This window comes from Aquila chrysaetos, chromosome 14, assembly GCF_900496995.4.
Source record: "Aquila chrysaetos chrysaetos chromosome 14, bAquChr1.4, whole genome shotgun sequence".
NCBI lineage: Eukaryota > Metazoa > Chordata > Aves > Accipitriformes > Accipitridae > Aquila > Aquila chrysaetos.
This window is the reverse complement of record NC_044017.1, coordinates 30,165,624-30,219,190: the sequence shown is the minus strand read 5'-3', so window position 1 is coordinate 30,219,190 and position 53,567 is coordinate 30,165,624. Positions and strand designations below refer to the sequence as shown.

Here is a 53,567-nt window from a genome sequence, read left to right as displayed (position 1 = left end):
TGAAACGACGAATGTACGCGATCCTACGGCTTTTGTTTCTAAACAACCTGCGTTTAAAAGGGGAGAAGATGAGCTAAGGCTCAATCGTTTCTTGAGCAGCCTCTGCTCCACCAGTGCCGGAAAGTCATTCTCAGGACAGTGACACCCACCGACCCGAAGCATCAGGGGAGGAGAGCAGACCTAAACCCGAAATGGCCCACGCTCGGCGTCTGTTTGTACTGCGCATACTGACACAAAACCCCGGTGTGCGGCGGCCCGGGCTGCGCTCGGACGTGCTCCGCGTGTTGACGCTGCACCAGCATGTGGCTGTATTGCTCCAAACAACTCCCCGCGCCGAAACGCCGGCAGACCGGCGCTGCCTGGGGTCTTCTCCTGACCTTGGGCGGGTGTGATACAAGTCCTTCAACCCCAGACCGGTTCAAATGCATGTTTTGAAATGAAGTTTTCCTGGAAGCCAAGGACTTTCTCTTGGAAGGGTTGAGCGCTGTGCCTCCCATGGGACATGCCCGGCGTGGGGGACGATGATCTGCACCACCACCACCAACGCAGCAAACATCATTGCTGCAGCGGGCTGTGGGTAAGGACGCAAGACCCCCTTCGGGCAAACCTGAGACTTGTTATCTCCTGAGCTGGGATTCATCCCACATAGTCGTAGGGATGTCGTAACATGGATGTAGAATGACTGAACCTTTAAGGAACCTGTGGAGGTCATCTGATCCGACTCCTTACTGAAAGCAGGGCTAATTTTGGCATTAGAACAGGTCATTCAGGGCCATGCCCGGCTGAGTTTTGGAAACCTCCAGGGATGAAAATCCCACAGCCCCTCTGGGCAACCTCTTCCAGCTTTTGCAATGTTTCTTTCCCTAATATCCAATCAGAGTTTTCTTTGATGCAACTTTTGTTTAGTTTCTACAACAGAGTCATCCTTGATTCCTTTATAATCGTTGTAAAGAACCAAATTTTGGGCCCCCGAAGTTTCTCACCTCTTTTAGGGTGGGATAAATTGCAAGTTTCAATCGAGGAGTGCCCATCTGTCCCCGCTGGTGAGACAGGCTCCCCTTGTGCATGCTGCTGCCCTTCTGCTACCAGTTACTCTGGGCTGCGGACACCCCCTCCAGCTGCCCTGCCCGCTGGAGACAACTAACCCTTTCTCAGCTGTGGTTGTCCACGTGGAAAGCTAGAACAGCTTTTCTCGACAGAGCAGGAGTAGACCCACTTTTAGGGGGAGGAAGAGGAGCTGGTTGCCTTCACCTGCTCCACCTGCAGCTCCCGTGTTCGGGGGCTGCCCGCTCATGCCCAGACCCTCCTCGGTGCCCGGGCGCTTGGCGTAGATGACTATGGAAGAGCCCTTCTCCTCTTCAGCATGTAAATTAAGACAGAAATGACAATGTGCATGTTTTTTTTTTTTTTTCCCCCAGCGTGTAGCTGCAGTATTTGTGTTGTTGCAAAGCCGGTGGCTCTCTGTGGAGGCATCCTGCATCCCAGGATAAAAGGCAAAAGCGTATGGGGGGCTGGTGGGAGCAGTGGGGAGCGGCGCGTTTGAGAAACATGGATGAAATAATCCTCAAGCAATTAATTTATTTAGGAATGACAAAAAAGCCAGCAGGTGATTCTTTAGTTCTCTGACAGGGACAATAATCTTTTGGATATAAAAAATGCTTTCAGGAAAAGCTTTTTAAGTTGACTCCATCAGAATTTTTTCAATGGCGTGTTTTTGACGGAAGATACTGATTCGTTGAAATGAAAAGGATTACGAAAAGATAGTCAAAAAACACTACAAAAAGGTCACAGTTCTGTAGAAGAAAAATAGAAAAGGAATGCTTTCATTTCATAAATTGTTCATTTTAAAAAAAATCTGGAATTTCACACCGATATGTTTAATGTTATGTAATTTAATGTTCTGTAGGGGTTTTTTTTTAACATTACGGCTGACATGTCGTGAAATCATCACAGTGCATAATAACATCTTATCATTTCTAGCTCAGAGTGTTGCCTGTTTGTTGTAGTGAAACAGTTTGGCACCTGATCAAAGTGTCTCCTGCCTGTCTTGTAAAAAAAATAATGTCAAACTTCCATTACAACACAGACAGGAGACACTTTGATCTAGAAAAGAAAATATGTTAGTGTTTACTAAGTGGCAGATGGCTTTAATAGTTTTAAAATGAAACAGAATAAAAAAATAGTAAGATATTCTTATATAATATGTAGCACTAATGAAATGCCGTGAAATGATATGGAAAAAAAAAAAACCAAACCAACCCAAACCACAGAGAAAAAGTGAAGCGAAAGTAGGGAAGAGCATTTCTAGAGAGTGACTTTTTTTGTGGTGGGGGGTCTTTCCTTTGCCATTCGCTTTTGACCAGGCTAGGTTTGCCGGGCGCCGAGCCTGTGCCGCACGCTGCGGCCGGGATGGGGGCACGGAGCCAGGAGGGCTGTGAGCTGGGAACGCCTGGCTTGTTTAAAAAGAGAGATGAGGTTGACCAGTCCAACGAGAATGACTCCTTTGTTGTCGCCATTGGCTTGTTTAACATCCAAAACAAAATTTCAAATGAGCAAGAGCGTATTTGCGGTGAATACATTTCTTAAACACAAATGAAACCCAAAAGAGCTGCTCGGTCTGGAGCATAAACTTGAGATGCTTAACTGTGGTACCTGGGGGTCTGTTCCAGGAATCAGCGTGCTGACTCAAACCATCAGGCACCGGCTATTTGGGAAGCGGGTGCCAACGTCACGCTGGTGTGCGTAAGCGTTCGTTTGTAATAATAATAATATTTTTAAAAGTTCCAGCGTCAAACAGAATCGCATGATATTATGCACACAGCGTACGGCATCCAGAAATAAACACACAGATAGTCATCACACAAAGGCACCCCGGCGAGAGCAGGGGAAAATCAGCAGATCAGCTCTGGGCCAGCTTACCAATATGGTTAAAATCAGTATAAAAGCAAAGACGTCCTTTTCTGTGGCAGCTCCCTGCTGTTAGGTAGGTTGGTAAAAGCCCGGTGAGGGTTCCCATTCCCCTCTGATAACTCATCCTGCCCTGTTTTAACTGTTATCTAATAATGTGAACCCATCACCGCTGATACAGCAACAGCTGCGATGGCGGGTACCCACGTCCCACAAGCGCTGGACGTGTGCGGCCATCATACTGGTGTCCCAGTACAGGCTCCCAGCTGCACAGGCATCTGCCAAATGGAAGAGCAGCTGACTGCCGGCCTTCCCGGATCAGACTGTGGCGAGTCCCCAAAAGACACGAGGTGGCCAGAAATGCGTTTGCATTTAGGCCATCAAAACTGGGGGTGTTCGAGCCCGAGGCACAGCTGCGACGCGGAGCGGCTGCGCTCCCCGACCGTCCCTAAGGGCCTGATCCTGCAGTCCTCCTGCGTGCCAAGATGCTGGGTGTCTACCCGTCTGCAGGACGGAGCCAGCGCAGCTTGCTGTGTGCCCTGCAAACTTTTCGCCAGGGGATTCCTTATATGTGGCTTTGCTGGGTGTTGCCTGGGATATTAGGAAAAAGCCGAAGGGAGATAGGAGGGGGACAGCGGGGTGTTGAAAGGGAACGATGTTCAGCTGGGCCATCAGGCTTGTTTCTCCACCGGTGGCTTCAGAGATTTACCGTTGCTCAGAGCAGGTGCTGATAACTTCAGGACAAACCCTAAAAACACGAGGAGCGCTGAGGGGGGAGGCAGACCCCACGTCCCGGTGGCTCTGGCATAGGGATCGCAACCGCTTTTTCCTGGAAAAGCCCGTGGGAGGGTGAGGAGCTGCATAGGTGCTGTAGGCACGGCACCCCGGTGTTCTTCCCTTGGGTGTCTGCATCCGCGGGGCGAAGCAGCCGATGCCCCCGCCGCCTTTTGGAGGTTTAAGGGGGTAATTTGGGAGCGGTGGGAGCCCTGCTACTGAAAAGGCAGCAGCTTTCCACCGCGCTCTTCGTAACACATCTCCACGCGCTTGCGGAAAGCAAGCCCGTGGCGCGGGAAGGGTTACTGCAGGAGGAAGCACCGGGGAAGAGGAAAGACAGATTTCAAGCCCCGAGTCAGCCAAAAAGCTGAAATCGTAGGAAGCTGCACTGAAAAGAAGAAAAAAAAAGAAAAAGAAAGGGAGATTTGAATAGATCCAAGCCTGCTGAGGGGGATAAAGAAGAAGAACACTGCAGGCATGAAACCCTTCCAGCTGCTTTCCACAGACCCAGCACGGCAAATTTGTCACAGGAAATAAAGTGGAGAAGGGGAGTGAGACGGCCCAAGGCAAGGAGGGCACGTGGAAGGATGCTTTCAGCCCCCAGCGAGGCCGGAGGGCTGAGCTCACCTCCACACGCGGGTCTGTGGCCAGCACCGGATTTCGGGTGCTCTCAGAGACCCACGGCGGGAATGTGGATGGGATTGGATGGGAAAATGTCCCCTGATGACCGGCAAAAAATTGCATTAACTCTGCCCCCGACCTGCTAAGGGTGAAGCGGGGAGAAGCTGTGAGAAGAGTGGGTACTGGTTGCTTGGGCTGCCTCCTGCAGCACCCAAACGTGCTGCACCTTCTGCAAACATCTGGGGGAAGGATGCTGTCAACCCGTGATGCTGCAAGACCTCCCTTCGTGCAACAGATGAATTGGCAAAAAAGAAAAAAAAAATGGAGAAAGAGAGAAGCCACTGGGTTCCTCAACTAGCTCCAGTTCATGGAAATGAGCTTCAGTCTCCCATCGCTGCGCAGGCAGATGAGGACACCTTCAGCAGCGGTGACATTGCGCATCCCCGGCATGCTTTTTACTCCCGGGCGCTTTGCAAACCTTAATTTAACCCTGAGTGGGATATACAGGTTATAGCTGTAGATATTTAACAATCAGCTAGAGCCGAGCGGGTCACCCCACTTCCTCGATAGCCAGTGGGAAGGAGGAGACGCCTCCCTCCAGACCTGGATCGTGTTGTCTCTGGATGGGACGCTTTGCCCTCGCGCTGACCCGCAGCGGTGCCCGGGCCGGTGCTCGGGCAGGGATGCTGCACGTCGGGATGCCTCGGAGGAGGAACACCCCCGGTCCGCTCACGCCTTCGCCGCGAGATGCCATCCAGTCTCCCATCCCCTTGGCGGCTCCAGCCACCAGTTAGCCCCAGCCGAGCATCGCCCGTCCTGGGTGCCGTTGGCTTCTACTGGCTGTAGAAGCAAATTAGTGAAGAAGGAGGGGAAGAATGATGCTCCATCCTCACGTCCAAGTGATGCCAGGCCTTGCTCTGTCTAGGAGATGAAGTAGCTATCGAGAAGGCACGCTTTCCAATGTGACATAGCCTGTTCGGAGTCTCCGTTTGGGAAGGTTATCGGTCACGCGTGGAGGGAAGGTAATGCTGTCGCATCCTGCAATCACCCCCGTGGGCGGGAGCCTGGAGCTGTGAACACAAACCCTTGCCCAGCCCCTGGGGGTGGGATGGGGAGCAGTTACCAGCGGGGCAAACGTTAGGCTAAATGCCATGGCGTTGCGGAGAAAAACATTGGGAAGTGAAATGCTGGCTGGTCCCATAGGAAAGAGGGTTTACAGGTAAAAGCTGAGGTTAATGAAGCTGTGGAGGCCAACCTGAGATGCAGTTTTGGCTTTTAGCGTTTAGGAAAGGCGTACAAAAACTAGCTCAAATACATAGAAGACAGACACGGACCTGTGTGTGTAACTCCTGGGGTTACTAAGGGTCCTCCCTGGGAAGAAGTGAGCGGGGAAAGGATGGGAACAGCTTTAGTGACGGGTACCAACAGAAACAAAAAGCAGGGAGTTACTTTGAGGAGCAATGGCCTGAAGCTGAAGTGGGAACAGGGTTCAGGTTAGACTTTGAGATAAAGGCTGAGCGGTGGGGAGAAGTCACCCGCCGAGGTGAAGCCGTCTGGGCTCGCACGGACCTCAGCGAGCGATTCGGAAACAGCTTCTGCCAGCAGGAAGCGTTTGCTTAAACACGGCCCCCCCCCGGCCTCTCTTTGTCAAGAACAAAGTCAGAGTTTCTGAGAGCCAGCGCTAAACCCGGGTCATTATCAGTGCTGTGTTTTCAAGATGGATCTCCAGATAATGAAACTAATTCTGTTTCTCAGGCAAAATTTCCGTGCAATTCGCTGATGGCTGAGCGCAAATAAGGAACACCGCTCGGGGTTCAATACTACAAATGTTTTCGCTCAGAAATCAATCCGTCGATCGAGGAGATGGTTTACTGCTAGAAAAAATTGTGTTTTCTCCTGAATCCAGCCGTGAGCTTTAGAAGATGAGGCTACCTAGTCAGCTGTGCGCTGGTGACTTGCTCTCGGTCACAACACGCTTCAGCTCCCGCGCTCCCTGCCTCCTCCTCCTCAGCCTGCCGGTGCTCCAGGTGCTCTGGGACAGATTTTGTGCCATTTGTTCTTACGGGGCTGGTTTGATGTGACGAACGTGCGGGGAGGGAGCGCGGGAGGCAGCGTTTGTGCTGTCTGCCCGAGGATGCTTGAAACGGCTGGGTACCTTGTCACGGCAAGGAACAACTGTTTGGAGATAAGGATAACATATCGGTTATGTCTAAGCAGCTGTTTATCTTTTTCTTTTTTAATCTTTTCCCTCTTAGTTAAAGGTCACAGACCCAAAAAGCCACAGAAGCCCAAGTATGGCTGTTGTTAAAGATCAGGACCAAGTACCAAACCCAGCTTGGCCAGACTTTGTTGAACCCGTGCAATTCTGGAAGGCTGCAAGGAGAGCGCCTTACAAAATGATTTGTACCAGCACCCTTGTCATGGTATAAAAACATCATGTCAGGATGTATCGAGCATGACCACTGGAGCCTGTGAAAAACAAATGCCTTCAAAATGCACTTCAAGGCTTGTGAAGGCTTGAGGGGGTTTGGAAGACCTCTAGGTACCGACAGAGCACGGTGCAGCGCAGGGACCGGACACTCACAGCCCCCCAGGAGCCCCATCCCTCCCTGGCAAGCTGGCCCAGTTCATCCCAGTTAGAAGTCTCTAATAAGTTGTAACCTAAAATCAAACCGCAAGAGCAGATTTTTTCACCTGGGCTTACCCAAAGGTCTTCTCTTGAGGGTTACTAAAGCTATTTCGGATGGCAGCAGTGGCAGTCGCTACCCTCCCACCCCAGATGCCAACCTGCAGCCCATGAGAAAAGACCCCAGCCAGCACCTCCACACTGCCCAGTGCACCAGGTACCCAGCAAGACTCCCACCAGCTTTAGCATCCAGACACGCTTGTTAGCAAGACTCAGCGGCAGTTAAATAATGAACGCTGAAAGTTTGGGGAGGAAAGGTAGCAAAAAGAACTTTTTTCTAAGCCACAAGGACAAGTTTCAGGCGAATCCACGCCGGGCTGGTGGCCGCTTTCCACCTTCCAGCTCAGCCCCTTGCGTCCCCTCCCTGCCCACCCTTTGGAAGCATGTTCATACCTGGTCCACAGACAACAAAACCAAAGAGAGCCAGCAGCTGGGTCCTACAGGGGACTTCTCCTCCTGTGGCCTCAAAAATATGGGTGGGGAGAGGGGAAAAAGAAGATTTTGGTAGCTAGAGCTCTGCTCTTTAGCCCTGCTAGCTCATGCAAAAACAGTCGCAGAAAGACAAGATAAGGAACTGTGTGGTTTCAATTTTTAACCTCAAACAGCAAACGCTCCTCAAAAACAGTTTACTATGTGGTCACGTTGCTTTGAAGAAAGGATAAGGAGCCCAACTGAAAAAAAAAAATCACAAGATAGTAGTTGGAAAATAGTATTTAGTCACAGAGGAGTGGTAAATAAAATAGAGGATGCTCCGAGAACTGAAAGATTCAACAGCCCCATAGCATTTCTCTCCCAGGAGGTTTCTTCTTCTTTTTTCTCTTGTTGAGATGCCTCAGTCGCTATTGATGCAGGCACCTCCTCCCAACAACCAGCTAAATTGTTACCCCTCCAAACTCCCATTAAAACAGATGCTTTTCAGCATGTGCCAGGAATATCATTATGTGAAATGTGCTAAGATATTGCAACTTCTATTCAGTTTATTATGAGTCAGTACAATGAAGCAGCGCAAGGCAGGGCTCTGGGGCTGGGGAACAACATGGAAAGGAGAAGTTCATTAATTTATAGTAGTTTTGGACCGCTGAGTTTCATTTTCATGTGCACGGTAGTCACAGAACAGGTTGAAGATTTAAAAAAAAAACAAAGAAGAATTAAATACCGATGTGTTAGCTATAGCACTTATAGCTTCATAGAAAAAACAGATGTGGTCTAAATGCAGATGTTGCCAGGACTGAAATAACGGCTGACATATACTGATAATTACTCATTAGATTTGTTCAATGGATAGAGTTTAGTAACGGTGGAGTAAAGGCTGTGTAACAGGCTGACTCTTCCCCCCCACCCCCGGCTCGGAAAAATAACTGAATTTCCACTTTGGCTTCCCTTTTTTCTTCCTTTTCCTTTCCATTTTTAATTTCAGCACCGTTAACGCCAGCCCTCCCACCCTCTCCCCCCACCCTGGCTACCCACCCCGCGGAGGCAGGCTCCTGCCGCAGGTCCCCGTTGGCACCGGGGGGGGGGACTTTGGCACCCCGCCGGTTGTACCCCATCCCCGAGGCATCTGCTGAGCAGAGAGGGGGGGTTCAGAGCGATCAACCCGAGGGGTCTCATCCACATCGGTCCCCCTCCCACCCGGGGCAATGCCCCCGCTCGGCACCGAGCGTGGCAACCGAGCTTCAAACGCTATTTTGGGGCGGAAAGTGCGAAATCCCGCTAACTGGCACAACGCAAGCGTCCGCCTTGACCCGAAGGGCGAGACCTGGAGCGACGTGGGGCTGCGGGCAGAGGAGGCACCGGAGCAGCAACCGAGAATCCCAGGCTGTTTATACCACGAGCGGTAACTCCTGCCATTAGTCACGGGCGCTGCGAGCACAAGCGCCGCTTCACACATCAACAAGTGGCAGGAGCGAAAGAGAAAAACAGATTGGTTTGATTTAAAGTAAACACGAAAGAAAAAAATCCAACCAAACCCTCATTTCTTGTTATCGGAGAGGCACTGGGCTGTAGAAACACTGCGTTTTAAATTAGCTTCTAATAGTTGACTTTGAGTTGCGGTTTTTTGGAAGAAAAGCAAATCTACCAGTTTTTCCCAAGGACTGGAAAACATCAAGAGCTGTAACATATTTTCTTTTAAAGTCCATCTTCAGAGACTTGAGGGTGATTCAACAGTAAGGCTGGATTGTGGCCAAACGTAGCTGAAGAGGAGTCCCACTTCCAAGGCGGAGTGGGTCGCTCCGTTCCCAGCCACCCAAAAATCCTGGCTATGGGTGTCCCTCCTCCCCCTTGGGACACCCAAAAATCACCCCCTGCCTTCCCGGGGAAGCTGCACCGCTCGGATGGAGGGAAGGGAAAGGAATACATCCGCACTTCGCTTTCCACCTATCTCCTTCTGTTGGTGGATTTAGACCAAGGAAGAGCTGTAAATGAGTTTTAAATAAAGGCAGGCTAGGCTTAAATTAAAAGCCCTCATCATAAGCCGGCTTTTGGCTATTGATAGCTTCAGCAGCCCAGACACTGGTGGGTGGTGGCTGGGTGGACCCGCCACCGGTGGAACGGTGCCGGAGCCGGAGCCCAGGCAGAGCCGCCGCAGCCGTGGAGGGGAGATTTCGTCGCCCTTTGGCCACAAAGCCACCACTCCCCTGAGCCATCTGTATATAGAGACGTACGTACACGCTCGCACGTGTATTTTTTTTTTTTTTTTTTGCAGGGTGGGGTCTGACGCTTCCTCTACGGGTTTCACTGGGGCAGATGCACGCTTTGCAATGAGCAGGCAGGTTTTTGCCTCCCTTTTGAAGAAGGGAAAAAGAATCCCTGCCTGGTCTGCGCCCTGGGGGACCATACCTGAGGTGTCCCCCCGAGAGCCCCACTAATGCCCCTACCACCCCCCACAGCACCCCAGCATCACTTTACCAGGGCTGGGCTACTTTTCCCCTCCGGTGGGTGGGGGTTTCACTGTGCTTTTTGCTTGCCAGCCAGATCCACTGTTTGGCCGTCACTGCTTTCTTATTTCATATATATATTAATTAATTGTAAGTAGATATACACATATCATTCTATATATATTTATTATATATGTTTTGTTGTGTATAATTCTATCACACATACTTTTTTTTTTATGGGGGTGTTGTGCAGCTGGGGCTGCTGGTGCCCGCTCCTCTGGCCCCCCAAGTGTGTGCATCCCCCTGAGCCCCCTTGCCCACCGCAGGCTGTGGCACTGGGACACGTGTGGGCCCCCCGTGGGAGGTCGGGCACACCTGCCCAGAGAAGCCTTGTGTCACCCCCCTCGATCCCCAGTGCGTTCCCACTGTGTGACCCCCACGCGTCCCACCACCCGCGTCACGCCCTGGCCCCCGCGCCCTCCACGCATCCCACCAAACCCTCTGCGTGTCCCCTATGGTCCCCAACGCGTGTCCCGCTATGCCTCCACGCCTGTCCCCTGCGCCCACCCTGTGTGTCCCCCCCCAGTCCCCCCACCGCCCTGTCCCATGCCGTCCCTGGGGCAGCGGAGGCTGCCGACACCTCGGTACAAAGTCCTGCCAAACCCCGAGGTGGCACTTTGTGATTTTGGGAGAAGCGGCTCCTGCAGCAGCAAGGATGCCATCGGAGATGAAAGCAAAGATCCCCTTTCCTCTTGTGAAGCACGTTATCACCCTCTGATGAGCCCCGCTTATTTCAAGCCCATATGAGTATAGTCTTTCCTTTGGGGGAGAAATCCGGGACTTGAAACATGAGTGTTTTGGTGTAACTTGCCGCCTTGTGACACACCGACCGGTTCCCGAAATGAGACCGCAGGCGGCCCTCCGGCTCCTTCGGTCCAGGGCTGTCTCAGCTTTCAGGATGTAACACGTCCCCAGGAATTATTTTAAGCTGTAGGAAGGAAAACACATGGCAAACTGTCCAGCTGCTTGCAGTAGCCCTGCAACAAGACCTGTACGGTAAAAGTATGACTACATGGGGCAAAAGAGAGAGGGTGCCCCACGGCATGGCTGCATGGCCAGGTGACTCATGCCGTAACCAACACAGGTTGTTATTAACAACCAGAAAGCAATAAACCTATTGCTACACGTTTTTCAAGCCAACTCAAGCCAACTGACAAACAAACAACGTGATGGACCTTCCCAAGGTTGGTATTCTGATGTTTGCTTTGTGTATTGACATTTTGTACCCCATTGTTAAGGGCTGGGAAGAAACTCAGTCATCGACTGAGACTGTGCTATCTTTGTAGAAAGGCGTAGGAGCCTCATTTTCATATTATTTGCGTATCTTCTCATTTTACTGGGCACAGCGAGAGGAAGGCAGTGTGCGTGACGCTGTGTGGTGCGGAGACCTCCCACCCTAGATGCATACCGAGGTGACGCCGTGGCTGACGGAGAAGCCTTGGCTGTGTGGGTTTGACTGGTTTCACATCCAGCCCAGCGTCCGTCTCCAGCTGTGGCCAGATGTTTTGGGAGGAGGAAGGACAGGGTTTGTGGGGCTTCCCCTGCCAGCCTCTGAGATCTCTGTTCCCTTCCTGCAGGTTCCTAGTGCTTGACTTGCTTTCTTGACTGCTGCCGAGGGCTGAGCTCATGCTTTGGTGGATGCTAAACACAGGACCCGGCTCTTGACCAGCAGCGGTCTGTGCAGAGCCCGCGTGAATCTAGGACTCTCTTCCCCCCCCCCGCCCCGAAATATCTAGTTTTGCAGTTATATGTGTTAAATTTCACCTGCCCTTTGACCCCTCACCCTGTCTGCAATTCTCACAGCCTGTCCTTGTCCTCAGATAACTTATCAGCGGCAAACTCTCTCACCTCACTCCTCATCCCTTTTCCGGGCCGTTTACGAAGATACTGAGCAGCCGAGGTAGCTGCGCAGACCCCTGTGGAAGGTCACTGCTATCACGCTGCCGTCGTGAGAACTGGCTGTCTATTCCTGACCTCCGTTTCCTGTTTTTCAGCCCGTTATCTATAGATAGCAGGACCTGCTTTCTTACGCCCGAATGACTGCGTTTCCTGAGGAGCTGTCTCTGCAGCATCGCTTCATCCCGAGCAGCTCCCTGGGCTAACGGAGCCGTTGTACCCACAGGAACGGGTGCGCTCGCCTGAGCCTTGGGACGGCTCTACGTGAAATTGCAGGTCCAGAGCCACCCCACTCGGCTTTGAACACCTCACTCGGGTGTCTTTGGTAGAAGCCACGTGTGCTTTGGGTCCCCTCTGCGGTCAAGGGGAGAGAGGGACCCCCTCCAAGGGGCTGATCTCAGTTGCCCATCATCTAGAGCGGTTGCCCGTCATCTAGGGCAGTTGCCCGTCATCTAGGGCGGTTGTCCATCATCTAGGGCGGTTGCCCATCATCTAGGGCAGTTGCCCGTCATCTAGGGCAGTTGCCCGTCATCTAGGGCGGTTGTCCATCATCTAGGGCGGTTGCCCATCATCTAGAACAGTTGCCCATCATCTAGAACATTTGCCCATCATCTAGGGCAGTTGCCTGTCATCTAGGGCAGTTGCCCGTCGTCTAGAGCAGTTGCCCATCATCTAGGGCGGTTGCCCGTCATCTAGGGCGGTTGCCTGTCATCTAGGGCGGTTGCCCATCATCTAGGGCGGTTGTCCATCATCTAGGGCGGTTGCCCATCATCTAGAACAGTTGCCCATCATCTAGGGCAGTTGCCCATCATCTAGGGCGGTTGCCCGTCATCTAGAGCAGTTGCCCATCATCTAGGGCAGTTGCCCATCATCTAGGGCGGTTGCCCGTCATCTAGAGCAGTTGCCCATCATCTAGGGGTCCTGCAGCCCCCAAGCTGCTGACTCAGGGCTGAACAGCAAATAGCAGTAGTCCCTGCTCAGCAGAAGTCTAGAAGCGTGTGCGGCGTCTGCGGTGTATGCACACATGCCACTGGGACCAGTATGGTTTCTGAACAAGGCCAGGTGATTTTGCAGCTGGGACGGGGCTCAGAGCACATGCTTTTAGCACTACTGTTTTTCTCATGCGGTGGTGAGTCAAGCCCAAGACCTTTATTGACTCTGCTCTTACTGTGATGGGTTCCTCCTGGTTGCCATTAAATACGCAAGGCATATAACCAGCAACCGCATCGAGTTGCCCCTCGCTAGCAGCACTTGAGAAATCTATACAGTACCTATAATAGCATCGTGGTAGCACATACCGGACGGGCACGACTCGTTTCTCTTCACTTAGCTCCGGACGACAAAAATAACATGAAATGGCAACAATTCTCTTATTGTTTTATTTAATAATAATTTTCTTCTCCCTCCTCTCTCTGCCCCGCTGAGGGATGTTTTGGCAGTTTGCAAACATCCCCCTGTTCACATTCGCTGAGTGTTACTGCAGGCATTTCTTTCATGTGACAGCTTGAAAAAGGGATGTGAAAGCTTTCCTTCTTGTCTTCCTGGCCTTTCCCTCCATCATCTGACCCTCATGAATGCTCTCCAGCAAACAGTTTGCCTTTCTTACATGGTAAGATCTGGAAATAATTGCCTGCCACAGCACTTATTTCCATCAGTGAATAAGCTTGTGTAATCGCGCTGTGGTCTTTGCTCCACAGTTCATTTTCTTAACTCAGAAATGTGCTTTTATTTTTTTTTTTGCACCATTGCATATATTCTGTTTATCCCCACGATTCACTGTTGCCAATAAAGTGGGAAAATAAGGGATAATCACCACTTAAATACTTTCAAACCAATGCCATGTGTGGGGAAAAAAATTCCCAAACCAAGGCAAAAGTCCTAGCGTCCTCAAATGAATGTGCATCCAACGTGCCCTAGCCAAAGTACCCGCTTTTTCTGATGGATCATATAAAAACTCAACGTCCTGACAATCTGACAAGCCACCTTTTGATTCCTCGAATCCCCAACCACTAATCAAAGGTTGGCTCAGATCAGCGGCTCAGTTGTTATGGTTCTTGCTGATCATTTGTTTGTGTTTGGTATAGCAAGCTCTGGGAGCAGCGAATGTCATAATCTTGTGTCATTGTATAGCTCCAAGGAGATTACTGATAAATAACAATAATACACACACACACATAATGAATAGAGGCAGCAGCCGAACAGGAGAATAATTGGTGTCTTGGTGGAGCTTATTAACTTAAATTAGGCAGAAACAGGTTTTGGGGGTGGATGCCACCATTTTAATTTCCTGAAAAAAACAAAGGCCAATGTACATCTTTCAAAATACGTGCCCTGAGAAATGTACTTCATGTGACAGGGAAGGAGCCGCGGATACGTCTGCGCTTTTTTTTGATTGTCTCTAGTATTTGCCCCGGGACTGGCCACAGAGAACTAAACTGGCCCCGTTTGATCTGGACATCACGGTGACCCAGTCCCCATCAGAGCATCCCTTCCCTCCCCGAGCATCGCTCCTGTGCACTCATCTCCATGAAGTGACCCAAACCCAGCTGATCGGAACGTCCTCCCTAAATCCGAGTGATATTTCAGTGCCTTGGGATGGCTCCAGGGTCCCAGCTTGCACCACGGAGAGGTTGTTCCTACCTCTCCCCATTTTCAAAGCCAGAAGGTCTCTGCCCCGGGGTGAAGCTGCCCCACTTTCACACCTCCAAGCAGAGTTACCCCAAGTTTTCCTAAAAACAAAGGAGCTCTACAATACAACTGAGTGCCCAAACCATTTCTCTAGCTCCAGCATTAGCCAAAAGCCAACCTGTAATGGCTACTTGGTTGCCTATCCATGGTCTTTCTAGAAAGGAAATTATTCCAACAGAAAAAATCTGGGCAAGCTTTGGCCAGATTCGACTACACGTGCGAGCTGCTTTTTGCCATTGCACTTATGCAAAGCAGCAGTAAACCCAGGTTAAGTAGCTACTTGTTTAACAGATTTAACTGTATTTTACAGCTTGGGAGTGATCTAAAGCAGTAGGATAGCAAATCTATCCTGAATACACACATTTTTTTAGAGATAAAGGTGAAATCTTGGTTACAGTGAAATTTATGAGACTTTTCCTAGGATTTCGCATCCACTACCCTGGGAGTCCTCTCTGAGATTCATCATCAAGCCACCATTTTTAGGTTCATCTCTACAGGTGCCAGAATTCAGTTAATCACAGCTGAAGTTCATCGAGTTGACAACTGCCAAGGAGGAGGCACTGCAAGGCAGATTTTCATCTCTGTTGGTTGGCATGAATGTGAAGACAGAGGAGTTATTCTCGGTACGTACTGGTTTAATTAAAATTAGTCGGATCCTCAGTTAGTGGAAATTAGCAGAGAGGGAAATGTTAGGGAATTCCTTGCTGCTGAACTGTGGAGAAATGTATGCAGCAATAGGATTCCCAGGTCCCTTGGTTTATGAGGTGTGCCGCACGGGCTGGGTCCCCTCGGTGCAAATGTGGGATAATCAGTGCGGTCTGGAATTGCACTCCTGGGAGAACCAGTCCGTCATGATCCCGCGGCGTGGCTCGAGTCTTCTCCCATTCCAAGTTAATAATAAACACAACCCAGCTAAATGATATACATGACACGTTTATTACCATGTCCTTTAGAAGCAATTTCCTTTCTGCTCTGTTTTCTCGCAGACAGTGTAATTACCAAGTTAAAGAGAACAGAAGAAAAAAAAGAAAAAAGTTTCCAGATTTGATCTTTCCCAGATGAAATGGCAAAATTAATGAACCAGGGTATACTCTTCAGAGATGTAAGGAGATATACCTTAGGGTTAACAGCTGCGTTTCAGCAAGTCTTCAAGTGAAGGGACACAGTGAAATCAACTCCATATAGGTACAGCTTAGGAACAGGAGATTTTGAAACGATTATACCCAAGCTGTTGGTTTGTGCCTACATGGAAGGCAGGCATCGTGACATTCCCAGCTGTGCTTTGCAAAACAAACCCAGTCACCGTTCCTCACACAACAGATTGCTCGGTTCCGTACAGAAAAAAGACAAAACTAATTTGAGGCAAAACCCTAACGCTGTTGGAGCAAGTGACCATTGACTTTATGAGAGCTAGGATTTCCCTAGCATGCTGCCTTGTCTTGGGTTGCGCAGGGGGGAACGCCATGCGTTTCGTGTTGCACGTTCTTCCCGTCCGCTCTGTAGCCCCATCACCAGGGAACCTGTTTAACTGGGGACCAGAAAATAATCCCTCTATTGCAAATTGCTCACCAGCAGGTGCCCTAAACTGTCCTAATACTTGCATAAACCAGAAGGCTGAGAGGAGCGTGAGTGAGGGTGTGCAGGCTGAGAAGCGCTGGGGAAAAAAGGCTGTTGGATTTCTCTGCACCAACGTGCCCAGTGAGAAATAGTTTCCATGCATGCTTTCAACCTCTTCTGCTTGGAAAGAGAGGACGCAGCCCTCAGGCACGATCACTACAATGGGCTCTGTGTAAGATGCTGCTTATAAGCATTTGTCAAGCTGCAGTGAGCGCAGGGCGGTGTGGCAATGTGTCCTCATTCACCAGCGCTTCCCATGGGCGATGGATCGTGGTGGGAACTGGGCAGCCCGCTGCTTGATTCTGGCACAGGGAGGCAATCTAAGGTGCTTGTGTTTTAACCCCTGAAGTCCCAAATGATTTGGCTTCTGACATCCTCAGCGGGCCCCGCATCCATCTCTCTGCCCAGGGGCCGTCGCGAGCAGGAGCACTGTCCAGGTTGCAGGAGATGGGGGTTAAATCTTTCCCTGGGAAGTGCCCTCTGCTTCCCAGTTTGCCCGAGATTTGGAAACTTTCAGGGCGTCCTGCAAAACCTGCAGTTACGCATGAGTCTGCCCACCCCATGCTAGCTTTCATGAAGGGTCATTTAGCGGTAGAAAAACCAAGGAGGCAGAGACAGCAGAAAGGCGACGTGGATGGAGCGGTGATAGACAAAAACGCGTGCGCGGTGTTGCAAGGCGGACGAGCCCCCCCCTCGCTCACCCTTCTCCAGCATCGCCAGACCGAGGGCACCCCAAGGGCATCTCCAGACCAAGCACAGGGGGGACCCTTTGGAAGGGTCAGACCCCTCTTTCCTCCACGGGAGGGCTCGGTTTTTGGGGGCTGTCCAGTGGGACCGGTCCCAAAAGCCTCTCCCACCGGGGTGGGCATTTGGGAGCTCCCCGGGACCCCCCCACGGCTCCGAAAGCGCTGGTGTGTAACCCCTCGTGGCCAAACTAACCGGTCAATGGGTCTGGTGGCACAGCGCAATTTCTGCTTCTTGCCAGGCGGCTGTCGTGAGATTGGCTTGAATGGGGACGTTTACTACGGCCGAGGGGAGAGATGGGTACCCTCGGGTTTGCGATGCCGGGATATCCCCGCGCTGTGGGTCAAACATAAAGAATTAATTAAGTCTAATCCTTCCGAGGCAGAAATTAGGGGTCAGATTTCAGCTGGCGTAAATCAGCACGGCTCTGCTGGGGTCAACGGAACAAACCTAGCTCGTGCCAGCACAGGCTCTGGACTGGTGCCTGTCATTGTGCACAGTCACAAACACTGCTGAGTGCCATGAAATTAGAATGAAGGATTAATAAAATCATATTTTGCATTGTCCTCAGCACAGACAGGCCGTTTGGAATAGCGCAGCAGCCACGTACTGCCAGTGGCTCTGACCCACGTTGGTTTCAAAACTCACTGGTGTGTACGGAAATTAATACGGCTACATGGTGAAAAGTATTATTCTCTGCATTATTTGGTAATTTAGCCTTATGGCTAAACAATTCACTTCATTTAGCCTTATAGTTTTTATTTTAATTCACACACAGCACTTCCAACTACTTCATAAGCTGAGCCGTTCTCTAGACGATATTCCTGGGAATTCAGGAGCCGGTGCCCTGCAGGGGTTTGCTCATACGCTGCCGCTGATACCAGTCAGAGCCAGGTGTATCAGAGGGAACATCTCTTCAGTTCTTTATCTCCTCCTGCACTTCCTCCAGAATTCCTCCTTACTGACAATCGCTCCGAGATAATTATTCATTATAATTTATGATAACCATGGTCATTTGGCAAATTGAAGTCCACTCCTTTCCTTTTACAATATATATGATGCCAATCCAGTGAAAGAGTTAATATGCAGATTTTTTATTTTGAAACAGCCTCTTAGGACTATGTACTAGCCTAACATTCTGCCCCTTTTTCCCTAAATAAGAAAATATGTTTTTCTAAAATCTAGCTGTTTGCTACCTATGGTTTAGACTCCCTCCCCAAAATTGTAATTGAACTCACTTGATGTGATGTTGCTTAGGATATTAAAAGGTATTATTGCCTTAAAAACAGTAATAGTAGATTTGCTATTTAAACACATCACACTTGTGATTTGCAACAGAAGCAACTTTGTGGTCCAGTTGAACACTGGAGCCGAAAAAATAATCTGATTAAATTTTATTTCTTGGAGGTGTAATAGCCTTTATTCTTGCAATTACTCACCTATGTCTTCTCAGATTAGAGTTAATTACCAAAAAAGATAACCTGTTCTTGCTTTCACTGTTGCAGCTAGGGTGATACTGGATCAGTATGACATGGCGCATGTTCATGGCACTTCGAGAGACGTATTCTCAAGTGAAAATTGACAGAACGATTTCAGCAGACATAAAACCTTCTCCTGAATTTGCCCAAGGCCCGCAGATGCTGCTGCTGCACGGTAAGTCTTTGTGGTATTTTCTGTAAAGACAGATCAGCAGAATTGAGATTATGATGTTGGTTTAGAGATTACGAATGCATCAATCCTCAAATGCTCTAGTGCTTCGATTTGATGTCCATGGCACACCCAGGGTGGCTCGCTGTCCATTTCCTCGTAGAGAAAGAGCCTTGCTAGGCCAGCTGGATACCAGAATCCTTAATAGGCACACTTTGGATCTGCTAAAGGGTTGTCAAGCATCTGCAGGTCCCTGTTTGATTTCTTCTAAGCTGGAAAAGACTTCTCAAACTAAGGGGTTTCCAAACAGCTGTTGCTGGTTCTTGGCCTTGGTCGGGCTCACGTTTTGTCCCCTGTATTGCAGAGAGCATCTTCATAGCTCAGACTGGCAGAACTTGGGTTCTTGTGGAGCAATCTCACCTGTGGTACCTATATCAGACGTATCTCAAAGGCAGCTCTGATTTCTCCTGGAGCTCCTGTTCCATGTCTTGCTAGTTAAGATGGGTATTTGTTGTTTGGGCCACCGGGTCTGTATTGCATGAATTACCACGGCAGACGTGTGAGGCTGAAACATGAATTCCTGTGGTAGGATTAACGCCTGGACTTCAAGGGGGTATTCCCTTGATCTCAAGGGTCCCAATGTCTCTCTGAGGATCCAAGGACGGAGGAAGACAAAAAGGACTGTCTAAAGGGGAGTCAGAGCTGCTGGCTGCTCTGGTCTGTGCCTCTTCCCTCCCCTTTCTCTCTTCATCAGCTACTGAGGAAGCATGTAGGCATTACTCTTAGCCATTAACACCTTGTTCCTACTCCTCACAGCACCCTAACTCGGTGCTCTGCTTGCGTCCGTGCCCCTCTCTGCTTTTGCACATCCTTCCCCCCTGGTAATCGCAGGTTCAACTTAATTTCCTCGTTGCACCTGGAAAAACTTCCCTGTCGGGAGCAAGACGTGAGAAGGGTTTCACTCCCCGCTGCAGACCCCGGTTTAGCTGCGAGGTGAGCGGAGACAAAGCCAGATTTGCTCAGCCCTGGTACGACAGCGGGGCACTGGGCTGGGAGAGGAGGACGGGTGGCGGGCAGCCTGCGGTCCCCCTCTGCTGCGGGCTCGCTGTCTAACCTGGGGGTCGTTTCATCTCAGAGCTCTCTGCTTTGGCCTGGGAAAGGTGTCCAGCGGAGCATTTGCCCAGCTTTGTAAAAGCCTTCGCTATTACAGGTGGGCTGCGCTTTCCAAACGTTTCTAACTATTCTCGCACCATCGTGCTTGGCTTCCCTCCTGTCTTCATTTAAATCCCCCCTGAACACTCACTCCTTCCAAGAGGCCTATAAATGCTAACCTATGTCAAGATAATATCATTATCACTACCGTCAATGGAGTAACTCATCAAGCGCTGAAATAAATCACTTTCCCTGGGGATCACTGCCTAAAAGCCAAATGTAATCAGTAAAGCTTGGGTTTGACAAGGCTGTCACAGATAGAATTCATTTACTAATGAGTTGCAGCCTAAAGTCCACACTGGTAATGTGTCTGTGGTTTTAATGACACATTACAAAGACCTTCTTCTTAGCATTTGTTGCTTGTTAGATATGCTGTTTGTCAGATATGTCTTCCCACTTGATGGGAAAGTTTTTTTCTTCCTCTTCCCCCAGCTGAACAATAGGTCTCTGAGCATCGTGCTGCCAAATACTGTTTTCTAAAATCATTTTTTCTCCTTTGGAATAATGTACCTTTTCGGCCTAAATCAACATGCCAGCTGTACCATTGCCCATCCATGGAGGGATACTGCCTTTTGCAGAGGTTTTTATAAAATAGTTCCTCCTGACAACTGCTGAGAGAAAAATAAAGGTGCTATCCGTTCACCGTGATATCAGGAGAAAACTTGAATCATCGATAAGGATGGTTTCTAAGCAACCAAATGCAGCCTACAACCGTCATAACAGCACTTTGAAAGTAAATCACTTAGTCTGGTACATGCAAAGCCCCACTCTCCAATTAATGGTGAATTCATATCAGCTGCATTGTCTGGCAGACACACATTAACGGGGCTGAAGTGGTTCTAAAACAACACTTTAAGCAGTAGAACAAAACTCAAAGGCATTTGGATCTCCTAAAGGCTAATCATTTTAAAGAGGCTTTGCAGAAAATGTCCTGAAGGTTTTAATAGAAAATAACAATTCTTACCGTTTCTGCCCTATAGGATATTCTGGTGAATTATGTCTCCGTTCAAGGATGACTCCTAAAAGCCACAGAAAAGATTTTCATTGCGTAGGTTTTTGAATATTTTGCCTAACCTTCCCCATAGAAAAGTGACCTAAGTACCATCAAGTGTTGTGTTTATTACAGTGCAGCATCCTTAGAAAGAAAACTCACTCTTTGTAAGAGAATCATATACTGCGTCATTGTCTGCTCCACTGAAATGTAAACAAAGGTCAAAATAGGATCAAAAGTGATCTTTTTCAGCAGGTAATACGGAAAATCTGTAAAAAATGCTTTTCCCTGTCACAGTTCTCTGCCTAAATCCGTCGCTCCTCAGCTCCCTACCATGCATCTTCCTTTCTTGTCTGCTTCTCTTCTCCATCTTACTGCTGAGAGAGGGAGATGCTGCCTGAGGGTTGGTCCCCAAGGAGCTGGTCCCAGAGGAGGGTCCCGTCTGTGGCTGGTAGCCCTTCTCCTCTCCCCATGGGAAGGGATGAAGCCCCCAATTTCTCTTAGCTGGGGAACAAGCCAAGAGGACTCACATCTTCATCCTCCTGGTACGTTTTAGCAAGCAGGGAAGGACTTAGGGGACCCGATGGGCCACGAAAAGAGAGGTAATGTTTTAAAATGCAGAAGAGAGCAGCCGGCAGCCAGTTGTTGCTCCTCACGCTTTTTGTGAGGCGGGCAAGGGCTGCAGCGACCGGTCCTCAGGTGGCCCCATCATGGACATGTTGCTGGGAGCCGGTCGCTGCAGCCACGGAGCGCTGGGAAATGGGAGATTGGGGTTTCGGCTGGGGAAGAAGGTGTCCTTGGTGGTTAGGGACCAGCTGGGAGGGGTGGTGGGGAGCCCAGGGAAGCCTGCTCCTTCATTCGCTCATGCATGGCACTGAAAGGGTCACAAACCCTGCGGTCCGTGTGGGAACAAGGACCAGAACTTCAAAAAAGCGGATGTTTGCTGGGGGAAACACAGGCACTGCGGCCACCCAGGAGCCTGAGCAGCTTACAAAGAGCTTTTCATGCTGCAGTTTGGGTCCTTTAAAGTGGCATGCTAAGATCTCCCCATATTTTCTCTTGGCCTAGCTGTAAAATGGGGGTGGAAATACTACATCTGCCCTTGCTGTGTCTGATTTGCCTTGTTAGACAGTTTCTGGCACAGTGATAGTGCTGAACACCACTGAAATACAAGTAATACCAAATTACTTGCCAGACCACGCTAGAGGGGTTGTAGAATCTCAAGGATACAGCAAACAAGAGTGGAAATCTGGGTCTGGGAATTGAGGCAGGGAAAGACTGTGACCCTGTGAGTATTAGCCGCAGACTTCTCTATGCTAATGTACATTTGACAAATATTAAAAAAAATAGGGGATGGCATCACAGGGTCTGTCCATGTGTAAAACGCTCCTGGCAGGCTCGACGTATTGAGTTTTGGGAACATACCCTCCGTTTCTTCAGACGCACGCGAGAACTGGTCTCCCCTCCACCTGCTCTCGTGGAAGGACATTTGAGCAGAAGCCTTTCCACGGGGCACCCCGAGCCCACGGGGAGCAACCCCCGTGGTGATGATGAGTATGGGCCAGCGAGGCGGTGCGAGGCGGAGGACTCGGAGTGCCGGGCATGAAATGATGGGAGGGGAGGCAGGAAGAGAGGAGCCCCTTTCGCAGCGAGTATGATGCTGCCTGCAGCTGCATGACCTTTAGCACAAAGTCAGTCAGAGCACACAGGTTTGGGGACTTGATGAACAAGCCGGAGGTTTCAAAAGGAGAATTTTGGGTACCTGCAGGGACTCTCACCTAATCCCAAAGAGTTCTCCAGGATGACGAGAAAACTAAAACAAAGAAATGCAAGGATGTGGGGTTTTTTTGCCCCCAGATCTATGTATTTCTCATGCTGCCTGATTAAAGAGCACATTTTGGTTTAGAAACCAGGGTGAATCCTGTGAGCATTGAGGCTGCTTCAGGGCCTGAAAGGAAGGACTCCAAGGAATGTTCGTGCTTGTGTAGAGATTATTTCATGTCTTTTTTATTTCATGGAATACTTCACATGGGTATATGAAGAAAGTAAGCTACTTAATATTGCCGATGAGCAGCAGGGAGCAAAGGAGAAAGACAAGCCCATCCATATGCACCCCATGAATCCAAGGGCAATGAACTCTTCAGCTGAAACTGAAGAAGGAGCTTGTGAGTATGACTTGCCCATTGACAGAGCAGGGGACCGCCAAGCCTCTTCTGCGGCTAAACACGGGTCATAAAACCCTTCCTGGAGGTGGGTTTTGGTTCTGGGTGACCCTCTGCCCTGTGCGAGGAGGAGCTCTTGAGGTGAGAGTAGGTTGATGCACCAGGCAGTGTTGGATGCCCTGGACTCATGGCAGTGGAGGAGCTGTAGGAGAAACTGGGATGGGACACCCATCGCAGACCCTTCTCTGCCATCCCAGACCCGTCACAGCCATTCAAATCCGTGCAAAGTAGTGGGTTGGTATTATTGGGACCCACCTGCCTATGCCGTGTTAGCCGTGGAGGTGTTCTCATGGCTCAGAACCAAAACATTGAATAGCAACTGGGCTGTGGAGAGGGCATAAGGAATGGGAAGGTCTCTCTCCTACACCCCCATCGCAGTTATCCATATTATTAATTACCTGCAAGGAGGGAATTCAAAAGTGCAGATGTAAGAGATCTCTGGGGTCTCCACAGCTCTTGCAAAAGCAGAGTTAAAAAGCCCAGAACATCATTCTCAGGGCAGCTTCAGACATTTCTTTCCTTTTTAAAAAATTTCTATGTCAGCTTCTCAGCTGTACTTGCATATGGGGTACATATGGAGGAGAAAAAAAAAAAAAAAAAGCAATGACTGGCGCCAAACGGGGCCTGCTGCAGCTTTTAAGAGTCCTCTCCGCTTACTATTAAAATGCAGCTTTGCCCAGTGAAAACGCTGCTTTATTGCTGCAAAAATACTTCCCAAAGATGTGGCCCTCGGAGCACAGCAGGGAAACGTGCCCCGAAGCAGGCGGCTCCGGGGTGGCAGGACCAAGGGGCGGAGAGCAGCAGCCCGCTCAGGCTGTCCCAGAGACACCCAGCCCCGCTTGAACTGGGTGGTGGTGGGGGGGGTCAGCAGCCCGGCGAGCCGCTGGGTGGATGGGTTGGGGTCGTTACGGGAGAAAGCAGCGTGGTGTGCCCTGCTGGGGCTGCCCCAGGTGAGGACTCAGGGGATGGGACCGTGCCGAGCCCCTCATCTATCCACCACGTTTCGCTCCCCGCCGTGCCTCCCCGGGTGGGCAGCTCTCCTCCGTCTCGCCTGGACACGAGCGGGGACGTCTCTCCAGCTCCGACAAGCTGCCTTCACCTGGGACCTGGCCCTCTCCTCTTCACGTCCCTGCAGCCCTGGCCTCATTGCTGCGCTCCCCAGCCCGCGTGCATCAAAAGGCGATTGTACGCGCCTGTTTGCATCCCACCACCATACCCCGGTCCGGGGGGCCAGCTGGTCCTCCCGCTCTCCCGTATTTTCCCAGAGGGGGTCAGCCCCGGCAGGGGCTCCTCTCCCCATCAACCCTGGCAGGGGGAAGGAGGAGAAGCGGCGGCCGAGACCCGGAGGGTGACACGACCGGCGGGACCTGGGAAAACCCATCCCTTTTTCGACGCCCTGCGGCGTTGCCGCCATCCCCGGAGAAGTGGCTGGCAGCTCCTTTGAAGCCGCTTGTCCCCCCCAGCCCGGCATCTGCCTGCCAGCTGCCCTCCCCGCCGCGGCTGCCCGCAAAGGCGTCGTGGGTGGGAGGCGGAGAGGGAGCGATGCTGAGGCTCGGCGTTCGGCGGGGACGCCCGTTACGGGGTTGGAGGGTGGGTTTTTGGAGCGGTGGTTGTGAGCCGCGGCAGGGGCCCTTTGGGTTTTCCTCCCCTCTTCCGTAGCACCCGGTCGTCGCGGAGCAGCAGGCCAGAATCCACTTCTGATTGAGGCAAATTGCACCCCAGTGGGATGCCAAGGACTTGCACGGGCGTACGGAGGACGTTCGTCTTGGAGCTGCACGAGGACACCGCTGGTTATAGCATGAACCCGCATCAGGACAGCGCTGGTTACCGCATAAACCTAAATCACTGCTTCAGAGGCGCCCAAAAGCAGGGAACAAGGTACGGGCTTGCAGTGGGGTTTCTTAACCCTTTCTGCTGGTTCTTGCCAAATCCCCTAGGAAAGAGGGCTCGTTTTCAAGAGGTGTTCTCTTGCCTGCACTAACTGTGCCTGTTCTCATGAGGCGTACGCATCTCACCCACCTGACAGCATCCTCGGCAATCTGCGATGGCTGCATTCCCTCTTAAAACGCAACAGGAGGCTGCGAAATACTCGGTTATATCAAAGCTCTGTCTTTTGGCTGCACTGCATCTGCGATCAATATCCATTTTAAGGCTTCTTGCATGACACTGCAGTTTGCTTCACCAAACAGAATGCAGAATAAATGGAAATGGTGCACTGTTTTAGTTTTGGGTTTTTTTTATCCTTTTCTTGTCTTTTATGTAGTTTCAGCATGTATCTTTTTGCATTCCCTGTTTCAAAAATATACACCCGCACTTATGCAGTAGACAGCCTTTACTGCTGGTATCTGCTCACACTATCTCTCCATGCCCAAGTAAGACTTGTATTCATCTTTTCCTGTAGCAACTCACTGGTGAAGACCTGAACTTTTTAGCAGTTATAGTCAGCTAAGACAAATCTTTATGAAGTTATTTTTAAAATGGAAAGTGAAATTAGAAGTCAGATTTCACTGGGAAAGCACTAGTTGCAAAGCATTAAGAAGAAGTGGTGGGACTGGTAAAGAAATATGGAAAGAAAATAATGAGCTTCAGGAAAACTCTTTTTTTTTTTTTTTTTTTTTAGCCGGCATTGCTAAGTTTTCAGAATATTCTGCCCACACTCAAAGTTACCCTTCTGGGGAAAAGAAAAAGATCCCCTTTTTACAGAACAGTCTCTGGAAAACTGTGAGAAATCATATATGCTGTCACCCCGGTCACACTGAGATTTCTGTGGCAACCACAGGCAGAGACAGAGGTGAAAAATACTGGGTTGGAGTGGAAAGGAATGAGCAGCTGCTCTTGGGGTATAAGAAAATAACACAGGTGTTAAAGTGCCCTCCAGTGCCAACCCAAACAAAGGGTGGTCTGCTCTTAATTTTCCTTAGAGTTACAAGGGTGTAGTTTCCACCTACAATGAGATTTCTTTCCGTAAAATTTAGTTTAGGAATCAAGATTACTTTTTTAAGCTGAAAAATTAACAAGTCCAGGGATTTCTGGACTCATGTGCTTTGCCAAATGAGGTCGATTTTAATGGCATTAGCACCGAGTGGACAAATGGGACTAATTTGCAGTATAGTGGATTCCAGATATGTAAAAAAAGTGCCGGTGATAAAGATTTATGTAGACCCTGTTCATGCTGATGAAGTGCCTGGTCGTTGCTACTTACAGTTTAATACTAGTTCCCCTTGGATTTTTTTGTTTTGTTTTGTTTTCATCCTGTGGCCTTTTTGGGGGCAGGAAAAGAAGAAGAGAGCAAAAGGATTTAGAGAATGCGAGCGAGGTCAGGCTCCACATGCGCTAAAGAAACAACAAACCGTTTGCGATCACAGACATCGTTAAGTCGCGCTCAAAATGTCCAGGACTTTTGTCCCGACTGATATTATCAAGCAGATGTTTGGTTGGTTTATTAACCGCGGAGATAAAGCCGAGCTGGCGCGGTGAGGACCGTCGCTTGCCGACGCAGCCTGCCCGGGGCACTGTGCCAGCGGGAGATGCTCCAGACCTCAGCCGCCGTGCTTTCCCCCCCCAGCAAGATGCACGATGCATGCCAAGATGCTCGGGAAGGGATGGCTGAGACCCGGAGGGTGGTGGGAACGCCGTAATTCCCCTCCTTCCTGCTACATCCAAGGAAAAGGAGAGGAAAAGGTGTGGGGATTCCTAAGAGAAGGAGTGACTTCTGTTGCTGGACCCTTGGTGGGGTTTCCAGGCAGTCCCAGGAGAGAAACAGGTGGGAAGGGAACAGCCTCTCTTGTCTCCTTGACCCATCCACGCCTCTACGGGACTTGTGGGCTTTCCCTCTCCCGTGCAGCATCCCTCTGCAGGAGCAGGGCAGCTCCCAAATAGCCTTGGGCAGTGCTGAGGTCCTCGTAAAATCCACTGGTTTCAAAGGGAGTTTTGCATCAAAAATGTTTTTAAGCTCTTGTGACTTTGGAGGGTTTTTTTTGTATACTGAAATGGCAGCGCTCTGGGAAAGGTTTGGCGGGCCCTCAGCTCCTCTAAATACATTTCCATCAGCGGCCGATGCTGGGGAATGGCTATGGCTGGGCGTTGCTTCAAGCAGTGTTGTAGACCTGGTGGGAGAAAAACGCTTGTCTGGGCCATTCTGCCCCCCAGAAACTCTTGTCATGCACTGTTGGATGTGATACCGAGTTGTTTAGGGGGAATTTCTGTAGCTTCTGAAATATTCTGACCTTGAAGGTGGCCTTGTTCCTGCATCAATGACTAATAATCTTCAGGTTTCTTATCCGGCTGCTCTTTTTTTTTTTATGATAATTCTTGGGATCTGGTGTAAGGTGGCAATTCCAAATCGACAGCATTTCAGGCTTATCAAAATACACAGAAAAAACCAAACCCAAGAAATGTCAGGAGAATTGACAGGGCAAGTAAAGTTCTGTTACTCTATGTAATGTTCCATTTGAAATGCGGGTTTGCAGTTTCATATTGTAGCGTAAACAGCAGTTAGCTCGTGTGCCCTTCTGAAGGCTAATTCGGTCGTGTAACTTTGTCTTACATGCCTTGTGTTCAGCCTTTATAAAAAACCTGATGTGATCTTAATCATTTTCTGCCTCCTGCATTTCTTGCTTTGCTTCTCACTTATTTTTACACTTAGAGATTCTTGTCATTGCTTATTTGGGATGTTACATAAAAGACTTTAACAACTATAGCAGTTGTTTAAACATCAACCCCGGCAAAATGGATGTAACATTATCATTTATTTCTAATTAATAGGAGGTGATTTCCCTACTTCAGAGACCAGAAGATCCTTATGTAGCATCTGCTGAAATAAAGTCCCGGAGGAAAGAAGCTACCAAAGGAGGCAGGAACAAAAATGAAGACAGAAAGAGTGAGTGTCTTTTTCCATTTAACTGTAGGCACCTTCTACCACCGCATCTGCTCCATGGCTCCAACATTTGATGAGCTAAATTGATGAATCTGTACTGTTAGGCTTATTTAAATTTTTTGAGGCTACATGTCTAAGGTCTGCTGCTGGATTCATCCTATACCAGAGGTAAACATGCAGCTGACTAATTTCCCTAGTCTTTCAAAATTTGGCATCTCTAGAGAGTGGTTCGCATGTTAGGTGGGCCATATCTCCACCTTTTTTAAATAGACTAAGGCCAGTTTTGCAAAATGTTGTTCCCAAACCATCTGTCTTTTTATTGAAAATTCAGGCAATTCAGGAAATCTTGCCAAGGAAACGGACCTCCAAGTCACCATCCCAAAAGGAACCAGGTGGAGAAAATATTTCTGCCCTTTGCCTGGCAAGAAAGATTTGAAGACAGGTTAGAAAAGCATCTTTAAATCACATTGCAAAGGTGTTTTTTACCAATGAAGATGACGGTGAGTGCTCAGTGAGATTATCAGATGCCAACAGGTAATACATTTCCATCAGGATCAATAGGAGCTGGCAAGGCAACACTTTCAAGGAGTCTGCTGAGTAGAAGTGCCTTTTTCCAAGCTAGCCATTAAATGCTCAAGAATCTAAATCTGCCTGAAAATCCCATTCCTTAGGAGTTAAGTTGCTGTTCAAAATGGTATTTGGGACCCTAAATCATTGTTCAGAATGCCTGTTTGAAAAATGGTATTGTAGATCCTCGTAGAGGCTGCTTGTGACCACAATACGTTGGGGAGGGGTTGTGATAGCCAAGAGAATTTGATTATCAATTTGTCGAACATGTTCTTAGGCAGATCAAGCGCAAAGAGTAATTTTATTTAGCTTGAAGTATCTGGTAAACATAAAGAGAAAAAGGGCTCTGTAGTTGGACAGGTCTTATCTCGGTATCTTTATTTACATTTTCAAAGAACACTGACGCAATCGAGCTACCAAAAGAACTGCTTTCCATCAGCCTGGGAACAGAAACAAATTAGACTTTAATAGTGTTGTGTGAAAACTATGGCAAATGTTATGTAAAACTGTGCAAACAGAATGTTTGTGTTCTAGTTCCAGGTCATTTAGTGGGCAAAAAGAGAGACATTTTGTGTGAAATAGCCATGAAACGGTTTGCTATTATATAAGGATAGGAACTGCTAGATCAAACTAATGGTGACATGCCGAGAACCAGATGCTTCAAAGCAAAATGCAAGACATCCCAGTGTGGATAATTATGAAATAGTCTGACCATAGGGGAAATTTCTGCATAAATGACTTTAGTCCTAAAAGGCTACATGTTTATATTGCTTCTGAAAAGGTTTTAGTCTGATTTCCCACAGACACAGGGCTTATGCAACCAGTGTGCTGCCTGGCTGTGCAAATCTCTGACTCCCTCCCTCCCTGTCTGCTTTCCTGCCTCCAGCAACCTCTGAACACGTCCAATCCCTGCTACGCGGAGCAGAGGAGAGGAGGTCTCACAAATAGTTAAGTTCCTACAGGTTTCATGAATATAAGCTGCTCCCCAGTGAGGAGAGACAGGTAATCGTGCCAGCTCAGGGTGAGCTTACACCTCATTAGAAACCAGAGAAACCACATGGGAGAGCATCTTATAAGTGCTCCAACTGTGGGAAAAGCTTCAACCGTGGCTCTCCATCAACATGAGATGCAAATCCTAGGTAGCCACTGGCACTAATGGCACCATCTCTTTTTCCTATTGATTGTAACTTTGGATATCCTCAACAGCTAATATAAATGCTTAATTCTTTGTGACTGAACATGTTCTTAGCTTTAACAACATCTAGGGGCAATGAGTGCTAGTTGAATAACATGCAGATAGGACTTTTCCTTTTGGTACCAGAAATCTACAGATTTCCTTGTAGCTCTTCCCATAAAGCAGCTGGGTTTAATTAGTGCATGATGCTCTTTATGGGCCAGCAGGCTAATTTGTAAATTAATTAGAAGTAAGTTGAAGGCAGGCTCACATCTCTTGGGAAGACAAGAACTAATCGTTTCAAGGTATTGAAACCTTGCTTCTTTGCCACACCGGGCTGCTTCACCCTTCTCTGGAGCCCAAACCATTTCAAAAGACTTATATTATCCCTCTTCTCAGCCCAGGACAGGGCCACCCTGTGGCACCCCCCTTTTTCACACTGACCTGCCGCAGAGTCCTCAGGATGCAGATACTGAGCGTCTTCAAAGCTTGGCCACCTTCTCAAGGACCTGGGCCACAGTGAGCTGCCCCGTGCTGGTCCGTTCCCCTTGCACTGCCAAATGCCACATCTTGCACCGTTCCTTCATAACCTTCAGAGCAGCGTGAATTAAACGAAGCCTCTTTGGAGAAGATCCGTGGTCCTTACCACCGTGCTCACATTGGCCTGGATGGTGATTAGGTATTGAACAAAAGTTATAGTAGGAAGTTCTAAGGTGGAAAGGTGGGTCCCCTAAAGTAGGAGATGCGTACATGTGTTTCCCACAAAATTCAGCTGCTAGTATAACATTGCTAATGGGGAAATTTATTCATAGATATTTTGGCAACTTCTCAAGGTAGTCTCATTTCAATTGCAAATGCACATCTCTCTTTACTTTTCATTAACGTTTGTGCAAGAACAGTATTGTTCCTAGGAGCAGTATTGGGAAGGCACTTTGACACACCCACCTGTGGGTTGCTTGCTCCTAAAATAAAATAAGTAAAATAAAATCAATCTATATTTCATTTGGAAGCCCAGATGATTTATAAGATGAATCAACCTGTCAGGGACAGTCAGGGCTGGCAAACAATATGTCATGTCTCAGACGGCGGATTACACAGTTCGACTGCTTGACTGCAGACCTCAAATATGCAGGAAAACATAGCGCTGGAGTCTCTTTAGGCAAGACGTTAATTGAACAAGTTCAGAAATTCACACTGTATGCATTTCTCCCCACAATGGGCTGAGCCGTGTGTTCGTTCAGTTTTCTTGGGGATGTGGCTTGTATTCACAGGGAAGAAGAGGCGCGGGAAGGACCTGGAGGCCGGGTGGCATGGGAGAAGAGGAGCAGCAAGACCCTGCAGGTCCGAAGGGATGGGTACCCCGGTAACTCTGAAGAACTGATGGCTGGTCTTAGCGGTTTCTTTCTGAAAGGAGGCTCTGGAGAATTTTGCTTGGTTTTCTTAGTGAAGTTGCTGAGCGTTATGTGTTTTTGACAGGACCGCCTATTTTGATGTAACATCACGCTTCTCCAAGCCGTATCAGCATGTTATTTTCTATAATTTTTCTTTGGACCTTAGACATTTATGTCCATGCGTGCAATATACTTTACGTTCCAGTCTTCTCTTCCGCGTGTACCGCACCTCCTTCACCCTCGTTTCCACAATCCCACATAATCTACTAGAAAGGCAATTTTTCGGCATTTGAGGGGGTGTTAACAAGGATCAGATGCTGCCATCACTTATGAAAGAGCTAGGTTTCCTTTACCAGCTGTGGTATGCGCCGGTAAAGAAAATCCATCGGCGTGGACGTTACAGTGAAGTTTTTGTATTTAGCAGGTGAAAAGTCAATACTGAACCTGTAGCGAGATTTGCTCATGGAAAACCCCTGGAAGCTGTTTTTAGCAGCGGGGCATTAGTCACCCTTGGAAGGCTGCTAGCCGCTCGGCACTTCTGGCTCGCGCCGCGCCGTGCCGTGCCGCGTGCGAGGATCGCTTTGAAGGCTGCACGGTGTTAACAGCAGCTCCCGCTTTGCCTCAGGTGTTGAGTTTAAGCGCATGGTTCCCGGTTATTTTAGGAAAACATGAGCTCACGTTCCAGACAGCTTTCTCTCCAGCCAGAAGACATACATTGTGGTCCTTCCTTGCACTGGGGGGCCGGGAGGGGTAATGCCCTGCATCTGCGAGGAGCGTGCTGTGGGATTTCTGCCGAATCAGTTTGGGGACGTGGGGTGGCGGGGAGACGATGCAAGGGTGACCGAGGGCTGAGAAAGGGACGTTTTCTGTGTCAGATGGAGATCAGGCAAAGAGGAGACAGCGGAGCGGTGAGGTCAGGGAGCAAGGTCCGAGGAGTGGAATCTATTAGAGCATCAAAAGCGGTGGATGAAGTCATGCTGCACTAAGGCTAAAGCAACTCCCCCAAAAATTAAAAAAGGGAAAATACATGTGATGAAGGAAGAAGTGAGTTTGATGGACTGAAAAGCTGACTTGCCCACAGGGAACCCACCTCGGAAAATGACTTTCCTTGGGAAGAAGAAAGGCAGCTGCTGCCTGATGGACGATCACCCATCGCCTCCCATCTCCAGTTCCCCCCGATCTCCAGCACCGCTGGGCCGACCAGGGAGGGGACCCTCGCTCAGCACCCTGAGGGGGGTGCTGGATTTGGCTGGCTGGTGGAGGAGGAGAAGGAAAGCCCTGGAGAGGATGGTCCCATGCTGGCTGTGCTGGCACGGGGATGCGCTTTGGCAGGAGCTAGTGGAGGCTCAGCCTGGTCCCTTCTCTCAGACCAGCCAGCCCTTTCCTTCCTCTGTGTCCGAGACAGGGATTTGCAGAGAATAAAGTCTGGGGATACACAGCGTCGCTGCTTTATAAGGAAATGTCATGAAATAATACATACTTAACAGCTTCTAATGACTCCTTTATCATATGAGAGTCTAAGAGCATGTGGGCCTTGAATCGGATAAATGGAGCTGGGAATGCTTTTTCTGATAGAGAGTACACTTAAAGGCAGCTCTAGGGGCAACCAAGAGACTTTGGAAATTCAAGTCTAGATATGACCAAAATGAGCAAATATGAAGGTGTTAGAAAAGACGCAGCATTTCATTTAGACATCTTGTGTTGAAACACTGCGATGTTTTGCTTGGAGAATTTTCAGGGCCAGGCTACCCTTCATTCAAAATAGCTAGAAAATTAAAACATGAAAAGTAAAACAGAAAAAACCAGACTGAACAGAGAGTCCTGTTTGATACAAGGCTGTGGGGAGAGGAAAACCGGTTGTTTCAGCTGCTAAATTATTCCTTCAGTTTGACTGCTAAGGCTCTCCTGAGTCACTCCAATGGTACAATGGGGTCTTAAATCTTGCCAGGGGATCCTCCTGGTGCAGGGAAACCCCTGGGTGGCCCCAAGCCAGGGAGGTTGCTTAAGAGAGGCTACAGTTGTGTTGAGACCAGGCACGTCTCTCTGTAGAGAGCTGGAAGCACGTGGGAAGGCTCAATGCAGCTGAGAAACTCTCTCCTCTGTTTCCATTTTGTGGCTTCTGCAATAATCTTTCAAAGGAACCTTATAAACCTCGAAGTAGTGGGTTTTTTTAAAACATTGCTGTTATGGTAACTGTTTAGTGCTGCCTCCTTTGTTATGTGTTAATGGTGCCCTCCTCCTAAGTCTACTAATAAAAGAAACTTAAACCTCAATGTGAAAGTCCTTGTAAAGTTACAAATCAAACACATTTGTGCTGTTTTCCCCAATATGCGAGACACTGGAGCGGCTCTGCATTGGGGGTAAGCATCAGACCCTAACCAGGGAGCGAGCTTTGGCTGCAATGCTTGCTGCTACGCATTCAGGGTCACCTCCTCCACGTACAAGGCAGAGCTGTAAAGGAGTATTTTGCACAGCAAAAGGTCTCAAATGAGAGGGGAAGGGAAGGGAAGGGGTGGGGAAACTTCGGACAAATTAGGAATAATAGAGAATATTACATCTGGAATCTGGATAGAATGATTCATAATCTGTGTCACTCTTTGATCATCTCTTTAACATAACTTTCGAATCAACCTATGGAATATATTCATATAGAATTTATTTCCCTGCAAGTGAATTCTGCAGGCTTGTTCACAGGTCTATGGAAAACTCTCCTTTCAGTTACACTCTTTAATTCTATATATTGCCATAAATAAAATAGGAAAAGAGGGATGTGTCTGATTTTCCCAAATTGGCCAGGGTGTCACCATACGTACTGTGCAGGCAGCCCAGTCCTCAAAGCACTAGACTACTGCTGTCTTCGTAAGGGGGTAATGAGCGCGTGTCGATAATGGTAGAGTCTGGGCATTTTTGGAGAAAGCTGTGGTTTAGAGGGCATCTTGAGAAGCCTCCCAGCTTTATATTTCCTATGGTTTCTGTAAGCAGTTACTTATTGGGGAAATAAATGAAAGAAAAAACCATAAATGAGTGGGAAGTGTAGACTGATTTCTGGAGAAAAGTGCAATGGAAAAGGCAGGAAGGCTGAATTTAGACAGACCTAGAAAATATAAAAATGAAGCCAGCTATTCCTTTCCTATTGCCAAGACACTGTGCTTTTATAAATAGAGAGAGTGAGGGTCTCCGTAACCTCACTGAGTCATGAAGACATGATGGATCAGCTCACCTAATCTTGTTTTTATGTGCTTTTGTGCAAAAGCACTGACTGTCCCCTGTGAACCCTGTGGAGGTCAACTTCTGCTTAGCCACCGAGTACTCTCAGAAGAGATGAAGTCTCAAGATAACTTTTTAAGACAGGCAGGATCTTGCTGTGGAGACCCTCTGAGCTTCTGAGGGCTGGCACGTTTCCATACGGTGTCCACTTGGAAGCAGATAAAATGAGGGTGGTCTCAGCTTTTGTATTCGTGGCTGGGAGATCAGTTTTGACCACAGATGATCTTCCAAACCCTCGGGAAAGCTTGAAGTAAGTGTGCTCATGCTCGTGTTCTTGGGTGATGGGGCTTGAGTCTGGTATTAAGCCCTTCTTTGTGCACCACGTGGATGTGGCAACTCTAGGACTGGCCATTTTATGCGTTCGGCTATGATGAGGTGTACGTTCCCAAGGGCCAGCCAGGCAAAGGCAGTTGGCCACTTGGAGCTGTCTTGAGGGCCAAATCCAACCCACCGGTCCTCGTTTGAACCATGCTGGTGAAGGTGGTATGTGGTCATGGGCCTGTTGCCTCATGGAGATGGAAAGGATGTGCCCATCCGGACCATGAAATGAGCTGCTGGAGGCAGAATCCCCTTCCCACATACGTTGTGCTTTTCTTAGGGTGGCAGAAGGAAGTCAAAAGCTTTCCAAAGTGGGACAGAAAGTTAAAAAAATGAAATTATATTCATAGTTGGAGAAAGGCAGAAAAAGTAAGAGAGAGACCTCAAATGGATCTTTGTTTTTGTTGCCAGTGGTCCCAGGATGAAGGCGGGATCCGTACAAATACCCATCTGGTTTCTACCACAGGATACAGCAGAGTTGACAGGTTTCCACCGGGAGGGTTAGATTCTGTTAAAGCAGCATTTTCTCATGGAAAATATTTTCTGTTGGAACATTTTTGGCTAACTTTCGGTATGAACGCGAAAGGCTCTGACAGCAATGCTACAGTTACTTCATCCATTAAAAGCACAGAGGCTCTGAAGGGGCAGGAGGGGGCTAAAGGCGCAGCCCCTACTTCTCCGTGGTGATGCTGAACACGGGCTGCCCTGTCTGCAGCTCTGGCCACCCCCAAAAACCCTACCGTGGTGAAAGCCTTGGGGGCTTGCAAGCAGCCGTGGCACTTGGCTGAGCGGCGATGGCCGGGTCTGCACACGCAGGGCTCGTTCCCCGTGGGCTCGCTGGCCGTATTATGACTTTCAGCCATATTTTAATCCGATTGATGGAGTGGCCAGAGATGCTGATGGGATTAGAGCTCAGCAGGATGACGAAGCACTCGGGATTTGCCCTCGCGCCAATCCCTCCGCACACCAAAGGGGAATGGCCGCTCCTGATTTACAAGCCGTAAGAACCCAGCGTTGAGGTGGAGCATTTCCTCCAAGACATGGGTCCAACCCAAATACATCGCACAGGCTGCAGCCAGAGCTTGGTCTGACTTTTTTTTTTTTTTTTTTGCCCGTGCCCAATGCCTTGTGTGTGGTCTCGGGCATTGGCACGTCACCGCAAGGGACCTAGAGGCACTGTGGGGCCAGTGGGCTTTCGGCCCCACTTGCTGGGCTGCGGGCACCTCTTTTCTCTCAGATGACGACCAAAGAAATTGCTCTTGGGGCTGGCCAGCTCAGGGGGGATTATGGGCTGGTGTCCGTAGCGGGTGTAAATCACCCGGTGCTCACTGGCAGCAGCAAGGTGGATTTGCACGAGCTATGAATTTCATTCGTTGCACCTAGACTCCTTTTTTTTTCTTTTTCCCCATGTGAAAAAAGGAAAATTAAGGTAAACCATTTCTACACCTCCTGATTGCTTTGTTTACAGGAACGGTGTCTCTAAATGCTCCAGCTGGAAGTACCGGTGCTGTTGATAGAGTAAATTGCAAGTACAACGCCGCAGTCATCCGAACGGCTGTCACAAGGACGCAGAGCGCTCCCTCTTGGATTTTAAGCCCTGAAAGAGCAGCTTGACACCCTGTGACCTGCCTGGTAATGTTCCTAATCCACCTCTTTATAAATACGTGTTCCCGCGAGGGGTGGAAGGGCGGCGGGGGAGGACAGCGAGTGCAGCAGGGAGGATCTCGCAGCCTCGGGCTGCGCTTGCGGGAAGCGGATGAAGGTGCTCACAGGCTAAGTGGATTAAGCCCAGGGAACATCAGTTCAAAAATAGGAGCTGCAGCCTGACATAAAGATCTCGGGAAGCGAGAGGATTCGCCCACGACCCGTGGTCAGGCCCCCGGAGGAAGGGAGGGAGGGTCCGGTCTCGCCGGTATTTCCTACGCTGGCTGCGGACATGGCCTGGAGATGCCCAAGGGATCCTTCTCCTCCTCCTCCTCCTCGAGCTCTGAGCTCTGCAGCTCACACGCATCCCTGCAAGATGCAGATGGTGGAGAAAAAACAAAGTAGGGTCGTCCAGGGGTGGCTGCAAGGGTAGGGAGCTCCCCGCCTGCCCCTCACCCTGCCCTCGTTTAAAGTCCACCAAGTATCGGGGCTTGGTTGGGCATGGCCATGCCTGACACCAAACGCTCCTCCAGAACAACGGCAGAACCTAGAGTTAAACTAAGATTGAGAGACATTAATTAAAAAAAAAAAAAAACCCAACAAAAAACGCTAATAAAATAAACATTAAAATAAGGGAGAGTTAAAAAAAGGATTTAAAAATAAAAGTAAAGTAATAAGAATTAGCAACCCCTCCTTGTGCTTCCTGAAACTTTTTATTCCTTCTTTTCTTGATGCAGAGACTGATGTTCTTCAGGACAGTGGCTGGTTTTACCTTGTGTCTTGTGCATTGAAAGAGCGTCTCCAGGGCTTTGCTAATCACAGCAATACCCAAGCTAATGACAGTTCTTACTCCTCTACAATATCTGACATTTTTTGACTGTTTCTTTTGCACTTGGCCCCATTTTTTTTCTTCACACATACTGGTATTAAGCCTGTCTTTAAAAGATAGTTGCCCTTGTAATCTGAAGTGTGTGTTAATTGCATGTTTGCTAACTCAAGAGCAGCTGAATGAGCTTTTGACCAAATACTAAAAAAATGATTACTCTTTGACCCAGTTTTAATTGTGTTAATGATTTTAAGTTTGAAGCTAGTAAGGAAGATGCACAAATTAAAGCACGACATGAGGGGTAGTGACTCTTTCAAACTCTTACTGTTATTATGATAATAAGCATATCTTGATTTAGATTTTTTTTTTCTAGATTTAACTATGCAAAAGAAGCCCTGTTAGGTTTCACACGCATAGGATCTATGCTATAAAATGGCAGCTACGATCTCACATCTTTTGGCCCCTAGGATAGGGTAGCTTTTTCTTTTTGTCCCGATACTGCAGGAGTTAACAGCTTAGGGGATGGAAACAGGTCTGAAAGTCTCGAGGATAATTCTTGAGAAGACAGGTTTAAGCTAAATAAGAAAGCAGATTTCATCAGCCTTCTTGGAAACAACCTGACCAGAGACTTGTGATCCATTTCTAAATTTGGCCTTTGCATTTTCCATGTACAGGAAGTGATGAAAACGGCGGCAGTAATCCCCGGTGAATTTAGACACGCACATCAGGGGCTGAATGCCTTTGTTTGTTATAGGGCTGCGGTAAGTTGGGTGTTGTAAACATGACTCATGACAAGTTTAATTAAGACAACAAACATGGGAAATGTAGCAGAAGGTCACGCATCTTTCTTCACAGTTTTGGCAACTGAAGATTTTTCTGAGAGATTTGAATGTGCCGCACCGGTGCAAGTGTAAATGCAGGTTTTATACTGATTTTCTCTTTCCCAAAACAATTTTTACCATTTTTTTTGGATGGTGCTAAAATAGTCTGAATAGAAAAAACCTGACCTAATGCATGAGCAAATTAACTTGTGGCAAGCCAAACTGCAACTGATGAAAATAAAAGATGGTGTGATCATATGATAAAACTCCTACAGTCAATTTGGTCCTGCCCCAACAATGACAAATTTACTCCTGGATGAATCAGAGTGAATGTATCAGACACTCAAACACCCACCTGTCGATGCAGAACCTGCCTGTTTCTCACACTTTCAAATGCACGTTTGGTGTTTGAATGAGCATGAGCACACTCGCTGATGGAGCAATTTGTTCCGGACTCATTACTTGAGCTTCACCTCTCTGCAGATGTTGTGTGGATCCTCAGATTTTGGTTCAGACAAGTTCCTTCCTAAGCCAGCTTATATGGTGAACAAAACACTTCCTTATGAGTTGGTACTTATAGGCACAGCGTTCTTGAGAAGGTGGTGGTGATACCACCTCTGCAGAGTGGACAACAGATTCAGGCGGCGGGCACAGACTCAATGTTTTGGTCACGGGGGGCACTTCTGGGAACTTCCCACACATTTGGAAATCTCAGTGATGCAAAGTCACAGCATCGGGGTTAATGCCTTACAAATATCATAGCACGGTACGCGCAGGATGAACTCCCTCTACTTTAACATTGGCCACCTGCAAGCTAAGCATCCCGTTCAGTTAGTCAGCTGGGCTCTTCCTAACATCAGCTGAGAAAAAGAGGTAGGTGGGAATATCCAAAAGGAATTGATGCCATCCTGAACTACATGTCTGCAGTAGATGAGACATCTCCAGAGGTGCCTATTTCTCAACAGTGAAGCCAGACAAGGGAGCCCTGATCATTAGCTGAGACTGCCGACCTAACTTTCAGATGGCTAAAATTAAATTAATTGAATCCCAGCCTCAGAGACAGGAGTACTTGTGCCAAAACACTCCTTCACATGCAGGCTTTGTAAAAGCACGCTTCTTCAAGACTTTTGACAAGTTTATACAAAATATTTGAAAAGTCTATTATAAAAAAAATCCTCTTGAGGGTTTTGAAGCCCAAGAAGAGCAGATTCGTACTGGTGTGGGCGAAACCCCCTAGCATGTGAAATTGATTACCTGGGAAGGAGCTTTTCAAAATACAAGATTTTTAGGTTAACACAGCCTCTCAGTTTTCCCTAGAACTTGTGCTCTTAAATCCTTCAGAAGCATTTGAAAACTCCCTATCCAAATTAAGAAGCAGTATTAAATTTATGAAACCGGGAAAGTGAAATTTGGATTCTGAAGAGGGTTTAAGTCACAGGACTTGCAGAGTCTATCATAGGATTCAAAAGTATTTTAAAATGCATCCAGATGAAAATTTCTAAAGTCACAAATAATGCCAATATGTCTCTGAAAATCTACCCCGTAGTTTCTACCCTTTCTCATTTCCTTTAATTCAAAGCAGGAAAAACACCAAGTAGTTACAATTTTAGATTGTCTGCTGGCCTCTGTGATTAAACCACCCCATTTCGCATAAAGCGAATGTGTGTGTTTGAGTGAAGGTTTTGCATAGCTTACTGTCTAAAACAAATATTTTGGATCATTCTCTTTACGCGTGTGGATGGATTTATCAGAGGATTCTCCATTAAATCACTGCATTATTTTATTTATTTTATTTTATTTTATTTTAGCATCTTACTAATTGTGAAACTAGATCAGTCTGATTTTCTTGTGAAGACATTTTGTCACGCAACCCCAGCATTCATATTAAGCGTGTTTACAGACCAGAAACGCGTGCACATGGCCAGCGTGAATTTCTGGAGAAACTAATGATGGGCAATTTTACCACCAGCTTCCTCAAAAGCCTCTGTGCTCTGTTTTTCAGGGAAGAGTCTGGAAAGCCCAATTATTTACAGGGACAGAAAAACATGGCAAACATGGAAAAAGAAGCCCCGCTCCATTGTGCAAAACTCCCGTAAAATGGATAAAGTCTCCAAAAACCGACGACGGGGAAAGGCCCTTCCTTTCCGCGCCGCAAGAGGGAACGCTCCCAGCTCTTGCAAACCGATGGTGATCTGCTCCAGTCACCTCCGCCGCAAGCTGTCGTGTTTGGGAACACTGCAGCGGGATTAAACAACGCTCTCGAACAGATTAACCACGGCGTAGCCGCAGCCCGGCGCGGGTCCCTCGGCTGAATTCCGCGCACCGCGGCTGTGCGGCGGGAGCAAGATCTCACCGTCCGGGCTTTGGTCCCCGGCTGCGTGATGCTCAGCGCGAATATTTTGGCGTGGAAGAAGAATCGTGGAGCTGGACCGTTTGGTCGAAGGCGCTGGTTTCTCGCTGGCTTGGGTTGCGCTGCAGTGGACGCGGCATCCTCTCCAAGCATTGACTCATTAGTCTAATGGCCCTCAACTTGAATGTCCTATGCATTCCTTGTGAAGCTCGTTCAAAACCCAGAGCTAAAGGGCAGATGAGCACTGTAGTGAAGGGGGAAGTATCATGTTTTACTACCAGATTTGAGAAAAATCCTATTCACAGCCCTTCTGGGACCGTACTGGCTTCTGAAATATATCTTCTCTTGAGAGCTGAACCAAGGATGCAAGTCAGAATGACATGACTTTTGTGAAATCTGCATTTGCAAGGGGCAGAAGGGAGAAATCTGTATAACCACAAAAAAAATAGTTCAAATACCAAGGCAAGAATGCAGAAGTAGAATTTGTTTTCACTCCTTAATTTTTATTTTTCAGTATGTCTGTGGGGTTTTTTTCAGGGGGAGAGGACTTTTAAGGATAAGAAGGGATTCCGGATGATCAGAATAAGCAGGTCTCACATCACAAAAGTGACACCAGTAGCTCTGGTCAGGTTGGTTTGCTCTCCTGTGCATTTTATTCAATGTGGAATGGTAATAACTAACGAAGAAAGGACACTGAGGCTCCTACTGAGTCAGCTCAGGCAAAACTCCCCTTTTAGGTAAGGAAATTTTACCTGAGTAAGAGCTCAACATAGACTGTAAAATCTGGTCATGAAATCCTCACCTAAGCCGATAAGAAACCAAAATCTTTCAGACAGACAAGTAAAATAGGATTTCCAACCTCCATAGTTATTCACATCCTGCTAATCAGCTCTGGCACCTGTGGCAGAATTGTTAAAGGAGTATTGATCTCCTGCAAAATTTGGTGCGTAATAGTGATTTGCAGACACAGGCAGAATATGGAATCCTCCTCCCTTGTTATTTCCCAGTGGGCTGATCAATTGGGGGATGCTGGAAATGCAGGTGGCATTTCCATTTCTCCTTTTCATCCATCAAGTGGTTATTTGATGGTCCATCCAATCAGTGTGACTGGCTTTATTTTTTTTTTTTTTCCCTTTTCACAAATAATGTTATTGCATGTTGACGTTTGACACGGTTGTATGTTATAAAGCAAAGGTTTAATGAAGGGAACTAGTTATAAACAGGCTCTTGCTCCTGAGTAAAATGAAAGCAATTTCTTTTGGGGTAGTTTCAAAAATAGCCAGTGCTGTTAACCGTATTTGTATTTCAATGCCCATTTTTCCTGCTCTTTCAAACCTCACTGCCTCCTCTACCGAGAGTGTTACAACCTGCACGTACGGGCAGGACTGTAAAGCAGTTTTCCAAGAAGAACAGCCATGAGCACACCAGTACCACTTTACCCAGTGGGAGTTAGATGTGGTCTTACCAGTTGACGGCACATTCAGCCACGGCAGGGAGCAAGCCACAGGGTACCATTTCAGATCCAGCATTTCTACCTGACCCATCGGGGTCAGATCCTCCCAAGAGACTCCCTTGGGCTGGTCTTACACACGTCTCAGAAAAAAAAAAAAAGTTGTGTTGTCCTCAGGGAAAACCGCTGCTGCCTTTTCCTGAGGACTACTCATGCCATTACAATCTGGAGCAGGGAACTGGGGTCAGCGAGCTTGTGTTGCACACCCCGACCTCTTCACCTCCTTTGGAAAACCTACCCAAATTTGGCCAAGCGATAAACGTCTATAAAAAATTCAACTCTACGTGATCCATGGAGACTTCTGACTCCAGATCAGGGTTTGAGCAGTAAAGATGAAGCATGAGACCATGTGCTGGAGAAGAAAACAAGATATTAAATAGGTGTTCATTAATCAAGTGCTGGGATCTGAGTAAGAGAAGGGTACAACAGTAAAAAATAGCATGCAGTTCTTATAATTAAAGGCTGGTTTAGGATACATATCTTCAGAGAGAGGTGGGGGAGTGAAGAGATATTACACAAGCAACCTTAATTTAGGCATGCCTTACTTCTGGAGTGCTCAGCTTGGTAATTCTGCTGCTGCTCTAAGGGCACAAGGGTTTTTTTTCTATTGTATAGAGTGGTTTGCTGCCTTTCAGTTCCCTGTACTCTGGCTTTATAAGATGTGGAATATTTGTGACTGCCTTGTGCTGCGATGATGTGATCACAGAGCTCTTTTCAGCTCTGTGGAAGAAATGAAAGGTTGCGCTCACTGAGAGCAGTTGCTAAGAAAGAAAGAAAGAAACCCTATTTTAAGCTGTTCCACAGAAGCACATACTGGCTTGATTGGTTATTGATTCCAGTTTCATTACGGGGAAAGCACATTTTTAGCCACAAACATGTGCAGCCACATGTTCAGCTGCAAGTGTGAAAACTGCATCAACTGTAAGGCTCTGCTGCGGGCTGTGCTCAGCCCGAGCATCCGAAAAGCTGAGGACCCACATTTCCCACTCTAGCCAATGCCACCAGTCTCTTGAGGAAAGTTTTCTTGGCTCCTGCAGCTGTATTGAGCTTTGGATTCAATTCAGTTAGGAGTCGGTTGTGACTTGGATCTCGCAGGCTGTCCCCAGGCTGGTAAATTAAACAAAGTCTCGGACTTCTTTGGACATCGGAGCGTGACTGCCTATTCTGCAAAACTGTTGGACTGGTCCAGGGAGTGGTGGAGCCTGCATGAATTATTGCCCTCCTGGACCGTGCCTAGACACGGGAGTGCGAGGCTTTAAAAGGATGCTACAGGATCTTCTGTGCAGGACGGCTTCGGTGTCAGACAATGCGCACGGGCATGTTCCGTGTACTAGGAAGTCATAGCTATACACAAATGCATGTGTGTATATATACACACATAGGCAGGCATACGTGCCTGATATATACAGCTAGGTAATGCCTTGCAAATCTGTTTGCATTTCAGTACCATATATGAAGGAGCAAACTCATACACCTTGCCTCGGAGCGCACGGAAAGAAGAGATGTGGGGGCTGCACGGTTTTTGTTCTGCTTTTACCCCAGCTAAGCCAAAATGGAGGTTTTTGTGGCAATTCGCCCTTAGCCAAGGGCAAGAAGAATATGGGCAGGGAACAGGAACGCCTGCAAACACTGGGCTTTTGGGATACCCTTTCTTCAGAACTGTGCCAGTTCAGTCATTAGTTAAGAATAAATAACAACAAAGTACATCCCTGAATCAATGTTTGTAGGAAGAGAGCCCGGGGTCAGGCACATTTAAAAAGAACATTTTTTTTCCCCTGAAGAAAGCCAGAGTCTGTGAAAATGAACAAGGGAAAGACTTGGAAACCGTTAGCTATTTCCTGAAGGCTTTTCCCATTCCTTCTCATGCAACTCAACGCGTGCTTTGCCTGGATGAGACCGGGTATTTCTTTTTTCAGAAGTGCTGGAGATATCTTACTTTCCTTTTGTGGGAAGGTTCCAGACCCTGCAAACTTTCTCCATTTCTTGGCCTGGAAGAACTGAAATGTGGTCACTTGTGTGGGCTGCAAAAGCCATCTGCTTGGGCCTGTTTTCGGAGGAGGCTTGAGGCAGACATCCCACGACAATGAGAGAAGAGGAAGGAGTCCCCTCGGTGCCTATTGGCACCGGGCTGCTATTGAGACAGTTGTTTCCGAATTTCCTCTTCATTTGTGTTGCTAATTGTATTTTAGGGACAAGGAGTGCAGGTCCTCAACGTCTGTGCATGTGCATGCGTTATTATTACATCCATCTGTCCAGAGCAGCTGGGTACCTCAAGCAATCCTGTTGGTGTTGGCTGACCCGTGTTGAAATCTCCTTTCTTCCTGATTTCAGGTAGGAATTGCAGACCTCAGTCTATGCTGGCCTGTGGATCTAGACGATTGTCCATCCAAATGCTGATCATCCATTTGTTATCAGCAGGATTCTGGCCAAAGCCCGTGATGAGAGCTGTCTGGCCTGCAGACCCAGGCTTTCCTTCTGTGGCTGGCAGGAAAAAGGGCAGGTTATTGCTAGAAATGTGCCTTATATAGGATTGGGATATGGCCAAAATGCACATCTGGATCCATATTCCCCCAGTTTAAAGCAGCCCCATTTCTCATTCTGCTTTCCCTAAATATTTAATCAGTCAATCAATCTTCCTCTTTGGTCCAATGCATATTTAATCATGAATATAAAGTCAAACAGCTCCAACAAGAGAGATTTGGAGCCATTCTCCCCCACCACAGCACAGAGCTATGTAATGACTGACGGAGACATCAGAGCCATGTCAAGCCTCTGCTGTGACTCAGACAACACAAAAGTTTGAGCCTGGGCTTCCCCCACACCCGTGTTGTAGGGTCCCAAGCAAAGGGAGATCTTTTCTTGGTCTTGCCTTGGGGTTTCAGTCCCACCAGCTGCAGTTTGGCTGGTTTTGATGGCTGTGTCTACGTTTCTGAGTCAGGACGTGAACCTGGGCTCCCAGGCGATGGGCTGGTTTGGAGCCCCATTGCTGAGAGCTGTTCCCCTGGGTAGTAGATTTGACTTGGAGAAAGCTGGTTGGAGAGACCAAATCAGAGCTGGGAACTGAGCAGTATTACCGGGGTCCAGGACCTCTGCTCCTTCCTAGTCCTAGGAAGCACTAGGAACATACACGACGTGCCCAACTCCGTCCAAGCCTTGTATGGGGGGAGCCTGGTTTCTTGGCTGAGGACTGAGAATTCACTAGGCAGCAGTGGGATGAGGAGGAGGAGGGCACTGCAACGCTAGCACGGTCCTGAGGGCTTGTTCCCTGGTGCCTGGCCTTGGTACCATCTTCGTTAATACTAGACTCAAACACATCTGCGTTCTAGGGTCCTCTTGTCCTTGAAGAAGCAAGGGGATAGATTTTGTATCAGAAGTATAATGCCATTCAGTAGTGAGCTGGGATGACTTGCTTGCACCATGCTGGTCACCATAAATAAAGGAATTTGGCCCTTTGGTTTTGTTTTGAACGTACCATAACTCTGGTTTGTGGAAGTGCTGCTTTTTTTTGATACGATTCAAACAAGGGGCTCAAAATGGAGAGAACGGGATCAAACTTAGCATCTCATGTTTCTCACCACTCCTCTAGCAGAAAATATGTTTCCAAAAGCAAGCCAAGACCACATCAAAATCATATCATCCCATGTCCATTTCTGCTTAATGAAGCATCTTCGTGTAGATCAGTTAGCACAAACACTTATTCATTCATCCTTTCACTAACCAGTCAACCACAAAAATATAACTGACATTTAAACGGTGCAGGAGGAGAGACAGGCAGGTTAGCCAGGCTGGAGATAGGGCCAGTAATTCCACAGTGTAATAAGAAGGCTCTCAAACAAACACCATATGAATTAATTGAGGCTGAACTGGAAGATATGGTTTTTGCTAAGGTTAATAACAGCTGACAGCTTGACCTATTCTTGCAGTTTTACCATACCAGCATCAGTCCCAGGCTCTGCTTGTCTCTTCTCTCTTTAAATGCCCAATGCCGGATTTAGCCTCTGCACAGGGTTGCAAAGCCCCACTGTCTGCTGGTTGCCCCCCCCCCAGCCCCAGTCCCCACTGCTGGGTGTACCCAGGCACACGGCAGGGACCTCTCCTCCCGGCTCCCCAGTGTCCCTCGCCCCTGCGGTGGGAAGCACAGGGCGAACGCTGACAGTGGTGCTAATGGGGCGTGAGCGTGTATCGAGGTTTGTCATGTGGATATTATAGCTTGCGAGTGTGTTTACCAGCTGCTTCCATGACCCGGAGTTAGGCTCTGTCTACAGGGGTCCGTTAGGAGACTTTTCATACCTTATTTATTCTTGGGGAAAAGACATTGAAACAACATGACCCCAAACCGACTAACAAACCTGAAAACTGCAGAGTAAATTATCACAGGGAAAAAGCACTCTCTGCTCAGTGCCTGCCTGGTAACGATGCTTTCTTGCTCTTCTGTTTATTTTAACCTAATGTTTCTATGCAGGTAGCATAAGGCCACGGGCAAAAGCATCTCGCAAGTACCCATTGACTCCAGATGTGTCAGGTCACTGTGGATTTCACAGTTGCTATCACTGACTGTTATCACCTTGCAGCTTAATGAGACGCCAGCAAGAGCAGCTTGATGTCTCAGGTGACGTGTGTGTTTACAATGCGTTTTTAAGGCTGCATGTTGATGATGCCACACATCAACCCTGCCAGGTGGAACCTGAAAAATGATCCTCATGGCTGCGGTCTCTGTAGGAGCCACCAGACTGCCCGACTGGAGAGGAGAGGAAGGGGCAGGCTGAGGGCAGCATCTCGTATGGACACCATTCCTCTTTAATGCCAGGGTTGGGCCTCTTCATCTAGGACAGCACGTGCACCAGGATAACCATACAAAGAGGTGTCAGAACTCCAAAGCAGAGGCAGAAATAAGGTTTTGGTCCTGAAATGGACCTGAGCATAGTCATAGGTGGCTGTTTCTGGAGGGAAGATGCTGATGTTGGAAATCTCATCCGTTTGGGTTGTAGTTTCCAAAACACAAGAACAGCTACAGTTAATAGGTTAGTTAATAGTGGTGTTTGGAAGGTGTGGAAGGCTTGACTACTATGAATGGGATTCGTCATACCATTCATTGGATGGGAAAGTCTGAGATTCCCCTCACCATCTGTGGAGAGCAAGGTTCATTTTGGCTGAGCTTATCTTAGGATGTGATAGCTTTCCCTCTGGAGTACCTCTTTCCCCTTCTCAATTAGAAAAATATCCTGGAAACAACTTGCTGTGACCTGGACACGTTTCCTGTAAAAGTCTAAGTGAGACCAAATGGTTCTCACCACCCATGTGGCAAGGACACCTGCTAAGTGAGCTGTGAGTAGGAGCAATGGATGCTGGCCCTTGGTTTGTATTGGTTAATCCTCCTACGGAGCCGGCCTTGGCTTTTCACATTCCAGCACAATTGGAACTGGCAACAACTGCAGTGATTTTTCTTTAGTACTTTGCACCAGGTTGTACTGAGCAAAAACTGCTGATGTTAAGGGATATTCTGGATGCCTTCTACAGATGTTTTTTACTCTTGAAGACCAGTAAGCAGACAGTTTAATCCCTCTCCTATAATTACTCGCTTCCTCCTCTTGTATACAAAATTGAGTTGGCTTCCTTTTCTTCGAGCGTGTTCTCTCCCTAGTCTGCACAATATTAGAATACAAGGGCAGTGGCGCGGGTCTTTGTACTTTTGCTGTCCTGCCTCTTTTCCTAATAATTCCAACACTATTATTTCAGCTTCATGCTTGCCCCTGCATGCTCACTGTGATCTGGGACCCTTACCAGCTGCTACAGCCATGTCCTGATGCCAGCTGGGGTGCCTAGGTGCTGTAGCAATAGGATGACATTCATGATACCGGATCTCTATTTTTTTTTCCTTTTTTTATGGGAGATGAAAGCACTAAGCAACTTCTCTGTGAGCTCTCAGCCTCTTGCAGGAGCATGCTGCTAATGGGCTGACTCCCAAAGGTAAAGATCTCTCCCAGGTCCCATGGATTTCCATGAGATGTGTGGGCACTCAACGCTTTGGATTAACAAGCCCTCCTCCTGCCAAAGCAGGTATTTGCCTGCAGTCGCTGTGCCCACATGGGAAGACCTGCTTCCAGAAATCGCCCTCTTACGAGCTTCAACCCTGTGCTGGGGGCTCCTGCAACTGGGTCAGGCTTTGCATTTATTTATGGGCTAAGAGAATAGTTGTATTTTAGTCAGACCCTCTATGAACCTGAAGAAAAACAAAGCTGAACATCTCCTCCCAATGTTACCAGTTGGACCTATTGTACAGTGGTTTTGTCAGCAAGTTATTTAAGACCTTAATCCCCTTCAGTTATTAGGGGGAAGTCCAAGGCAGGGTGAGACTGGAAACAGGAGTGATTTTCACTTGGATTTTCATCTTTTCTTTAGTGCTGTAACCTGATGAAGAGGCAATGGCGTTTCACAATGTGCTATTCCATTCACTGCTGCCTGCTTAAAATGAGGAAGGTGGAGGAGTAAGAAGAAAAGACTCCTTTAAACCCATAGAGGAGTGTTGGTGCCTGTAAGAGCTGTTTAAAGAAGAAGTAAAGCCACTTTAGCTTGTTGATCTATTTCTGCACTGTAATTTATGCTGCTATTCACGCAGTGTCAGGAAGCTATTGTAAACCGTTGTATAAACCCACCCTGTAGACTTGAGGGGCTCTAGTCCATGGCTCTGCCAGCACTAGCATACTGGTGATGATAGGATAATAGCAGGTTTCACTCCTAAAAGTGTTTTTTGGGGGGGTTAATGTGCAAGAGGAAGAATTTTAATGATTCCCAACAGACCACCCACTTAGCTATTAGCAAGAGGCAAGCTACAGTCTATGCATCCTGGTAGAGGTGAGTTTTGAGAAGAGATGTGAAATATAACCCAGGAGCTTTCACAAATGATTTGTGGAGGGCACTCCATGAAATACCACATCAGTGAGATATCGCAGAAGAAAGCCTAGGCTGGGAAATTGCTTTGGAGCAGCAGCTGGGGGAAAGACACCATTTCTTTGGGCATGGCCACTCGTATGAGAAGGGAAGCTAGAAGAAAAAGATCATTCAGAGGGATAACGTGTGCTGTGAGCAACAGGGGAATAGGCAGGACAATGGCATAAAGGAAAGATGCTGAGGACAGGATCCGTCTCAGCTAACATTAAACATTTAGTCATCCAGGCTCTCTTTGTGGTCAGCAGAGCACGGCACTTTGAAGGCATGATTCATCTGACCTATTTTGGGCACCAACCTGCCTAGGATGAGGTGAATACATCCCTGTTTCTTCCTACTGATTCTGAGGGGAGCTTCGGACACGTAGCACAGACACAGACATCTGTATTTTAGGCACGTCAAGGGAAGTGAGACAAATCCTTCTTTGCGCGTGGAGTGGGACGGTGAGAGAGGGCATGCACGGCCGCACAGAGTCCTCTGAATCTGGGACAGCCTCCAGTCACCATCCACCCTTGTCTCCAGGACAGACGAGGAACCAGAGAGACAGAGGATGGAAACCAAGAAAGGAAGAGAAGGGAAAGAGGACAGGGAGCTTTGGTTCAGCCATGTTATATTTCAGTTCTCGCCAAGAGCCGCTGTAAGTAATATGGGAGATGTAGGCTGAGAAGAGTAAGACAAAAAAAAAATAGAAATGGAAAAATGAGGTTTAAAAGTTTCACTAAGAAGTGGGCTTCTTCGTGAGCAACCGATGTTATTATAACTATCAACTTAAAAAAAGAATAGTCACATTTTCTCATTAACATTTTTTCTGAAATTGCATTCCAGAATCTTTATGGACAATCTTAAACTTCCTGAAATGTATATTTTGCACTGAAAAATCAGGTTTTGCATGGGCAAAAAAAGAGAAAGCTTTTGTGATGACTGCAGCACAAATTTCTGTGAATGGTTCTTTAAGCTGCATTGCCAGAAATGTCATGAATCCGCTCAGAACTCCAAGGAAGGGAAGTGGTTTGGAATTCCTAACGCTGCTCTTTCAGCCAGAATAGCCATTTTGGGTGTATTTCACATGAAGCATGGCTTCAGGGCTTGATATGTCTTCATTCTGGGCCCTGTATTGTGCCAAAGAAATTCTCAGTGTTTAACAAATAATAATAGAAATAAGCTGTGTAAGCGTATGTGAATCTTCACTTTATAATTTTACGTGTAGAAAAATGATCTCATAGGCACATAGGAAATAGAGCAGATGGTAAAATGTGTGTTGGACTAAACTCAGGCTGGAGACTAAGTCTCCTAGACAATAAAAGCACAAATGCTGGACAGTCCCCTGCAGCCATGCACATGAAGTACGCCTTGTGAACTGAGATGGGGGAGCACAGATCAAAACACATTAAGAGGCCACCTTTGATCTGTTGTTTTCTCCTATTACTGTTAGTTGCAGTGCTGTGATCCGGCATTCCCTGCGTGGACATTCGAAGGTGTTTGGGCAAGGACAGCCCTCAGCTGGGTTGCTGGGAGATGGGTACCCAGCTGCATTATTCCTATTTTTGAACATGTGCGATTCCACCAATTTCCGAGGTGTTTCATCCGCAGTGAAACTGGCTCAGGAAGGTGGTTCTGGGTAAGGACTTGTAGCTTAACCCTGCTGCTTCTCCCCTCCAGAGATCCTCGTTGGCGGAGATGGATGAATCCTGGTCCATAATCGTGTTTCAAAGCATGGGTTTCCCTCAGAGACCAGGGCCAAGGTGCAGCCCTGCGCAGCAGCAAGGTAAGTTGGGAAAATCAGGAATAACCATGAACCGCCTGAGTTCAAAACTGCTGCTGGAAGAGAAAAACTGAGAAATGGAGCCATGCCAGACTGCAAGGAAGTTTTGCTCTGTATACTAGCGAAACAGAGACCGGCGGAGCATTATAAAAGCAAAGCACATAAACAAAACCTCTTCACAATGTATTCCTCAGCACAAAGTTTGTAGGTAAACAAAAACTGCACATCCCACGTCCGTTAAAAGACTAAGCTGAGCTGAAAGATTCCTTCAATGATACCAGTGTAAATATTATGAGTGCAAATCTGGCCAGTTACTAGCCTCTCACTGATGTGCTATATTAGATTCATGCACGCCTCAGGAAAAAATTATCTTCTGCTGTCATGTCAGTTTTTATCCCCCTTTCTCTTTGCTACAGGATGCCTGATGGGCTATTCTGGAGTGTTAAATACAAATCATCACAGTGCTCTATTAGATATGCTTCTCTATATTGGGAAGATCATGTGCTTCAGAGACCAAACGGACTTATGCCTATCCGCTGGCAACTTCCATTCATATCAACGGCAGTGGCTTTGGCACAGCTATCTAGGATTTCATGGCAGAATTTAGTGAGGAAAATGCTAGAAGAATTTCATTTCACTTTTTGAAAAATCTTTTCCACTTTTTTTTCTTACTGTAGGTAATAGGTTTTCTTCTGTAGTAATGATATATCAAGCAATTACAGTACAGGGAAGACCATTTGAAAATGGAAGAATAGGCAATGAAAATTTTGTATTGGGATGCTGAGATCTCAATGCTGAGATGCATTAAAGTAATAAGATCTGGGGTTTGGGTTGGTTTTCTGTGGGTTTTTTTGTTTGTTTGTTTTGTGCTTTTTTTTAAGATCAGTTTATCTGTTAGTAGGCTAATATGCTCGTTTAAAGCACAGGACCCTGGAAGAAAGGGTCTAGATCCTGTCTTTTCCATTCACCCCAGTGCATATCTTGGGGAAGTGTCTTTGCACCTCTGTTTTCTCAAAGGTAAACCAGAGACAACCGCGCCTGCTTACGTGATAGAGTTGTTCAGACCACACTATTTATAACCTGCACCCTGAGCCTGCAGAAGAGTACATCTCACCTATCCTATTTAAATTATACTGGTATTAGACATTGCAACCTGCTTTGAGGTAAGCTACACAGAGGTTTTTACTGGAGGAGGCCGGTGGGAGGTAGGGACAGAGGGGGTGGGAGGTGTTGGCTTGAGAGGAAACGGTCTTCGTGATCACTGTAATTTGCCTTACTGATAACTGGAGGGGGATTTGCCTAATAGAAATATGAGGAGGGTAATCCACTTGTCCCTCCTAAGCCTTCAAGCCATCATGACATTTCATTTCTCCCCAGCTGCAGGACCACTTCTTGGGGTTCATTTTGATTGCAACGCAAAGCCAACGTTGCTCAGCCCAGGAGGAAGACCAGAACGGAGATGTCGGAGCAAGGGCAAGCGAGCGGGGACATAGCGATCATATTTGGAGTGGGCGAGAGCTGGTGGCAGCGAGGAAGATAAACAGGGCGTGTTTGTGCAAGTGACCTTATTTATATCAGCATGCCGAGGAGGGACCAGACGTACCGCGCCGAAGGAAGCGAGTCCCCACGCGTATGGGAGCGGGTCCAGCGCTACGTGGCTGGCACAAGCCCAGGCGCCGCTTTGCAGGGTGACAGCTCGGGGTTTTAGGGGCAGCTGCCGTCCTCAGCGTCGGGTTTTTGGAGCTTTCTGCATTGCAGGCTGTGCCCAAACGGGCAGGTTTTTTATCAAGCACCCCTCCGGCAGGCACCGGCAGTGGGGAAGGACCCGCAGCCCCCATGCCGCTGAGCAGACCCCTGTGAGCGACTCATTCAAAATCGTAATTCAACATTCAACATAGTTCAACATTTGGCCACTGAATGGCTCATGGACCAATCCTGACATTATTTTAATTTTTTTTTTTTTTTAATACTGTATTTGTTATTCTCTGAATATTTTGGGTGGATAATTATCCAGTGTGTGTACTGTGTATTGCAGAATCCAGGAATATTTGCTTTGGCTTTTCTTCCTGGTTAGTTAGGGTGTGCGGTTGCTGGCCTAGAACTCATGGCATTGTTTCTGACTACGTAAATGAAATTTTTAAACAAGAGAATAATGAATACAGACCAAAGAATAAGGCACATCCTGTGGCAATTTCACACAGGCAATTTTTCTTGCTAAAATCCATGAGGGGCTCAACGGTTGTGATTATTTACACATGTACTTAACGGCTGTCCACATATCACACATGCAGGATAACAGGCACCTAATAACCAGAGCCGACCGAGTTTGGTGGGTGCCTTGAGTCACCCCTCTTTTTGTCTGTGTTTCCTTTCCCTCTCCTCCTTTCTGTTTGGCTACGGAGGCACTTCGAAGGAGGAGGAAGAAAACCTTCACTTGAAACCGCGTGAAACCAAAAGCTGGGTGTAACCAGCTTCAAATCCAGACAAGAGTCAGCGTGTAACTTCATGTTTTCATCGTTCAGCATATCACACGGATGGGTGGCATTTTAAAACGCACAGAGGATCGCCGTCACACACGTGCTAATGCGTGCACACCCATCGTTGTACACTTACTTTACACCGCAGCCCGTTCAGCTGTGGTGCCAGCAGCTGCCCAGATGTGGTGAAGAAAGCTCAGGCTGAATCTTTCCTCACCTCCCCAGATGGATTTTACCCTCCCTGTGCCGAGACCCACTTTGCCACAGCTAAAATGGCACCTGAGCTGCCTGTTTTAAAGAGTTTATCCGCCTTATGTGGCAGGCAGAGAAATTATTACACTCCTCACAAAAGCTGAAGATTCTCCTTTTTCCAACTCTTTGAATAAGATCTTGTGGCTATGTTAACACAGGCACGACTTCAAGAGATCGAAACTTCAGCATTAAGTGTCACAAATGTATGTCCAAACCCCAGATGTGATCGTGATACTCGGACAGCAGCCGTTACTAAAGAGTTAGCAATCCATCACTTCTCATCCCACAAACAAGTTGCTGGCAAATGTTCCTGATGGTCATTTTAAAGTAAAAGAGATCAAATATAAGAAAAAGACATTTTGAATGCCTCTAGAAAATAAGCTTGATAAAACACTGAAAACCACAAATTCCACTGACGTGGGATTTTATTATTTGCAGGCGCTTTT

The 53,567-nt window shown here is 47.8% G+C and overlaps 2 long non-coding RNA genes across 3 annotated transcripts; both read left to right on the top strand.

Moving 5' to 3' along the window:
* Window positions 1-9,522: 9,522 nt before the first annotated feature.
* On the top strand, window positions 9,523-29,354 carry LOC115350769. 2 transcript variants are annotated; one of them, XR_003926594.1, is made up of 5 exons: window positions 9,523-9,647; window positions 14,992-15,131; window positions 18,375-18,522; window positions 27,706-27,985; window positions 28,149-29,354. It is a non-coding gene; the product is annotated as an uncharacterized LOC115350769 (long non-coding RNA). The 2 variants fall into 2 exon arrangements; XR_003926593.1 differs by having other exon boundaries at window positions 14,930-15,131.
* Window positions 29,355-35,501: 6,147 nt separating this feature from the next.
* On the top strand, window positions 35,502-37,307 carry LOC115350768. Its single transcript, XR_003926592.1, has 3 exons — window positions 35,502-35,619; window positions 36,003-36,166; window positions 36,916-37,307. It is a non-coding gene; the product is annotated as an uncharacterized LOC115350768 (long non-coding RNA).
* Window positions 37,308-53,567: the final 16,260 nt, after the last annotated feature.